Source organism: Nomascus leucogenys, unplaced genomic scaffold, assembly GCF_006542625.1.
Source record: "Nomascus leucogenys isolate Asia unplaced genomic scaffold, Asia_NLE_v1 Super-Scaffold_258, whole genome shotgun sequence".
Lineage (NCBI taxonomy): Eukaryota > Metazoa > Chordata > Mammalia > Primates > Hylobatidae > Nomascus > Nomascus leucogenys.
In genome coordinates this window covers 734,341-805,768 of record NW_022095769.1, presented here as the reverse complement: position 1 = coordinate 805,768, position 71,428 = coordinate 734,341, and the positions used below count along the sequence as shown (strand labels likewise).

The 71,428-nt window shown below is 44.9% G+C and overlaps 2 protein-coding genes and 1 pseudogene across 2 annotated transcripts; 2 read left to right on the top strand and 1 right to left on the bottom strand.

Moving 5' to 3' along the window:
• The first annotated feature begins 1,896 nt into the window (after window positions 1-1,896).
• RSAD1 (radical S-adenosyl methionine domain containing 1) lies at window positions 1,897-8,370 on the top strand. Its single transcript, XM_030808042.1, has 9 exons — window positions 1,897-2,110; window positions 2,719-2,852; window positions 2,970-3,174; window positions 5,188-5,553; window positions 5,739-5,802; window positions 6,424-6,571; window positions 6,790-6,844; window positions 7,524-7,627; window positions 7,825-8,370. Exons 1-9 carry the CDS (start codon window positions 1,976-1,978, stop codon window positions 7,940-7,942), a joined length of 1,329 nt encoding a protein of 442 aa, XP_030663902.1. The 5' UTR covers window positions 1,897-1,975; the 3' UTR covers window positions 7,943-8,370.
• A 17,029-nt stretch (window positions 8,371-25,399) lies between these two features.
• On the top strand, window positions 25,400-46,042 carry LOC100598807 (nuclear fragile X mental retardation-interacting protein 2-like). Its single transcript, XM_030807951.1, is given in 9 exon segments — window positions 25,400-25,818; window positions 32,160-32,339; window positions 32,342-32,550; window positions 32,552-33,212; window positions 33,215-33,295; window positions 33,298-33,882; window positions 41,225-41,244; window positions 43,376-43,405; window positions 46,028-46,042. Coding segments are annotated over 9 exon segments (2,052 nt in total). The 5' UTR covers window positions 25,400-25,547.
• A 176-nt stretch (window positions 46,043-46,218) lies between these two features.
• Window positions 46,219-57,728, bottom strand: LOC100599136 (annotated as a pseudogene).
• Window positions 57,729-71,428: the final 13,700 nt, after the last annotated feature.

Genomic DNA, 71,428 nt, shown 5'->3' with positions numbered 1-71,428 from the left:
GAGTCTCGCTCTTTCACCCAGGCTGGAGTGCAGTGGTGTGAACCCCGGGATTCAAGCAATTTTCCTGCCTCAGCCTCCCTGGTAGCTGGGATTACAGGTGTGCACTACCATGTCCAGCTATTTTTTTTTTTTTTTTTAGTAGAAACAGAGTTTCGCCATGTTGGCCAGGCTGGTCTTGAACTTCTGACCTCAGTTGATCCACCTGCCTCGGCCTCCCAGTGTTGTGATAACAGGCGTGAGCCACCACGCCCAGCCAGCTGGACTTGTACTGAAGCTGAGGGGCCCCAGAAACAAGCCCACCCTGTTTTTTGTTTGTTTGTTTGATACAGTCTCACTCTGTCTCCCAGGCTGGAGTGCAGTGGCGCCATCTGGGCTCACTGCAACTTCCGCCTCCCAGGTTCAAGCAATTCTCCTGCCTCAGCCTCCTGAGTAGCTGGGACTACAGGCACGCCCCACCACACCTGGCTAGTTTTTTGTATTTTTAGTAAAGATAGGGTTTCACCATGTTAGCCAGGATGGTCTCAATCTCCTGACCTTGTGATCCGCCCGCATCAGCCTCCCAAAGTGCTGGGATTACATGAGTGAGCCACTGCGCCCGGCTTCTGCCCTGGGTTTTATACCCTGGGGCCATGTGACATGTTGGGCTGAAGTGCTGAAGGACATCCTTTTTCTAGAGGTACTGGAACAGAGCATGGCTGTGCTGGCCAGTCCTTCCTTCCCTCAGGATGTTGCATTCTCTGCACCCTCTACAGTTTTATTTATTTATTTATTGAGACAGTCTTTCTCCATCACCCAGGCTGGAGTGCAGTGCACTGTCTCAGCTCACTGCAACCTCTGCCTCGCAGGTTCGAGGGATTCTCCCTGCTCAGCCTCCCATGTAGCTGGGATTACAGGTGCCCACCACCACGCCTGGATAATTTTTTTATTTTTGGTAGAGACGGGGTTTCAGCATGTTGGCTAGGCTGGTGTTGAACTTCTGATCTCAAGTGATCTGCCCGCCTCGGCCTCCCAAAGTGCTGGGATTACAGGCGTCTACAGTTATTCTTGAGAACTACAAGCAAGAAAGGAGGGGAGAACCAGGTCAGTTCAAGGCCACTGGGAGAACTGTCCTGCACCGCCTGCCTCTGAAGTCCCTGATGTTTCTGCTTTGTGGGACAGTTGTTCAGGTGCCTGCTTCCCCAGGCCTTCCCCTGCGCCTTCCCCATCTCTCCTGCACACACCATCTGACTGTCCTCCCAGCACGTACACCTCCAGATGCTTGGGTTGGCCTGACCCAAAACAGCCTACTCTCCCGGCCAAGCCAATTGCCCCTGGGATTTTCTGCTCCTCCAAGATCCCGTGCATAGCCCTGGTGGTGGCTCATGCCTGTAATCCTTAGTTATTCTGGATGCTGAGGCAGGAGGATCGCTTGAGGCCGAAGAGTTCAAGACCTCCCCTCTCCCAAATAGTTGTAAATGAAATTAAAAGAAAGATCCAGCCCAAGTGTCTCTTCTGCCCTACTGACTCCCATACTCTTACAACAGATGACCTCACAGCACTGAGGCACACGGCTCTGGTGTCCAGCAGGCACGGAATTAATATGTCTTGCCTGTCCTGGCTGGCTGGCTTGCCTCTCTCCTGTCAGAATGCAACCTGGCTTTATGCACCTAGATGTCCCCAGCGCCCAGTTCTGAGCCAGGCACATCAAATGTCAAGGAATTGACTGAACGATCTAAGAGCTCCTGGATGGGTCCGGGGACTCGCCCGGGCACAAGGTGCCAAAAGCTAGGCAGCCCGCCCCACGCGGCCTGGGGAAAGAACCGACAGGCGGCCGCGGTGAGCGCCCGGGCGCCCGGCAGGTGGCGCCGCAGCCCCGGGCCCGGGCCCTCTCGTCGCGCGGTAACGCAGCCCCTCTTCCTTCCGCCGGCTGCGCACTCACAGTGATCCCTGCGCGCGTCTCCTGTTGGGGTCCGTGCCCCGTGCTACGCCGGGCGCCATGGCGTTCCCCGGAGCCCGGGCCCGCGTCTGGGCGGCAGCAGCCAGAGCGGCCCAGAGGAGCCGCCGCGTGGAGAACGCAGGAGAGTCCCCGAGTCCTGAGCCTGCGAGCCGGCGCGCAGCGCTTTACGTACACGTGAGTAGGGGCGGGGGCGGAGCCCACGGTGTGTGGCCGCAGCCGTGGCTGTGACCGTGGCGGTCCAAAACCCAGGTGGCGGTTTGTCACTCTGTGAACCCGCCTGCCGTGTTTCCGTGCCCCCGTACGAGGTCTGGGATGGGACCTTGTGCCTTGGCAGGGAAATGACTTGGTCCAGAAACCTGAAGTCTCTCCTACTCACCGGCTCAGTGACTCTGACCAAATGGTTCAAATTTCATAACAATTTTCCTCTTAGCAAGAAAAAAATTTTTTAAGAGCAGTGTTCTGATTCGGTAGCTGGGAAAATGGCCCATAGGAAAATTGTATGAAACTTATATGATCCCAGAAAGAGCTTGGGTTGAGTTCCTTCCTGACGTCTGCTGGTTGGAAGAGGCAGCCTAACAAAGGAGTGAGCCTCAGTTTTCTCACATCGAAGTGGATGTAATCACCCCAGTGCGACCTGCCTTGGGGAGTTGTGTGGCTTAGATGTCCTAGCTACTGTGGAAGGACCTCGGGATAGGGTGGGGGTGGGGTTGGGGATATGTGCGCCTGAACCCTGGAAGTGGCCAGGGCAGCTCTCACCGCGCACGTGCACTCACTGCCCCCAGTGGCCTTACTGCGAGAAGCGCTGCAGTTACTGCAACTTCAACAAGTACATCCCTCGCCGCGTGGAGGAGGCTGCCATGCAGAAGTGTCTGGTGACCGAAGCGCAGACGCTGCTGCGGCTCAGTGGGGTGCAATGGTGGGTAGTGGGGGCTGTAGGCAGCGTTTTGGGAAATATTTGGAGGAGTGGTGGGGGATAGGTGCAGGCAACCCAGAGGGCTCCCCCAGGTCTCATTTCTCCATCCTTTTTCCCCAGGGTGGAGTCTGTGTTCTTTGGTGGGGGGACCCCCAGTCTAGCCAGTCCCCACACGGTGGCTGCTGTCCTGGAGGCTGTGGCACAGACAGCCCACCTGCCTGCAGACTCGGAAGTCACATTGGAGGTTAATCCTACTTCAGCTCCAGGCTCCAGACTGGCAGAGTTCGGGGCAGCAGGGGTCAACAGGTTGTCTATAGGCCTCCAGGTAACCCATGGCACCCACCCCATCCCAGTGCACCCCGCCCTTCAGTGCCATCTCCTCTTTGGTCACATTCATTCACTGGGCAAACATTGAGCACCTTCTGGGTGCCAGGGACACAGTAGGGCCTAGTGCGACACTTTTGTAACTCCTTAATTGTCTGCTGCTGTCATAGACCACAAACTTTATGAGAAAGGGATCAGGCGTGGCTTTTCTATTTCGAGCACTTACCATAGTGCCTGGCACATAGTAGGTGGTCAAAAAAGATTTGCTACATGACTGGAGACACGGGGGATGCAGACATGTAGCCAAATTATTGCAGCATGGTAAATGTCACCTGTAAAGGGGGTCTCTATAAAAGGCTTCTAGAGTACAGTCTGAAAGGAGGTCACTCTGATGAAATCACTGAAACTTCTCTGGAGGAGATGATGTTTGAACGAAGAGGAGGAGTTCACCAGGTGAGGGGGTGTGGAGGAAACGACACAGGACATGGAAGAGCCTGGCATGTTTTGGGGGAGCTGTGAGTCATTCCTTGTGACTGGAGAGGCTGGAGACAAGGCTGCAAGGTAGAGTCCAAAACCTTTGGTGCCTACCAAGGAGTGTGGGTTTTGTCCTAGTAATGATAGGGAGCCACTGAAGGTTTTTAAGTAGGGAGAAACCTAGTCCTCTCAGGTTGACCTCTGATATTTCCGTAGGACTTCCGGGTTGTGGGCTTTGTTCTGATGGAATAGGCTGACAGAAACACATCACTTCTAAGATATTCTTACCCCAAAGTGCATATCTTCAATCTGATTGTCAGGAAACCCTGAATTAAGAGACTTTTACAAAATTATTGTGGTAAGAACAGACAGCACGAGATCTACCCTCTTTCTTAACAAGTTTTTAAATGTACAGCACTGTTAACTATAAGCACAGTATTATACAACAAATCTCTAGAAATTATTCATTTTAAATAATTCATTTAAATAATTATTGTAATTTTTAAATAATCATAATTTATTTAAATTCATTAAATTCTTCATTTTAAACAACTGGCCTGTATTCTTCAAAAATGCCAATGTCATGAGAGACAAAGAAAGGCTGAGAATCTAAAGGAGACAAGAGAGAGCTGAATACAATGTGTGGCCCCTGACTGGGGAAGAAGGAGGAAATTACTACAGTAGATGTTATTGGGACCATTAGCCAAATTTGAATATGACAATGTATTATGTAATGGTGTTGTGTCAGTGTTGCATTTCCTGAACTCTAATTGGATTGCAGTTATGTGAGAGAATGTCCTTGTTCTTTAGGAAATATACACCTAAGTATTTAGAGGTTAGGGAGTATAATATCTATAACTGCTATTCAATATAGTGGCCACAAGCCACAGACTAGTGAGCATTTGAAATGTGGTAAGTTAAGTTTAATTCACTTAAATTTAAATAACCACATGTGGCTACTACCTATCATATTGGACAGTACAGATATGAACATTTCCACCATTGCAGAAAGTTCTTTTGGACAGTGCTGGTTTATAATTTACTGTTAAATGATTCAGCATAATAACAGGTATGTATGTTTAAAGAGAAACAAGTATGGACAAATGGTGAATCTAGATGAAGGGTTTTTTTGTGATTTTCTTTCAACTTTTCTATAGGTTAGAATTATTTAAAATTGAAAAGTAAAGTAAATAAAGACTGTTGATTTTGGAGTCAGACAGTCCTAAATTCCAGGTCGAACTTTGCAACTGTATGGCCTTGGGCAAGTTACTTAACACCTCTGAACCTCAGTTTTCTCATCTGTAAAATAGAACTAATATTGGAGGGTTACAAAGATTAAATTAGACACCACATAAAAGAGCTTGGCACATAGCGACCCTTCTGTGAACGGCAGCTGTTGGTGCCAGCTTGACCTTCCCCCTCCTGCCTTCCAGCTGCCTGCCACATGCTGCTTTCTCCCTGTATCAGTGTCTACAATGGGGTGAGCGTTCTTGTCTCTCTCTGAGCTGCTGGTATGCTTACACCCACCCTCTTTTCCCAGTCCCTAGATGACACTGAGCTCCGGCTGTTGGGACGGACGCACTCGGCCTGCGATGCTCTGCGGACGCTGGCAGAGGCCCGGCGCCTGTTTCCCGGGCGCGTGTCTGTGGACTTGATGCTGGGGCTGCCAGCACAGCAGGTGGAGCTGTGGCTTGGGCAGCTGCAGGAACTGCTGCACCACTGTGATGACCACCTCTCCCTCTACCAGCTGTCCCTGGAGCGGGGAACCGCACTCTTCGCCCAGGTGCAGCGGGGTGCCCTTCCAGCCCCTGACCCAGAGCTCGCAGCTGAGATGTACCAGAGGGGCCGGGTCATCCTTCGGGAGGCTGGCTTCCACCAGTATGAGGTCTCTAACTTTGCCCGGAATGTAAGTTCTGGGGCTGATGGCTGGAGGTGGAGGATGGGCAGACTGCAGTGTGAGCAGGGCATTGTGACCTTCTGAAGAGAAGGATCCTGGCTGAGATGGTGGGACATTCTAACCTGGGGCCCCTTACCTGAGTCAAAAACGAGGCCCGTCCTCTTCACTCTGCACTATTTCCTCCCTCCCCGCAGGGAGCGCTCAGTACCCACAATTGGACTTACTGGCAGTGTGGTCAGTACCTTGGCATTGGGCCTGGTGAGTCCCGTGAACTACAGAAAAGATGACTCAGGAGAGGAATGTCGTGGCTGTGTGAACTTGGGCCACATTAATCTCTCCAAGCCTCTATTTTCTCATATGTAAAATGTGGCAAAAAATAATACCTCCCTATAGAACCGTTGAGCATGAATTGTAAGGGGCTTAATGTCGCACCTTGCACTGCGGTTCTCAGCCTTTAGTGTGTATGAGAATCTCCTGGAGGGCTTGTTAAAAGCCAGGCTGCTGGGCCCCACCCTCAGAATTCCCAATTGGACAGGGCTAGAGGACAGCCCAAGAATTTATATGTCTTGGCATTTTGGGATAGATGATTTAAAAAAAAAAAAAAGAAAAAACAAAGAAGGGCCTGGTGTCGTGTGCCTCTAATCTGAGCTACTTGGGAAGCTGAGGTGGGAAGATCGTTTGACCCCAGGCGTCCAAGACCAGCCTGGGCAGCATAGTGAGACACCACCTCAAAAAAAAAAAAAAAAAAAGAAAGAAAAGAAAAAGAATTTACATTTCCAGTGTGTTAGAGGCAGTTGCTCCAGGAACTACATGATTTAAATCTGGTAAGCACATAGTATTAACACCCATTAATGTGGGGATGGTTGTTGATGTTGTCAGGGGCCCATGGGCGATTTATGCCCCAGGGGGCTGGAGGCCACACCCGGGAGGCTCGGATCCAGACCCTGGAGCCTGACAACTGGATGAAGGAGGTGATGCTGTTTGGCCATGGCACTCGGAAGCGTGTCCCCCTGGGCAGGCTGGAGCTGTGAGCATCCAAGGGCACAGGGCTCTCCCCCAGGGTCCCCATACCCCAAGACCACCTCTATTTGTACATCTTTTATTTCCTGTCTTGCCCTGGCCCCTGCCTTGCCACATACTGTATGGTCCCTGTTAGCCTCTTCTAAATGCATCCCAATGTAGAATTTGGAGAATGGGAGGAACACAGGCCTCCTGTCTAAGACTCCTTGATGATTTTTCTTTGAGGCTGGAGGAAGTTTTGGCCCTGGGGCTACGCACCAATGTGGGGATCACTCACCAGGTAAGGACTTGGGATTCTTGCACACCACTCCCTCCTAAGTCTTGCAGAATCAATGCCCCCTCCCTGCCACCCCCCCCCACACATATACTTCCAATTTCTGTGAGATTAGCAGCTAGAAGTGGGGCCTGGGTCCAGCTGAGGCCTGATGGGCAGAAGCAGTGAGCAGTGGTGCATAGCTAAGAACCCTAGACCAGGGCTTCGGAGACCCAAGTTCCAGCCCTCGTTTTACTGCAACCTTGGACACAAATCCTTTCACCTCTCTCAACCTCAATTTTCTGAGCTCTGTGAAGCAATAGATAGATAAAGGGTTTCCACTTGTTTTTAGGGAGCACTGAAACCTCTCATAGGAAGCACAGTAGATAACGATCAAGCAAACCCAGAGCTGCTCTGGATAAGGCAGAGCCATAAAGCCCTGGCTAGAGCTGGCTGAGAGGGGAGGGAAGAGAGGAGGCATAGAGGAAGGCCTGGCTTGGCTGGAAGCTGGGTTCCAGCCTCAGTGGAACAGGAGTGAAGGTGCCCTCCTCCCTGCTGGCCCATTGGCCTGGTTCTGGTTTCACGCATGTCAGCTGCTGAGATCTCCATGCTGGACTGGACCCTCCCCCACCTCTCACCACACCCCAACTTCATGGCCCAGAGTAGCCAGGCCAGCTCCCCACCTCTGACCCTCTGGCTTCCCCAGCACTGGCAGCAGTTTGAGCCCCAGCTGACCCTGTGGGACGTGTTTGGAGCGAACAAGGAGGTGCAGGAGCTGCTGGAGCGGGGCCTACTGCAGCTGGATCACAGGTGTGTTGGGGGTGCTGGGCAGAGGGGGCTGAGGCATCCCAGGGAGCCCTGACTACAGCTCTCCACAGACCCAGGAGAAGTGAGAAAGACTGACTGGTAAGGAGGGGCCTGCAGGTGCTGGGGGCTTGGCCCTGCTGGGGGATGGGCTTGAAATTGGTAAGATGAAGTAGTCACCTTCAGGCCTCTTGGTTTTCCAGGGGTCTTCGGTGTTCCTGGGAGGGTCTGGCTGTGCTAGACTCTCTCTTGCTGACCCTCCTGCCTCAGCTCCAAGAGGCCTGGCAGCAGAGAACTCCCTCCCCTGTGCCAGGAGGATGACAAAATGTTCCTGTGTTCCAGGGTAATGCCAGGTGGGTTTTGAGAGCTGGGTCGGTACTGCAGACATCTCTTCTGCATTGTCGGGTGCCGTCTCTGCTCCATGTGGTCATTGCCCAGCCCTGGCATCCCCAGGGGAATGGCAGCAGTGAGGTAGATGGGAGGACATTTCTGGTCAGGGAACTGGCATCCCATTCAGCTTCTCAGGACTCACAGGCCAGCATGTGTTCCATGGCTGGGAATTGCCTACCACCCACATCAGCTTCTGTTTACCTTTTTGGCATCAAATAATGAACAGTGTTTGGAAATCTTTCTACAGGCAATTACCTCCCCAAGAGAAGCCTTCCTTACTTTGGAGTAAGGTCCTAAGACAGCTGGATGAGTCAGGAAAACCATGTCCCCTTTAGGTATTATTAATATAAGCAGGAAGGGATCTAATAGGAATGAAGTATTTATAAAACCACTGAAAGGAACAGAGAAGTGAAAATTGGAGAAAGCCAGTAGCAACTGTCAGAGATCAGCAACGTGCAGGAGGCACAGAAAACTCCTGCTGATGGTCTCAGCTTCCAGCAGCACAAAAGCAGATGATGTACTGGAAAGTGCTCAGAAGATGCTACAAAACCTCATGCCTACTGTCTGCCACTGCTGGAAAAGGAATCATGGTTTCTAGACATGCCTCTCATTAGTGGACTTTAAAGCAAATCCTGGCTGGCAGGAAATTCTGAGGAATATAGTTCTTAGGCTTCCAGCCTCTACCATGCAGGAGAGAACACAGAAGGACTGATACATGTTGGTGGATCCATGTATGTGTCCAGCACAGCGGCCTGCTGGACTCTGAGAACTGGGAAAGATCAGAGCAAGCCTTGCCTCTTACTTCGGGAAACCAGAATATGTTTGGGGTGATAGGAGCCACGCAGACTCTCCTGAGTCCCCTCACTGACTTCCTTCCCCCTGTGCCTTTCCTTTGAGAGTGAAGGTGGGTGGAGTTGACCAGAGAAAGGGGAGAGAATTCAGGAAAGACCCAAAGTGTTTGTAATTCTTCTTTGTCATTTTACCTACAGAAATGGTCACATGGTTCTATTTAAATAGCCTAATAAACACATCTGGAGCCTGTCTTGACTGTTGTCCTCTCCTTTGAGCTCCTTCCTAGAGCATGGAATCCTGATTTCAGGACTAGAAGCTTAGCCTAGGGCTGAGATTCCTTCCCCCGCTCCCTACGTTTTATTTTGAAGGATTTCAGACCTACAGAAAAGATGAAAGAATAGTTCAATGGAGGCCCTATATCGTTTGTCTACTATGTAGCTGCAAAGTCTGGAAATAGGCAAATATTCATAATGCCATCAAGAACATCTTCAATCTATAGAAAAATATGATAGGCCAGACGGGGTGGCTCATGCCAGCACTAGGGGAGGCCAAGATGGGAGAATCACTTGAGCCCAAGAGTTTGAGACCAGCCTGGGCAACATAGCAAGACTCTGCTTCCAAAAAATAAAAAAAAAAAAAAGTTTCCATACTTTGTGGTTACCCTATAGATTCATCAATTGTTAATTTTTGGCCACATTTACTTCATCTTTAGATGTCTGTATAATTTTTTTCTGAATAATTTAAAAGTTGTAGACATCAGGCCGGGCGCAGTGACTCACACCTGTAATCCCAGCACTTTGGGAGGCTGAGGCAGGTGGATCACTTGAGGTCAAGAGTTCAAGACCTGCCTGGCCAACATGGCAACACACCTTCTCTACCAAAAAAAAAAAAAATACAAAAATTAGCTGGGCGTGGTGGCATGCGCCTGTAGTCCAGCTACTCGAGAGGCTGAGGCAGGAGAATCACTTGAACCCGGGAGGCGAAGGTTGCAGTGAGCTGAGATTGTGCCACCGCACTCCAGCCTGTGACAGCGAGATGCCGTCTCAAAATAAATAAATAAATTCATTAACTACATATAATCATTATAGATAATTTTAGCCTTTCTCCATTAAAAAAAGAGGTTTCCATTTTTTAAAGGGATGATACTTTTTTTTCTTTTTCTGAGACGGCTTCACTGTGTCGCCAAAGCTGGAATGCCATGGCATGACCACAGCTCACTGTAGTTGTGACCTTTCAGGTTCAAGCGATCCTCCCACCTCCCACCTCAGCCTCCCAAGTAGCTGAGACTACAGGTGTGTACCACCATGCCTGGCTAATTGTTTAAGTTTTTGTGGAGATACGGTCTCCCTATATTTCCCAGGCTGGTCTCAAACTCCTGGGCTCAAGTGATCCTCCCACCTCAGCCTCCCAAAGTGCTGGGATACAGATGTGAGCCATTGTGATACCCTTAACCTGGAAGTTGTATGTCATATGTGTGAGACAGAGGGAGTGGGGAGGGGCATTTTCCTGGGAAGAGGCTCCATAAGTTTCATACCTTATGTCATAGGGTACCATGATGCCAGAAGTAATCTAGTATCACTGTCAAATGAGGCATGCTAAGCTCAGCCTCTAGCTGAGTGACTAAGAATGGGACCTCCCCACCTCTGAGGTAAGCACGTGCATTTCCCTGTGCCCAGTGGGTGTGAATATCAGTCCTTCCTTGATCCTGTGGTAACATGGTAAGTGTTACCACCTCTCCTTTATTCATGAAATATTAAGCAAGCACAAATGGTGTGCCAGGGACTGCACTGGGCGGCAGGGAGGAACAAGACCTGTCCTGGCCCTCAAGGCACTCACTGCCATGTTGATAGATGTGTAAAGAGATTACTTCCAGGCTTCTCAGTCAAGGTGTGCAGGCAGGTCATGGGAGCTAGGGGCACGTTTGGTTTGGAGGGACTAGGAGCAGGACAGGAGATACCCTTTTCTTACCACCTCCATTGCCCCTGCTGCACTGGAAAGCCTGGCCCTGGCGCAGCCTGTGGGGTGACCCGTGCTGCTCGGGGAGCTGCTTCCTGAGACTTCCCCTGATCTTGACATTCAAGAAGCGAGCACGGGGCCGAGGCAGGTGCACCATCAGATAATCTGGGACCACTCAGGTTTCTCCCAGCTGCCAGGGCTTGTGCCACTTGAGACGTCCAGGCCCTCCCTGCCACGACACCTCATGAGGCCCATGCAGAGGAGCTTGGTAGGAGCCAGGGCCAAGTGGGGGTGGCACAGATCACCTTCTGTGACTCAGTCTGGTCTTTCCTTCACCAGATGAATCAGAAGCTCCTGGAGGTGGAGCCCGGGAATCTAGTTTTTCAATGCTCATAGATGGCCCTAATGATCATTCCCTTTTGGGAACCCCTGATTACAATCATTTCTTGCCTTCCATGCCAGGAGCTGGGGGCAGGAGGAAAGGGGGACATGGCTATTTCCAGTGTCCTGTGACAAAGTGGGAAGGGGAGCCTTCATTCCACATCCCAGCCCTTCCATGACTCATCAATCAGGGGGCTTTTCCTCCCCCGTAGTGGGACCTGGGTTGTCATCTTTTCACCTGCCCTAAATGGACGCAAGTAAAAGGGGTGAACAGCCCCCTTTGGTGATGAAGTTGGGGACTTACAGTACAAGTGGGTATGTGGTTACAGCTTGAAGCAACAAACCCTCTGCGTGCAGGCAGAGCACTGATCATTTGAATGCCCTCCAACTGAGCCACCCCTCCCCGCTGCTGAACTGTGTGAGGTCGACAGGACGGCTCTTTTCATTTCCATCTTATAGATAGGGACATTCATGGAGGCTCTGTAACTCGACTCAAGTCCTATAAGCGTAAGTAGAAGGCCTGGCATAACACTTCTGGGCATCCAGAACTTTCTGTCCCATCGTTGTTTTCTCCTTGCTGTAGGTCCAGGTCAAGTGGTCTGCCTCTTAAATTAGGCAAAATCCAGACCTCTCAAATTTAGGGACAGGGAGGGTGAGGGTCTTACTGTGTCCCCCAGGCTGGAGTACAATGTTATGATCACAACTCACTGCAGCCTCAAACTCCTAGGCTCAAGTGATCCTCCCACATCAGCTCGCCAGCCCCTTGTAGCTGGCATCATGCCCGTGAGATCGCTCACCTCTCCTCTCACACCCTTCTGCAAAGAAAATAACTTTAAATAATAGAATGAAATCACTTGTGTGGTAGACTGTATCATGTCCAAAATGTTTGCTACCCCTCCTTGGCATGAGCCTCACCTGAGGGCCTGGGGAGGATTATATACCCCTACCTTGTTGAACCTGGAAGGGCCACGAAACTTGCCTAGCACTGGTTGTAAGAGCCGGTGGGTGGTCATCAGCTGTCTGTTGCAGTGACCTGCAATGTTCACATGGAGGCTGGGTTGTCAGCCTAGGTCCCAGGGTGAAGAAGATGGTCAGAGCAGCCAGCCACAATAGACATGAACAGTAGAGAGAAATTAACCCCTGTCATTGTAGACCAGTAGACTTTCCAGTGGTTGCTGCACCATAATTGAGACTGAACTGTCTGATTCCGTTTGTAATCCCACCATTCAAAGATTAGCCATTGTTAAGATTCTGGTGTGTATCTTAGCAGAAATTCTGATATGCAAATTAATGTATTTAGATACACAATCTTACAAAAATGGGATAATACACATCTTGCTTTGAAGCTTTCTTGTCTTATCTAATATGTACTGAGTGTCTTTCCATGGTAAATTTATATCTAGATCCAATTTTTCAGTGTTGGGATCACAGTGTGGCTCCATGGTGTACTAATGCATGGTTATGGCAAAAAATGTTGTTTTCCCAGTTTCTTTTATTTTCTCTTTCTTTCCTTCTTTTTTTCTTTTTTCTTTTCTTTTTTTCATCTCTGTCACCCAGGTTAGAGTGGAGTGCAGTGGCACAGTCCTGGCTCACTGCAGCCTCAACCTCCTGGACTCAAGCAATGTTCCCACCTTAGCCTCCTGAGTAGCTGGAACCACCACACCTGGCTAATTTTTAAATTTTTTGTAGAGGCAGGGTTTTGCCATGTAACTCACATTGCTTTTGAACTCCTGAGCTCAAGCAATCCTCCCCCCTTGGCCTCCCAAAGTGCTGGGATTATGGGGGTTACAGGTGTGAGCCATCGCACTCAGCCTCCAGTTCCTTTTTTCTTTTTTTCTTTTTTTGAGACAGAGTCTTTCTCCCTTGCCCAGTCTGGAGTGCAGTGCTGCAATCTTGGCTCACTACAACCTCTGCCCCCCAGGTTGAAACAATTCAACATCAACCTCCCAGGCTCAAGTGATCCTCCTACCTCAGTTATCTACCCCTTTGTAGCTGATACTACAGATACACACCAGCGTGCCCAGCTAATTTTTAAATTTTTTACAGAGATGCAGTCTCACTATGTTGCCCAGGCTGGTCTTTTTTTTTTTTGAGATGGAATCTTACTCTATCACCCAGGCTGGAGTGCATTGGCGTGATCTAGCCTCACTGCAACCTCTGCTGCCCAGGTTCAACCGATTCTCCTGCCTCAGCCTCCTGGAGTAGCTGGGATTACAGGTGCCTGCCACTGTGCCCGGCTAATTTTTGTATTTTTAGTAGAGATGGGGTTTCACTATCTTGGCCAGGCTGGTCTTGAACTCCTGACCTCGTGATCCACCTGCATCAGCTTCCCAAAGTGCTGAGATTACAGGTGTGAGCCACTGCACCCAGCCACCCAGGCTGGTCTTGAACTCCTGGCTTCAAGTGATCCTCCCACCTCAGTCTCCCAGTGTTGGGATCACAGGCGTGAGCCACTGAACCCCGCTTAATTTTTGATAAATATAAACTCTGTGATGAACATGTTATGTAAATATTTTTATGCAATGGTTTGATCATTTTCGTAGGTTTAGGTTAAATCTCAAGAAGTGGAATTGCTGACTCTAAGGATTTGCACATCCTTTGTTTGGATACATAATGCCAGACTACCCGCCAGGAAGTCTGCCCAATTCACACCACTTTTGCCAGCCTGCTAGTGCTCTTTTCTCAACCTCATCAATAGCAAGCATGATCAATTTTTCCAGATGATTCCAACTTGAAGAGCATTCCTTTTTTTTTTTTTTTTTTTTGAGACAGAGTCTCGCTCTGTCCCCCAGGCTGGAATGCAGTGGCTTGATCTTGGCTCACTGCAACCTCCGTCTCCCAGGTTCAAGCGATTGTCTTGCCTCAGCCTCCCGAGTAGCTGGGACTACAATTGCACGCCCCCACACCTGGCTCATTTTTTTTTGTATTTTTAGTAGAGATGGGGTTTCGCCATGTTGGCCAGGCTGGTCTCAATCTGTTGACCTCGTGATCCGCCCACCTTGGTCTTCCAGAGTCCTGGGATTACAGGCGTGAGCCACCGCGCCCGGCCTAAAGAGCATTCTTGATCCTAGCTTTATCAACAGTACTGCCTTGGCAACTGTTTTGTCCATCTGATTGATCACTGCCAAGTCAGAAAGCAAAGGGGATACAACCTCTGGGACCACCTAGGTAGAAGACTGAGCTGGAACTCAGTCTAATTTCCATGTCTTGTACATTACGTCTGAGTTTCTCTTACTTAGCCGACCCCCTCCTGGGAGAATCCTAGGTCTCCCTTTTATCTTTCTCTCCCTGCTGCCCCTTCTCCCTGAGGGGATTTTTAAGGCCAATTTTAAAATTATTATTATGAAACAAATAACAAAATAGAAATATTGGACAGAATTCTAAATGAAAAAGAAAAAAGGATCACTCATAATCAGTGGTCCCAACAAATTACCTTGTTTTTATTTGCCTTATTTGCCTGTGTTCCCTTCCAGTCCTAGTCCAAATGCATGCCATATATTTACCCAGATGTGACCCTAGCCCAGATCTAATTTTGCATTCTGCCCCTTTCAATTCTCTTGTCATAAGCAGTTTTCCCCATTGCTACATGGTCATCATCTTATTCTAATTGTTGCACAATGTTCCAATGAGTGAATAATTTAATTATCATTACCCTAATGTAAGTCACTTACATGGTTGCTCAATTTTCCTATAATAAATATTGCTGTAGTGCATGCTTTTGTGTACATGGCTTCTTCCTTCATTTGAATTATTTCCTCAGGTCAATTCTCAAGAGTGAGATAGGTCAAAAGGTATGAAGGCTTTAATGATTCTTGGCATGAGAACTGGAACATTGTTTTCCAAAGGGTTTTTTTTTTTTTTTATTTTCCTGCTCAAAAGTTAATACATGCTATCTTTCAACCATTTAGAAGAAAGCAAAAATTCTACTAACCAGAAATTACCACTACTAACATTTGGCCAACCATTCCTCCAGGCATCTCTGGATATACACATCTATCTATATGTATAATCTGCATAGATATACATATAGATGTAGACATAAAAATAATTTTTCACAAAAGGGATCACACCCCCATGCCAGTTTTGCAACCTGCTTTTTTACTCACCAACATGTCCTGGGTTTTTCTAATTGGTTCTGCCACCACCAGTGCCTAGGTGGTAGCAAAATGTAGTACAGCAGTAGCTGTAAGCCACACACTGTACCAAGAATTTTATGTACATTAGCTAATTTAAGCTCTGCAATAACCAAATGAGATAAGTTCTATTATCATCATGCCCATTTTACAAATGAGGAAACAGGCTCAGAGAAATTGACTGCACAGGGTCACAGAGCTAGGGAGTGGTGGGGCTGGCACTCCAAAACAGATGTTTATACAAGTCCAGCCTGGGCGACAGAGCGAGACTCCGTCTCAAAAAAAAAAAAAAAAAAAGTAATACACAAACACATGTCTATTGTAAAAGATGAAAATAATAAATGCAAGCAAAAGCATAGCATAGAAACTAAAGTGTGGGCTGGGCGCAGTGGCTCATGCCTGTAATCCCAGCACTTTGGGAGGCCGAGGCGGGTGGATCACGAGGTCAGGAGATCGAGACCATCCTGGCTAACATGGTGAAACCCCGTCCCTGCTAAAAATACAAAAAATTAGCCGGGCGTGGTGGCGGGCATCTGTAGTCCCAGCTACTGGGTGGGGGTGCTGGTATTAACCCAGGAGGCAGAGCTTGTAGTGAGCTGAGATGGTGCCACTGCACTCCAGCCTAGGTGACAGATCAAGGCTCCATCTCAAAAAAAAAAAAAAAAAAAAGAAACTAAACTAAAGTGTGAAAGACTTCCACAGAGGTTTGGTGTGTGTATCAGTTAAGTTTAGGTTCAATTGCATATAACAGAAAACCAAAATAGCATAGGCTTAAACAAGATAGGATTTGTTTTCTTCACGTAAAAGAAGTCTGCACATAGCATTTCAGGGCTAGCATGGTGGGCCCATGCTCATTAGTCATGAAGAACCCATTTTCAGTTTATGGCTTCATCCCTAAGGTCTCCACGTAGACTAATGTTGTCTCTGGAGCTCCAGCCATCATGCCTGCATTCTAGGCAATAAGGAGAAGGCTGGAGGAGCAATGTCATGGTTTTTCCCAGATGAATCAGCCTCTCTCTAAAGAGCTTTCCCTAAAGTCCCCCTACCCTATGATATCGCTTTATTTCTTTTCTAAATTTTTTTTTTATTTTTTTGAGATGGAATCTCACTCTGTTGCCCAGGCTAGAGTGCAGTGGCACGATCTTGGTTCACTGCAGCCTCCACCTCCCGGTTCTAGTGATTCTCCTGCCTCAGTCTCCCAAGTAGCTGGGAATACAATTGTGCACCACCACGCCCAGCTAATTTCTGTATTTTTAGTAGAGACAGGGTTTCACCATGTTGGCCAGGCTGGTCTCGAACTCCTGACCTCAGGTGCTCCACCCACCTCGGCCTCCCAAAGTGCTGGGATTATAGGCATGAGCCACTTCACTAGGCGTGAGCCACTGCACCCGGCCTGATATCAGTTTATTTCTAATTGGCCACCCTTATCCACAGGGAGGCTGTGCAGTGTAGTTTTTTTTTTTTTTTTGAGACGGAGTCTCGCTCTGTCGCCCAGGCTGGAGTGCAGTGGCGCAATCTCGGCTCACTGCAAGCTCCGCCTCCCGGGTTCACGCCATTCTCCTGCCTCAGCCTCTCCGAGTAGCTGGGACTACAGGCGCCCGCCACCACGCCCGGCTAATTTTTTGTATTTTTAGTAGAGACGGGGTTTCACCGTGGTCTCGATCTCCTGACCTCGTGATCCGCCCTCCTCGGCCTCCCAAAGTGCTGGGATTACAAGCGTGAGCCACCGCGCCCGGCCTGCAGTGTAGTTTTTAAACTGAGCATTTTGCAGCTTCTCCAACCCCAGCTCCCCCCATAATACAAGTGCTTGGTTAATTTTTTTTAAGGGGGAAAGAATTGATATTAAAAGAAAATTAGACAATTCTGCCACCATGTATATCCTTCCCAATCCTTTCCTACAAATGTATATATGTATATATTGTGAAAGTTGATTGTACAAATTGGGTCATTCTTGCCATACTCAACTAAATCAGAGTCAATGGGTTGGGGTGAAAAGCACTTGGGACACATAACTTCGCTTCAATAAGTACATTTTCCACAAGCTTGGCTGCTGAAACTGCCTCTTGAAACCTGAAACTAGTTTTATCTGATGGTTACTGAAACAACCTGCTGCAACTCTAAAGCTAGCTTTACCCACCACCTTCACTCACCAGTCAGCACTTGCCATCCCCAAAACCCATTGAACTATCTTTCAAAACAATTCTCCTTTTCATAAAACCCCCAAACATCTCTTTGTTCTTTGGCTGTACTAAAGACCACCCAGTCTGTGTGTATGCCCCAAATTGCAATTGTTGCTTCTGAGATAAAATGTTAAATTTAGAGATTCATCTCTACATTTTTATTTTGACTTTGACAATATGTACATATATAATAATAATAGTTTTAAATGGTACATTGTTGTAATTTACATTTTAAAGCCTTACTGACCAGATTAAACATTCTCCATTAAATATTCGTTTACTAATTGTTGTGTGCACAGTTAAGCTCTTTGCTTATTTAGCCAATTAAAACCTGGAAGATATCTTGATCCAGTTGAATGGACTATCAAGGTAAAGAGATTACAGGCTCACACGTGTAATCACAGCACTTTGGGAGGCCGAGGCGAGTGGATCATGAGGTCAGGAGATCGAGACCATCCAGGCCAAAAAGGTGAAACTCTGTCTCTACTAAAATTACAAAAATTAGCTGGGTGTGGTGGTGTGTGCCTGTAATCCCAGCTACTCGGGAGGCTGAGGCAGGAGAATCACATGAACCAGGGAGTCGGAGGTTGCCGAGATCGCCCCACTGCACTCCAGCCTGGGCGACAGAGCGAGACTCCGTCTCACAACAACAACAAAAAAAGAGAGAACAAATAGATGGATACATGATAGGTATATTAACTCTCTGTATTATTTGCTGCAAATACTGCTTCTAATTTGCTATCCTTTTTATTTTTCATGGATTTTTATTTTTTTGGAAGTGAGTTTTCCAGAAATTTCAACTACATTTATATATTTAAGTCCATCTTTTGCCTTGAGGCTTTTTCTGTTAGTCCCAGGCTCAGACGTTAGTCCCACCTCCAGAGATATGGTTGGTGTTGAAGTTGGCCTTCTCCTCCCAAGAGGGGCAGTCTAATGTTGGTGGCTAGGCCCACCTGGGTTCAAATCTGAATCTTGACTGTCACTTCCTACTATACAACTAGGAAGAACACATCTGTCATCTAAGTTCTAGTTTTCTTGACTCTTGGTGAGGGGGTTGTATCAACCCCAGGTTCTTAAACTTGTCTATGCATCAGAACTGTCAGAGGCTCCAAACTGCACATTCCTGCCCCTCCACCTCCACACCTCAGCTCACATCTACAGAACCAAAATCGCTGTATCCAGGAGTCTGTATTTTTTAAAATGCTCCCCTGTGCCTGACATTCAGACATGTTCCAGAATCGCCGCACCAGCCAGTGTCTGAGAGTGCCTCCTACACCAGGCTCTCTGTGCAGTGGGTGAGTGAGAGGAGGGTGGTGGCCCTTGGCCAGCCTGAGCCGCAGCCCATTCTCCCTGCTTTCTCAGGACTGGGGCTGGGGCTGGGGGTGAAAGGGTCATCAGGATCCTGCAGTGTGAGTGGGGTTGGGGGGCTGCCACGGCAATGCCCCTAGGAGGGGGCCAGTGTTCCCTACTGGCTGGCTTCCCTTAGTGAAGTCTCTCTCCCTATGAATCTCCACCTCTGCAGCTCTGACAGCAGGACTGAGACCATGCCTTCCTTGCAAGGCAGTCCTAAGGTCTGCGATGATGGGTGGATGGAAAAAGTCTCGAGCAGTTCCTGCCACAAAATGTGCATTTGACAAATGTGGTAGATGTTACTATTAGTGCTTTCTTTTTCTTTTTTTTTTTTGAGACAGAGTTGCTCTTTCACCGAAGCTAGAGTGCAGTGACATGATCTCAGCTCCACCTTCTGAGTTCAAGCGATTTTCCCACCTCAGTCTCCCAAGTAGCTGGGACTACAGGTGCTCACAAGCACGCCTGGCTAATTTTTGTATTTTTGGTAGATGTGGGGTTTCACCATGTTGGCCAGGCTGGTCTTGAACTCTTGACCTCAAGCGATCCACCCGTCTTGCCTGCCTTGGCCTCCTAAAGTGCAAGGATTGCCAAGTGTGAATCACCGCACCCAGCCACTATTAGTGTTTTCATTGGAATTTACAGTTGTAGGGGAGGTGAAATTTTATCCCTTACCATCTTGGGTTTTGGCTGGGACTCAGAATTAAACTGACATAAGACAGATTAACAGGAGAAAAACACCTAAATTTATTTAATACAGTATTCGTGTGGTACAGGAGGCTTCATAAGGAAATGAAGACCGAAAGATGCAGTTAGAATTGAATGCTCATCTAGGCGCCGTGGCTCACACCTGTAATCCCAGCACTTTGGGAGGCCAAGGCAGGCAGATCACTTGAGGTCAGGAGTTCAAGACCAGCCTGATCAAAATGGTGATGTGAAACCCCCGTCTCTACTAAAAAACAAAAAAAAAAACAAAAAAAACACAAAAATTAGCCAGACATTGTGGTGCACACCTGTGGTCCCAGCTACTCGGGAGGCTGAGACAGGAGAATCACTCGAGCCTGGGAGGCAGAGGTTGCAGTGAGCAGAGATTGCAACACTGAACTCCAGCCTGGGCAACACAGTGAGACTGTCTGAAAAAAAAAAAAAAAGTATAGAGTTGAACACTCAAAGACTGACTTGGACAAAGGGTAGTAAATTATGAAAATCTGAGCAGGCTGTTGTGCTTGGGGTAGGGTAGTTAATTGGGTAGAGAAGTGACTAGGAAGATAATGGTTAGTTTAAGGAGGTTGGTTTGTATAGATTTACCTCAGCCTCAAATTCCCATCCTTGATAATAAGAATGATGTTTTCCTCTAGTATAGAAGGGATGTCTTTTACATGGGAATTTCATCTACTGCTTTTTTTTTTTTTTTTTGAGACATAGTTTTGCTCTTGTCGCCCAGGCTGGAGTGCAGAGGCACGACCTCAGCTCACTGCAACCTTTGCTTCCTGGGTTCAAGCAATTCTCCTGCCTCAGCCTCCCAAGTAGCTGGGATTACAGGCATGCACCACCACACCGGGCTAATTTTTGTATTTTTAGTAGAGACAGAGTTTCACCATGTTAGTCAGGCTGGTCTCGAACTCCTGATCTCAGGTAATCCACCCACCTTGGCCTCCCAAAGTGCTGGGATTACAGGCATGAGCCACCGCGCCTGGCCATCTACTGCTTTTAAGAAGCAGAAGGTTGGGAGGCCGAGGCAGGCGGATCACGAGGTCAGGAGTAAGTCCATCCTGACTAATACAGTGAAACCCTGTCTCTACTAAAAATACAAAAAATTAGTTGGGTGTGGTGTCATGTGCCTGTAGTCCAGCTACTCAGGAGGCTGAGGCAGGAAAATCACTTGAACCCGGGAGGCAGAGGTTGCAATGAGCCAAGATCGCGCCACTGCACTTCAGCCTGGACAACAGAGCAAGACTCTGCCTCAAAAAAAAAAAAAGAAGCAGAAGGGGCCAGGCATGGTGGCTTACACCTGTAATCCCAGCACTTTGGGAGGCTGAAGAAGGAGGATTGTTTGAGTCAGAGATTCGAGACCAGCCTGGGCAACATGGTGAGACATTCATCACTATAAAAAATGTTAAAAATAGCTGAGTGTGGTGGTGCAGCTGTGGTCCTAGCTACTCAGGAGGCTGAAGTGGGAGGATCAATTGAGCCTGGGAAGGTCAAGATTGCAGTGAGCTATGATCGTGCCACTGCACTCTAGCCCGGGTGACAGAGTGAGACCCTGTCTTAAGAAAAAAAAAAAAGCAGAAGGAAGGTTCACATGATCTTCTTGCACCTGCTATTTTTCAAATGCCTTTAACTCAAAATAGTCAATAAGCCAGAGGAGCAGATTTTGGGGTAGCATATTCTTAACTCCACAGTGCTCTGGGCATGCCAGATCTAGAGAACACAGGTCTTGAACAGGAATTCCTGGTGCCTGACAAGACAGAGAGAGACTCGTCATTTCCCTGTGCTGCTCAAACTTCAGTAGACAGCCCTGACTCCTGGAAAATTTTCCCTCTGGCTCAGCATAGAATTTGTCACCTCCTGGGTGGCTGGGAGGCTGTGCACCATGAGGCCCACTGGCAGCTTCCAGGCAGTGGGCACCCACACTATGTGACTCCTCCTACCAGTGCTCCCTGCCTTCTCTCAGCAGGTCAGGCAGGAGTGGACCCATTAATCGAGTAGCTGACTAATCTGGGCAGGGACTGCCCCACCTGCCTCCCAGATCCCTGACACCCAGGACACCCCAGAGATTGCCTTTCCTCCTGCCTCAGCCTCCCGAGTAGCTGGGATTACAGGCAAGTGCCACTGTGCCCAGCTAATTTTTGTATTTTTAGTAGAGACGGGGTTTCACCATGTTGGCCAGGATGGTCTCAATCTCCTGACCTCATGATCCGCCCTCCTTGGCCTCCCAAAGTGCTGGGATTACAGGAGTGTGCCACCACGCCCAGCCTAGGGCATTATTATAATGGAATATTTCACATTCATGGCAAATCCCAGTTATATTTTATATAAAACAACTTCAGAAAAATCAAGAAGAAAAAAGGTCTATGTTTTACTGTTGTATTTCCATTCTTATTTATTTTTATTTATTTATTTATTTATTTTTTGGAGACGGAGTTTTGCTCTTGTTGCCCAGGCTGGAGAGCAATGGCGCGATCTCGGCTCACCACAACCTCCGCCTCCCAGGTTCAAGCAATTCTCCTACCTCAGCCTCCCGAGTAGCTGGGATTACAGGCATGCACCACCACGCCCGGCTAATTTTGTATTTTTAGTAGAGATGGGGTTTCTCCATGTTGAGGCTGGTCTCAAACTCCTGACCTCAGGTGATCCACCCTCCTCGGCCTCCCAAAGTGCTGGGATTACAGGCGTGAGCCACCGCGCCCAGCCCTCCATTCTTATTTTTAAACTTCATGTTCTTCAAGATTATGATTCTAGTGTATACAAGAATGTAATATTCTGCATTTTTTCTTACATTATATCATAAGCCTTTCTCCATACTACTGCATACTACTAAGGCAACATTCATAGTAACTAGAGCATCTGAGAATAAGATTTGGTTGCTTAAACTCAGTCAGTACAACTGTAAGTGAAAAGCTAAGGCAGGCAAAAGTGTGATAAATCAGAAATACAGAATGAGTGCTTTTGGTTTGCCTGCACGTATAATGTAGAAAACCTAGACAGGGAAGTTGGAACTCAGAAATTCAAGCCTTCCAACTAAATGTCTAAGTCAACAAAAAATACCAACATAATCCTAAATTGTATATATACTTTTCTTTCTTTCTTCTTCCTTTTTTTTTGAGACAGGGTCTCACTCTGTTGCCCAGACTGGAGTACAGTGGCACAATCACAGCTCACTGCATCCTCCACCTTGAGGGCTCAAGTGATCCTCCCATCTCAGCCTCCCAACTACAGGCACACACCACCATGCCTGGCTAATTTTAAAAAAATTTTTGTAGAGAGAGAGTCTCTGTATGTTGCCCTGGCTGGTCTCTAACTGCTGAGTCAACTGATCTGCCTTGGTCTCCCAAAGCGTTGGGATTACAGGTGTGAGCCACCACACCTGACCTGTTTTTTTTTTAATAATTGGGAACGTGGCAGAATATTATCCAATAGTAAAGACTTATTGTGATATGATATTATTATTAGGGTTTTCGTTCTCAAAATTGGGTAAATGTACCCCCAAAGAGGATTTCTTTAAAATTTAGCAAGGCTGGCTGGGCCTGGTGGCTCATGAATCCCAGCAGTTTGGGAGGCTGAGATGGGCAGATCACCTGAGGTCAGGAGTTCAAGACCAGCCTGGCCAACATGGAGAAACCCCATCTCTACTAAAAATACAAAATTAGCCTGGCATGGTGGCGCATGCCTGTAATCCCAGCTACTCAGGAGGCTGAGGCAGGAGAATCGCTTGAACCCAGGAGGCGGAGGTTGCGGTGAGCTGAGATCATGCCATTGCACTCCAGCCTGGGCAACAAGGACAAAACTCCATCTCAAAATAAAATAAAATAAAATTTAGCAAGGCAACACAAATCCTCACTATACAGAACATGCCAAAATTTGGTCATGGTTTTCAGGATTCAATGACATTTTTTGTTGGAAACCAGCTTTTATGTTTTAAATAAGCTTTTGCATTGACATTCATTAATTTCATAGCATAAACTTTTTGCTTTTAAGCTTCTTGTCCCTTTAATGTTGTCCTGTTGTAGGAGTTCAAGCCACATTTTAAAAATTCAAAAACGTAACATACATTGAGGAAACAGTCCATGTGTCCGTTGCTGAGTGAATGAACAAAATGTGGTATATATGTATAATGGAATATTAGCCTTAAAAAAGAGGAAAATGCTGATGTATGCTACTCTGAAGGCATTATGCAAAAAAGCTAGTCACAAAAAGACAAATACAGTACAATCCCACTTATATGAGGTACCTAGAATAGTCAAGTTCGTAGAGACAGAAAACAGAACAGTGGTTATCAAGGGATGGAAGGAGGAGGGAAAGGACATTTATTTTTACTGGGTATGAAGTTTCAGTTTGGAATGATGAAAAGTTCTGGAGATAGATGATGGTCATGGTTCTACAACAATACGAATGTACCTAATGCACCTGAACCGTACACTTAATATTAAGATGGTAAATTTTATTTTATTTTATTTTTATTGTTTTTTTTGAGACGGAGTCTCACTCTGTTGCCCAGGCTGGAGTGCAGTGGTGCAGTCTCGGCTCACTGCAAACTCCTCCTCCCAGGTTCACGCCATTCTCCTGCCTCAGCCTCTCGGAGTAGCTGGGACTACAGGCACCCGCCACCATGCCCGGCTAATTTTTTTGTATTTTTAGTAGAGACGGGGTTCCACCATGGTCTCGATCTCCTGACCTCGTGATCCGCCCGCCTCAGCCTCCCAAAGTGCTGGGATTACAAGCGTGAGCCACCGTGCCTGGCCTAAGATGGTAAATTTTATATTATGAATATTTTACAATTAAAAAAATCCCCCAATCTATAACATACATCGGGAAAAGTGCATTTTACCTGTATATTCAGTTTAACAAATAATTACCAAGCAAATGTATGTATAATCACCACCTAGCCCCCAAAATGAAATATTATCAGAGTAACCTGTGTCCCTCCCCATCACAACCCTCTTCCTTCCTGAGTAACCACTATCATGGCTCTAACATTTGCTTTTGAAAATCATACTGTGATGCGGTAATGCAGGATAAGTTAAATCTACACTACAAAACGCTACAGAATATTTCTTTTAATTTCAATTTTTCCATAAGTGCCAAAAAAAAAACCCCACTTAATAACTTTTAAGTGCTCTTTCTCCCCTTCCTTTGCTCTTGAAACTTCTCATTCTAAAACCTATTTTGGTTCCACAGTTGACCTCACCTGCAGAGTTTAATTAAAAAAAAAACAAAAAACAAAAAAAACCCTTCAGTGTAAATTTTCATTCCTCCCGCTCTCCCTTGCCTCCAACTACAAAGAAACAATGATTTAAACCCTTTGTGCCCTTTTGGAAAATTACACAGATACCCCATTGTGGAACCCTATAATCCCTTTGTGGAAAGGAAGAGATTAGCATATGAATACAAAGCAAAATGAATCCAGAATACAAAATGATCTACTGGATTGTGAAGCTCTTGTATGCTTAAAAATGTATTTATTTCCTCTTTTTGTATTGCCCCTTTAGTGGTCTCGGGGTTAAGGGAATTGAGCTTCCCTTTCTGGTTACCTAGAAAAGGATAAAAACAAAACAAAACAAAAAACAAAAAAACACCAGATTCTAAGAGGTGCAAAGCCAGCAGATGGCTCACAGAGCCAGTGAAATCTCCAGTGGAATCTGCTACCCTCAACACAAGGTTGCTTGCCGGCGAGGAGTGTAGAAAGTGCTGTTCACAAACTGCGTGGCGAAGGAGAGAAAGCGACAGGAGAGAGAGCCATAGTGCTGACGTCGAAGGCCCGGCCCTGTGAGATTGCACAGGGTAAGTGGAGTTGGCTAGGCGGCAGCCGCGAAGGGGAAGGAAAGAGGGTTTGAGCTGGGGGCGGGGCTTGCGGCACAGCGTGGTTCCTGATTGTTGGATCGTGGCTGCCAATCTCGCAGAATCGCTCGATTAACCAGTGCGCTGGCGAGACGCGCTCAGATATACTGAGTGAGCCCTGAGAAGCGGTCTCAGATCGTGACCGTGCAGCAGCCCACAGCCTCAGCCAGGGAGTCCCAGCAGCTTTCAATGGAGGAGAAGCCCGGCCAGCCACAGCCTCAGCACCATCACAGCCACCACCATCTGCACCATCACCCTCAGCAGCAGCAGCAGCCGCACCACCACCACCATTATTATTTCTACAACCACAGCCACAACCACCACCACCATCATCACCAGCAGCCTCACCAATACCTGCAACAGGGAGCCAAGGGCAGCCCCAAGGCCCAGCCAAAGCCGCTGAAACATGAGCAGAAACACACCCTCCAGCAGCACCAGGAAACGCCGAAGAAGAAAACAGGTCTGGGAGGGAGGATGGGTGGGGGAAGGGGGTTGGGGGTGGAGGACGAGGGAGATGGGGGTGGGGCCGGATCGCAAAGCGCAGACGGGGTCGGGGTGTGTGTGTGTGTGTGTCCCCTCCAGCTCTGGGGATGCCCCTTTCATTCTAGAGCTAGGGCTGAACAATGGGGTTTGCAGCTCCCTCTCCTTCCCTCCAGCATGGGAGAGGCCCAGCCAGGCCAGCGTGACCTTCCTGGCCCCGGCTGAAGGGAGACCCGCGGGGTCAGCCTTGCAAGCCCAAACCTCATTATTCTTTTCCCATTCACCTCCCTGCATCCCTGGAGTTACCTCAATTTGGGGGCCCTGAGATGGGGTATACCTACCCCCAAAAAAATCCCTCGAGGTGTAACTAAGGAAGGCCTAGCGAATCCCGACTCGGATGGTGTCGCGAGACCCTTTTGCAGGCAGCGAGGAGTGGGTAGGTAGGCCAAGTTGAGGAAGTGCCCCTCACCTGCCACCTCAAGCCCACCTGTGGCCTTGGGGCTCCCCGTCTCGGGGTGGGGGCTGTTGGGACCCCTCATCTCACGGGTCATTTCCACCACTAAACGCCCTTTTTGGGCGCCGGACCCCGCAGTCTTGTCCCGCGGCTCCTCCCAAGGCCGACACCCCTTGCCCGCTCCCCCGAGAGCCGGCGGGGCTGGAATGTTCTCTCCTCGTGGGGCCGCTTCCTGTCCGCCATGTTGGAAGCCTATTCCTGTCACCGACTCCGGCCCACTGAGGAGCGGAGGGGGAAGGGTGTCGAGGGCCACACGGGGCGGCGGAGCCGGGTGACCCGGGATCACCACTGGCCGCAGCCTCGCCCTGTGCACTGCGGGGGCGCCGGCGCCCCCGGCTCCGCAGCCGCCCCTCTCCCCGTCGCCGGCCAGGGTTGTGTAACCCGGTGGCGGCGCGTGGCCTCGGGCGGGTCCCTGGGGTGAGCGGCGGGGGCCGTTGGGGTGGGGGAGGGAAGCGGCCATGAGGGGAGCGGCCTGCGCAGGGTCCCGCGCGCCAGCGGCTGCGTTTCCCGCTCCCGGGTGCGGCGGGAGGCGCGGGCAGTTGGGCCGGGGAGCCGGCCTCGAAGCGGAGCTGAGGGGGCTGGGGGGCGCGGCGGGGGGATTCATTTTGGGTAGAGGCGGTGCCTGAGGCCGGGTGGGGTACCCAGCGGGAACCCAGCTCCCCGGTCACGAGTTTCTCTGCCACAGGAACCTCTTCTCCTGCCAGGTTCGCTCACGACTCCGCCTCTGAGGCTTTCACTTGGGCCTTTTCTTTCTAGCAGCTCATTTTCAACAAAAAAAAAAAAAAATCCAAAAACCTTGTTCCATTTCCCTCCCCACCCAGCACTTACGTTCTGAGCTTGGGTAGTGTCTTTGAGATGAGGAATTTTAAAAAATGTTAGGATGGGGAAGAGTGCGAGCTTTTTGACCCCCTTTTCTTGTCCTTAAGGGTGAACCCAAGTGGCTCATCCACGAGGTTAGATTACCATCTTGCCTCAGATGGGGCTTCTCTCCATGTTAAAAAGAAAGGTGTTTTCCATATTTAAAAATCGATATTGATCCCCAAACTAATCTTAACAAACGAGAAATTGAGGGTAGAAGTCATGTAAGAAAGTATTTCACGAGAAGTGAGTTTAAAAGTTTATAATCCACGCAGATTTTAAAAAATAAGGGCTCTTTATAAATCGAAGAGAAATGAAGCGTAAGAAAGCGTATCTTTTTGTTGTTGTTGTTGTTGTTGTTGTTTTTTTGAGACAGAGTCTCGCTCTGTCGCCCAGGCTGGAGTGCAGTGGCGCAATCTCAGCTCACTGCAAGCTCTGCCTCCTGGGTTCACGCCATTCTCCTGCCTCAACCTCTCCAAGTAGCTGGGACTACAGGCGCCCGCCACCACGCCCAGCTAATTTTTTTTTTTTGTATTTTTAGTAGAGACGGGGTTTCACCGTGGTCTCGATCTCCTGACCTCGTGATCCGCCTGCCTCGGCCTCCCGAAGTGCTGGGATTACAAGCTTAAGCCACCGCGCCTGGCCTAAGAAAGCATATCTTAAACCCAGCATATCAGATTTGATAGAAGGAATTGTTGAGAGCTGGAGAAAAACTAAGTGCTTTTTTATTGCAGATTGTAACTTGAAGACTGAAATTAGAATGTTAGATTTTCCATTTTGGGACTTCGTAGGGACCCGATAGTATGCAATAGAAGTGAACACATACACACGAGTTAGGTATTTAATCCTAAAGATTTGGAACAGTTTAAAAACTGTTAGGGACTATATAACTAGATTTTTTAGCATTAGATCTTGTTCAAAAGATGAGAAAACACTACCATATTATGGCTGCATAAGGCAATATTCGTGTTGAGATTGAAAAATTGTATCTCATTGGTCAGGTTAATATACTCTTGCCGGACTTCTCTCTACATAAAGAAGCAACCCCTGAACCATTCAAGGTGGTATTCCTCCAAATATTTCTTATCTTGGAAGGGGTGGATAAAGAGGAGGAAACTGGAGTTAGCAGTTTTGACAGAATGTAAACAACTTGGGGCGAGTGTATGGTTTGGTCACAGTACTGTTGCTTTGACATGCATAATGGTAATAACCAAGAAAACATTACAATATTTTTGAAATTTGTCTGTAACATATTGAGGTAGGCTTTGGTAATACATTACTCACAAACCTAAAGAGGAACAGTTTTTATCCAGAAGAGGGCGCAAGAGAAGGCCAAATGTGTTGAGTAATTTGTTTGTCATTGAAAAGCTGGATTTATCAGGACTCAAGTTTTGCTGAGTCTTTTCGAAGTAGGGTTAGTATAAGCAGCCCTAAATAATAAAAGCGCTAGGAGTCCTTTAATAAATTTATTCTATAATGTTTACATTTTTCTTAAATATCTACTATTTAAAAAGAATTTCGTCCCGGCATACTTCATACATATCAACAAGGTTGTCATGAGAAAAACTTTATGTAATTAAACGAGATTTTCTTTTCTTTTTTTGTTATTAAAACTTGCGGGTGGGAGCACAGTGGCTTCTAAGCCGTTTTTTCATTGTTTGGTGATTTCCAATATCTGAGTCACTACATACTAGTAATCTTAGGAAGAATTATTCTAGTTAGCTTTGGTTCAGCCCAGTTTGCAGATTGGATTTTTTGCTATTTCAGATTGCTCATCTTTAACTGAAATCTGAAAAGTTGTGACTGATGGGCCCAAGGATATAAACCTTTGTTTAACCTGTTAGGATGTTAAATGATATAGGTAGGTCTTTGTATTCCCTCCAGAGTTAGGTAAGGAAATAAAGTTATATCTGTTAAAAATGATGAGAGCCTTTATTTAGGAACTTCATGCATTTTTTTTTTTTTTGAGACAGAGTCTCACTCTGTGGCCCAGGCTGGAGTGCAGTGGCATGATCTCGGCTCACTGCGACCTCTGCCTCCTGGGTTCAAGCGACTCTCCTGTCTCAGCCTCCCGAGTAGCTAGGATTACAGGCATACGCTACCACGCCCAGCTAATTTTTTTTTTTTTTTTTTAAGTAGAGAGAGGACTTCACCATGTTGGCCGGACTGGTCTCAGACTCCTGACCTCAAGTGATCCACCTGCCTGGGATCCTAAAGTGCTGGGATTACAGATGTGAGCCACTGCACCTGGCATTTTTCTGAGGAAAAAAGCTTTTAGAAAACATCCTAAGCAATAATCTCTTTCTTCCTGTTTCATAGTTAAAATTGTGCCACCAAAAATTTGATTTGATTGGCTGTCATAGGTTTTCTAGCAGCCAAAAAATTTTTAAAAATGTAACCCTGTGGAATCTAAGAACTCTTACGAGTTCTAAGAAATCTAAGAGGCCGCCGGTGTGGTGGGTCTCACCTGTAATCCCAGCACTTTGGGAGGCCCAGGCGGGCGGATCACTTGAGGTCAAGAGTTCGAAACCAGCCAGGCCAACATGGCGAAACTGGGCATCGTGGTGCATGCCTGTAATCCCAGCTACTCGGGAGGCTGAGTCAGGAGAATCTGGGAGATGGAGGTTGTGGTGAGCTGGGATCACATCGTTGCACTTCAGCCTGGGCCACAGAGTGGAGAGTCTGTCTCAAAAAAAAAAAAAAAAGAAATAAAAGAAAAAAATAACTCTTATAAGATGTATTCTCTCATGGTACAAGTTTTGTGCCAGTCTGTTTTAGGAATGATTATGCCTTGAGTATGTTTTCTTGGGTTACTTTAATACAGTAGAAGAAAATGCCTTTATTTGTTCAGTTTTAGTATTTGTACCTTTTTTTCTATGTGGAATGAATAAGTCCTGTTGTGAATCTAATAGACTTCTACATTAAGTTATTTTGGAACAGTGGTTCTCAGACTTATAAAAATAGCAGTATTCCTATTAGACTCCTCATTCCTGCTGCCTTAAATGTGTGTGGAGTGTCCTTCTATTGTGTATCTCTCTTTTTTCTTTTTCTTTCTTTCTTTTTTTTTTTGAAGCAGAATTTTGCTTTTGTTGCCCAGGCTGGGGTGCAATGGCCCAGTCTGGGCTCACTGCAACCTCCGCCTCCCAGATTCAAGCCATTCTCCTGCCTCCACCTCCCAAGTAGCTGGGATTACAGGCATGCACCACCATGCCTGGCCAGTTTTGTATTTTTAATAGAGACGGGGTTTCACCATGTTGGTCAGGCTGATCCCGAACTCCTGACCTCAAATGATCTACCCACCTTGGCCTCCCAAAGTGCTGGGATTATAGGCGTTAGCCACTGCACCCGGCCTGTATATCTGTTTCTAATGACTTGACCTCAAGATGCTTTTGTGAACATTTCATAAAAAGGTAGATAACTAATAGCACCATTTTGTTACAGTGGAAAACTATTTGAATCACTTATAATAGAATTGACTTTTTATGGTGGTTGAAGGTTTTATTTTCTTTTTTTCTTGAAAGAGGGTCTCACTTTATCACCCAGGCTAGAAGGCAGTTGTGCCATCTCAGTGCATGTTCACTGCAGCCTCAACCTCCTGGGTTCAAGCTGTCCTCCTCCCTCAGCCCCCCCACCTGGGAGTATAGGCACATGCCCCACAGCCAGCTAATTTTTGTATTTGTAGTAGAGACAGGGTTTCTCCATGTTGCCTAGGCTGGTCTTGAACTCTAGCAGTCCACCTGCCTTGGCCTCCCAAAGTGCTATGTTTACAGACATGATCCACTGGCAGTTGATGATTTTTAATTAAACCTGAATACCATAACACTAAAAAATTGGATGCTTTTTATTGTAGTTTTGTTAGTAAATATTTTCTCATCGCATCTTTTGAGTCAAGGTAGTATTGCATAGTGGTGGGAAACCATGGATCGCAGATAGACTGGAGGTCAGATTTCCAGTTCTGTCACTTTGACTTGGGCAATTTACTTCATCTCTCTTAAAGTCTGTTTATTTAAATGTAAAATGAAGAAAATATGTTTTATAAAGGTTGGAAACATTGGTACATAGATATTTTGGTTTCACGTATTAACAGTATGATCTAATATCTGGGAAATGTCAAAATGAAATTTAAGAATACTTTAGAAAAAGTTCACAAGTGTTAGATATTTGTCTGATAGATGCGTTGGAAACTGCTGATAGTGACTACCAGCTATTTATGGTTTTGTAGAAATGAAGTCTTTAATTTCCTTGTAATAATTACTGTTTCAATAAAACTTGATTTTTGCCCAGAGGGCATCTCTGCTCTGAATTGTAAAGAAAATTTTAGGCCGGGCGCATGGCTCACACCTGTAATCCCAGCACTTTGGGAGGCCGAGATGGGCGGATCACGAGGTCAGGAGATCGAGAACATCCTGGCTAACACGGTGAAATCCTGTCTCTACTAAAAATACAAAAAGAATTAGCCGAGCATGGTGGCGGGTGCCTGTAGTCCCAGCTACTCTGGAGGCTGAGGCAGGAGAATGGCGTGAACCCGGGAGGCAGAGCTTGCAGTGAGCGGAGATAACGCCACTGCCCTCTAGCCTGGGTGACAGAGCGAGACTCCGTCTCGAAAAAAGAAAATTTTATAACAGCCTTGTGAGAGTGATGGGTAGATTGATTCTGTTAGATGAGAGGTATTTCGCATACCGCTTAAGAGGTCTTGTTTTCTCTGGCTTCAGACTTTGGTTTGAATCTTGGCTGAGTTTTACCTCTTGCTTTGCTTAGCTGGAGATTGCATTTCCTAGTCTGTAAAATGGGACTTACAGGTTGCTTCTCATAGAGATGTGAAATAATATAAAGCTACAGCTCATAGCATAGTGTCCAGCATACAGTAAATAAACAGTTCTTAAATGTTAGGCATTAGTGTAATTTACATGTTGTGATTTTTTTTAATCCCTTTTTTTTCCCTCCCCTAGGCTATGGTGAACTAAACGGTAATGCTGGAGAAAGAGAAATATCTTTAAAGAACCTGAGTTCTGATGAAGCCACCAACCCTATTTCCAGGGTCCTCAGTGGCAACCAGCAAGTTGTAGACACTAGCCTGAAGCAGACTGTAAAGGCCAACACCTTTGGGAAAGCAGAAATTAAAACCAAGAATTTCAGAAAAACAGTATGGACAAAAAGAATGGGAAGTCTTATGAAAATAAATCTGGAGAGAATCAGTCTGTAGATAAGTCTGATATTATACCAATTCCAAATGGTGTGGTAACAAATAATTCTGGTTATATTACTGATGGTTATATGGGTAAAGGAGCAGATAATGATGATAATTATGGTAGTGGATCTGAGAGCGGATATACAACTCCTTAAAAAAAGGAAAGCTAGGTGCAGTAGTGCCAAGGGTTGTGAAAACCTTAATATAGTGCAGGAAAAAATAATGCAACAAGAGACCAGTGTCCCAACCTTAAAACAGGGACTTGAAACTTTCAAGCCTGACTATAGTGAACAAAAGGGAAATCGAGTAGATGGTTCGAAGCCCATTTGGAAGTATGAAACTGGGCCTGGAGGAACAAGTCGAGGAAAACCTGCTGTGGGTGATATGCTTGGGAAAAGCTCAGATAGTAAACCTGGTGTGAGCAGCAAAAAGTTTGATGATCGGCCCAAAGGAAAGCATGCTTCAGCTGTTGCCTCCAAAGAGGACTCGTGGACCCTATTTAAACCACCCCCAGTTTTTCCAGTGGACAATAGCAGTGCTAAAATATTTCCTAAAATAAGTTATGCAAGCAAAGTTAAGGAAAACCTCAACAAAACTATACAGAACTCTTCTGTGTCACCGACTTCATCTTCATCATCATCATCATCTACTGGGGAAACTCAGACCCAATCATCAAGTCGCTTATCCCAGGTCCCTATGTCAGTGCTGAAATCTGTTACTTCTGCCAACTTTTCTAATGGGCCTGTTTTAGCAGGGACTGATACAAATGTTTATCCTCCAGGGGGTCAGCCACTGCTAACTACTGCTGCTAATACTCACCCATCTCTTCTGGAACAGATTCAGTTCTCCAGGACATGAGTCTAACTTCAGCAGCTGTTGAGCAAATTAAGACTAGCCTTTTTATCCTTCAAATACGCAAACTATGCTGTTGAGCACAGCACAAGTGGATCTGCCCTCTCAGACAAATCAGCAAAACCTGGGAGATATCTTCCAGAAGCAGTGGGGTTTACCATTTATAAATGAGCCCAGTGCTGGCCCTGAGACTGTTATTGGGAAGTCATCAGAGCATAAAGTGATGGAGGTGACATTTCAAGGAGAATATCCTGCCACTTTGGTTTCACAGGGTGCTGAAATAATTCCCTCAGAAACTGAGCATCCTGTGTTTCCCAAGGCTTACGACCTGGAGAAACGGACTAGTCCTCAAGTTCTGGGTAGCATTCTAAAATCTGGGACTACTAGTGAGAGTGGAGCCTTATCCTTGGAACCAAGTCATATAGGTGACCTGCAGAAAGCAGACACCAGTAGTCAAGGTGCTTTAGTGTTTCTCTCAAAGGACTATGAGATAGAAAGTGAAAATCCTCTGGCCTCTCCTGCGAACACTTTGTTAGGCTCTACCAAAGAACAGAGATACCAGAGAGGCCTAGAAAGGAATGATAGCTGGGGTTCTTTTGACCTGAGGGCTGCTATTGTATGTCACACTAAAGGTAACTCATTTGTTTCCTATACAAAGATTTTTATTGGCCAATTTAGTATATTGTTTATATTAAGAGAATTTTAAGAGAATTAGTTGTTCATATTAAGAGTATTTTAAGAGAATGACAATGTGGATAAGCAGCTGGCGTCAAACTAATTCAGGGTCCTTGGAACTACTATGATTAAAATTTAGAAGAAATGTTCACTTTTCCAACTTAAAAGGTTTTTTAAAAATACAAACATAATTGACCTACCTGGTTCAAAGAACAGAAGTGAGGAGAACTTGCTTAAAGGTGTTGTTTTATTTTCTCTTGACCGAGTGCTTGAAAAAAAATTTTATTGAACATATGTTCTCCTTCCTTGGCTTTTTTGTCTTTGCCTTTTTGTTTTGTTTTGTGTTTTTTTTTCTTTGAAATGGAGTCTCACTCTCTTGCCAGGCTGGAGTGCAGTGGCGTAATCCCAGCTCACTGCAACCTCCGCCTCCCAGGTTCAAGTGATTCTCCTGCCTCAGCCTCCTGAGTAGCTGAGATTACAGGCACGCACCACCACGCCTGGCTAATTTTTGTATTTTTAGTAGAGACAGGGTTTCACCATGGCCAGGATGGTCTTGATCTCTTGACCTTGTGATCCACCCGCCTTGGCCTCCCAAAGTGCTGGGATTACAGGTGTGAGCCACCACACACAGTTTATTTGTTTTTGAGACAGAGTCTCACTCTCTCACCCAGGCTGGAGTGCAGTGTGCAATCTCGGCTCACTGCAACCTCCACCTCCTGGGTTCAAGTGATTCTCCTGCCTCAGCCTCCCGAATAGCTGGGATTACAGCCATACGCCACCACGCCCAGCTAATTTTTGTATTTTTAGTAGAGGCAGGTTTCACCGTGTTGGCCAGGCTGATCTCAAACTTCTGACCTCATGATCCGCCCGCCTCTGCTTCCCAAAGTGCTGTGATTACAAAGGTGTGAGCCACCGCGCCCAGCCTCTTCTTTGCTTTTTATATCATATGTGTCTTTATTAGTGAGCTCATTTAATAGTTCTGATTTGATTAAAATGAGTAGAAGCACTGTTTTTGAAGAGGAGTCTGATAAGTCTTAGAAGGAGTAATGGATGCCAGTTTTTAACTGGAAAATAAGTTAGACAAATTACAGTGTCAAGTATGATTAACATAGTTGAGACCAGGCTCTTGGGATTCTCCTTTTCATAGCCCTAAAGCCCAAGTTTAAAGGGAACCAGGTATCTTTCAAGTTTCACGCTAATAACTTTCTTTTTTTTTTTTGAGATGGAGTCTCACTCTTGTCGCCCAGTCTGGAGTGCAGTGGGCAATCTTGGCTCACTGCAACCTCCACCTCCCAGGTTCAAGCGATTCTCCTGCCTCAGCCTCCCACGTAGCTGGGATTACAGGTGCCTGCCACCACGCCTGGCTAATTTTTTTTTTTTTTTTTTTTTGAGACGGAGTCTTGCTCTGTCGCCCAGGCTGGAGTGCAGTGGCGCGATCTCGGCTCACTGCAAGCTCCGCCTCCCGGGTTCACGCCATTCTCCTGCCTCAGCCTCTCCAAGTAGCTGGGACTAGAGGCGCCCACCACCACACCCGGCTAATTTTTTGTATTTTTAGTAGAGACGGGGTTTCACCGTGGTCTCGATCTCCTGACCTCGTGATCCGCCCTCCTCGGCCTCCCAAAGTGCTGGGATTACAAGCGTGAGCCACTGCGCCCGGCCTAATTTTTGTATTTTTAGTAGAGATGAGGTTTCACCGTGTTGGCCAGGCTGGTCTCAAACTCCTGACCTCAGGTGATCCACCCGCCTGGGTCTCCCAAAGTGCTGGGATTACAGGTGTGAGCCACCATGCCAGGCCTCATGTTAATCACTTTCTTAGAATGTGGTTTGTTTGTGTCTTAAAGAAAAATTCGCTGTATGGCATAACTGTAATCTAAATCCTTAGAGCAAATAATGAGGTTTAACGATGATGTTTATGTCCTTTTGCTTTTGAGAACAGTGGGTTTCAGTCTTCCCGTACTTTCCTACCTCTTCCTCCTTTCTCTAACAGAAATGCATACTTCATGCATGCATGTACACACTTAATACATAGTGCACATTCCCATTTTAACAATGGCTCCTTTAGGCAGTGACTTGCAATTGCAGGGAAAGGGGACCATACCAGATTGTGGGAATTGGGTAATTACCATATTCTCTCTGGAAGAAATACTGCCTCAGAGATGAATAACAAAGCGATTTATGTGACTTTTAAGCAAATTTCCTAGTCTGCATACCTTTCCTTATTTGCAAGCTGGAAGACATTGAGTATAATAAATAGATGTCCTTTTAATATAATTTTACTTCCTTAAAAATGGAAGTAGTAGAATTGCTTAATGGAAGTTTAAGAATAGGAATCTTCACAGATAACATTTACCTGATTTCACTTATTCTCCAGCTCTGCTCTTTGGAGGTAAATACAGGAGTTGTTTGTTTTTAGGAATGTTAGGGCAAAAAGATAAATGCTTCGTTTTCTAAGACATGTATTATACATTAGTTAACCTCTGCCAGGAGAGTTGGGTTTTTTGGTATTGTTTTCTGTGCCGTCTGCCCTCTAGAGATTATTACTAGAAAATGTTCACTGAAGTATTTTGCACTGGTGATCACTGTGTGAGCCTGAGAGGATATCTGGTTGTGTTATGTTCTCTTACCACCTGCAAAATACTGTGGGAGGCCCAGTGTGGTGGGTCATGCCTGTAATCCCAGCACTTTGGGAGGCCGAAGTGGGAGGATCACTTGAGCTCAGGAGTTTGAGACCAGCCTGGGCAACAATGTGTAGTCCCAGCTACTTGGGAGACTTAGGAGGGAGGATCACTTGTCCTTGGGAGATCCAGGTCTGCAGTGAGCTATGTTTGCACCACGGCACTCAAGCCTGGGCAACAGAGTGAGACTGTCTCAAAACAAAACAACAAAGTGTGTGGGATATGTTCCATTAGGTAACTGGTTAATAGTTTTTATGTACAATTTCTATTTTGTGGAATTGCAGGCCATTTTTAAATGGGAATGTTAACTTGAATTTACTCTTTATGCATTTTCCCTATCCATAGGCTAACTGAATATGAAATCAGTGGTATTTAGATAAGCTGAATACCCCTATATGGGTGTAGTTATATTTAGTTTTGCTGGTATTAATGAAAAAATTTGCTTTAGGTAAAGTGTCATCTTGAGTTTTGTATTTGGACATGATTGGAAATTAATCAGATTGGCATTAAAATTTTTACCCCTCTAGAACAATAAATAATACTCAGTTTAATTAGGTTCCAGAGTAGCAAGTTCTTTGAATTCCTGCCAAATGTTGATTGGTCCATTAGTGGTCCATTGGCCACTCATTTTTCTTTACTTGAATTAGATTTGAAGATCTTTTATAAGTGAAGGGTTTTTTTTTTTTTAAAGTTAATTCTAAAAGAAGTAATAATCAGTTGGGCTACTGGAATATCCTCTAAGAACATCTGTATTATTTTCTTTGTGCTTTAGTGTAGTTTTCAAATGTTCAGTAGTACTCTCTGAGTAGTTGATGTTGGGCTTAGAATTGGAAGTTCTCTGCATTTCTCCTGACTTCAAAAATAAGCCCTTCAGCAACTTAATTTGGAAATAGTGGATAAGAGAGTGTGTTATGTCACTTCTTTAAGAATGGTGTGATATTTATTTAATTTATATAAACAAAGGTGTTTTTATTTTGTTTTTTGTTTTTTTTTTTTTTTTTTTTTTTTGAGATGGGGTCTTGCTCTGTCACCCAGGCTGGAGTGCAGTGTCACAATCTTGGCTCACCGCAACATCCACCCCTTGGGTTAAAGTGATTCTCCTGCCTCAGCCTCCTGAGTAGCTGGGATTATGGGTGCACGCCACCATGCCTGGCTAATTTTGTATTTTTAGTAGAGACAGGGTTTCACCATGTTGGTCAAGCTGGTCTCCTGACCTTGTGGGCCACCTGCCTTGGCCTCCCAAAGTGCTGGGATTACAGGTGTAAGCCACTGCACCCAGCAAAGAAAGGTGTTTGACTCAAGGTTTTGGTGGCTGGGAAGTCCAAGTGCATGGCGGCAGCTTCTGTCAAGGGCTTTTTTTACACAGGAAGTTTTTAGATTAAGCAATTACTTGGAACCTTAAGCGTACTATGGATTTTTAAAAATTTGAGTGTTAAGTACAATTGAGGGTATGAAGTAAAGATACAATAGAGCATAAAAAGGGGATTTGTGCCAGGTGCAGTGGCTCATGCCTGTAATCCCAGCACTTCGGGAGGCTGAGGCAGGTGGATCATGAGGTCAGGAGATCGAGGTCATCCTGGCTAACATGGTGAAACCCCGTCTCTACTAAAAATACAAAAAATTAGCCAGGGTGGTAGCGGGCACCTGTAGTCCCAGCTACTCAGGAGGCTGAGGCAGGAGAATGGAGTGAACCCGGGAGGCAGAGGTTGCATTGAGCTGAGATCGTGCCATTGCACTCCAGCCTGGGCAACAAGGATGAAACTCCATTTCAAAAAAATAGATAGATAGATAGATAGACAGACAGACAGACAGACAGATAAATTGATTGATTCTAGAGTCAGAATGCCTGGGTTTGAGTCCTGGTTCCAACAGTCATCAGCCAGGTAATCAGGATCAGGTTATTTAGCCATTTTTAATCTTTTTTTCTTTTCGTGCCTCATTTTCCTCAGCTATAAAATGGGTGTGTTAAAAATAGCACCTACTGGCTGGGCGCAGTGGCTCATGCCTATAATCCCAGCACTTTGGGAGGCCAAGGCGGGTGGATCACAAGGTCAGGAGTTCAAGACCAGCTTGGCCAAGATGGTGAAACCCCATCTGTATTAAAAATACAAAACGTAACCAGGTGTGGTGGCGGGTGCCTGTAATCCTAGCTACTTGGGAGGCTGAAGCAGAGAACTGCTTGAACCCGGGAGGCGGAGGTTGCAGTGAGCCAAGATCACGCCACTGCACTTCAGCCTGGGTGACAGAGCGAGACTCTGTCTCAAAAAAAAGAAAAAGCACCTGCCTCATAGATTGCTGTAAGAAAGATAGATATAAAATAATTAGAACAGTGCCTGGAGTATAGCAAGGACTTAATTATGGTTGCTCTTACTATTTAGAAAAAAACAATTGTGGTGAGATTGCTATTTTTTAAGCTAGAGGCTGTTAGGTATCATTCATGTTATATTTTTACTTTATTTTATTTATTTATTTATTTATTTTTTTGAGACAGAGTCTCGCTCTGTCGCCCAGGCTGGAGTGCAGTGGCACGATCTTGGCTCACTGCAAGCTCTGCCTCCCGGGTTCACGCCATTCTCCTGCCTCAGCCTCCGGAGTAGCTGGGACTACAGGCGCCCGCCACCGCGCCCGGCTACTTTTTTGTATTTTTAGTAGAGACGGGGTTTCACCGTGGTTTCGATCTCCTGACCTCATGATCCACCGCCTTGGCCTCCCAAAGTGCTGGGATTACAGGCATAAGCCACCGTGGCTGGCTGAAAGTTTTGGTCTTAATGACATAATTTATGTGACTACCATGTACCAGGCATTGTTCTAAACTCTTTACAAATAATAAATCGTTCAGTCTACATCCCTAGTGCTCTTTAAAAATCACTAGCCAGAGGCCAGGTGCAGTGGATCACACCTCTAATCCCAGCACTTTGGGAGGCTGAGGCAGGCAAATCACGAGGTCAGGAGTTCAAGACCAGCCTGGCCAACATAGTGAAACCCCGTCTCTACTAAAAACACAAAAAATAGCTGGGTGTGGTGGCGGGCGCCTGTAATCCTAGCTACTTGGGAGGCTGAGGTAGGAAAATCGCTTGAACCCGGGAGGCGGAGGTTGCAGTGAGCCTAGCTCATGCCACTGCACACCAGCCCAGGCGACAGTGTGAGACTCCGTCTCAATAAAAAAAAAAAAAATTCACTAGCAAGACATGTTAATATTTCGTGGTGTTGGCTGGGCACGGTGGCTCATGCCTATAATCCTAGAACTTTGGGAGACCAAGGTGGGTGGATCACTTAAGGTCAGGAATTCAAGACCAGACTGACCAACATGGTGAAACAGTCTCTACCAAAAACAAAAACAAAAAAACGCCAACATAGAATTAGCCCGGCGTGGTGGTGGGTGTCTGTAGTCCCAGCTACTTGGGAGGCTGAGGCAGGATAATCGCTTGAACCGGGGAGGTGGAGGTTGCCATGAGCGGAGATCCTTCCAGCCTGGGGGACAGAGCAAGACTCTGTCTCAAAATAAATAAAATTAAATTTTAAAATTGACCTTTCTGTGCCACTTTTATGCATTAATCTTAATATAAGGCAATATTAGGAAAGGTGTGTTTTTGTAGAATTAGACTGTGTTTATATAATTTTAACAGATGTCCTTATTCTTAAAAGTATCTTGAGGAAGAAAGGGCGAGCTTATACTATTTAGCATTTGAGTTCTCTTCCGAGGTGGGAGTGGAGGGTTGAGGTAGACCAAGTAGTTTGGTTATAGGACAGGAATGGTGATGCTAAACCAAGAGCCAGTTATTGTTCTAAGCACCTTGCTGAGGAAGGTACTTGTAATACCATTTTACAGTTGAAGAAACAAATTTGGCTTGGTTAAGTAACTTTCTGAGTTATGAAGTGGCAAGCACAACCAAAGCTGGGATTCAAATCCATGCCTAATTCCAAAGCCCGTAATTTTTCCCCATACTGCACTATGTCCAGGACGCGAGTCTGATATTAGACATTATGGAACATAATTTACTAAAACATGAATGAAAATCTCCCTCACTAGAATTTAAGATTCATGACGATGACAACGGTATCTGGCTTATTTATCTTTGTATCCCCATGCCTAATGTATGAGCCATATTAGATGCTAAGTAAGTCTTTAAAGAATAAATAAGGCTCTGTAATCTTAACTACCCATATAACAACTATGATCCTTCCCCTACAAGGCCTGACAGAAGAATCTACTCCCCAAATAAGAAGAGAAATAGGTATAATTTAGACAACCCACTCGGTAGAAAATCTTAGTTGGATTAGTAAAGAAAGGAGCTAAGATTTATTAGTCCCATTACATTCTAGGTACTTCAGGCAATTCATAAGTTTATGTGTCAAAATATAAAAAACTTCTATTCCGATACCTGTATAACTTCACTTTTGAAGTGGAGTAGCAAGTAGTAAGTCTACCAAAGGGATATATGCTTATTTAGGGAGAGAAGGAAGATGTAAGTGACTGCAGTTTTGACCTATAAGCACTGGGAGAATCCTTGAAGCAGGATCTTAGTCTTACACAACTTCCCATTCCTAGTGCATGGGAAAAGTGCTAGCACAGATATTCAATAGATGAACAGAAGAATGGCCACTAGTGATAGCACACTAGAAGAGCAGGTAGAAGCTATTTGGGTTATGAAAAAGGATGGCAGGCCAGGCGCAGTGGCTCATGCCTGTAATCCCAGCACTTTGGGAGGTCGAGGCAGGCAGATGACGAGGTCAGGGGATCGAGACCATCCTGGCCAACATGGTGAAACCATGTCTCTACTAAAAATACAAAAATTACCTTGGCGTGGGGCCAAGCTCACACCTGTAATCCCAGCACTTTGGGAGGCAGAGGCGGGCGGATCACTTGAGGTCGGGAGTTTGAGAACAGCCTGACCAACACGGAGAAACCTTGTCTTAACTAAAAATACAAAATTGGCCGGGCATTGTGGTGGGCACCTGTAATCCCAGCTACTTGGGAGGCTGAGGCAGGAGAATCGCTTGAACCCAGGAGGCGGAAGTTGCAGTGAGCTGAGATCATGCCATTGCACACCAGCCTGGGCAACAAAAGCAAAACTCCCAACTCTTAAAAAAAAAAAAAAATTACCTGGGCATGGTGGTGCATGCCTGTAATCCCAGCTACTCGGAAAGCTGAGGCAGGAGAATCACTTGAACCAGGGAGTTGGAGGTTGCACTGAACCGAAATCGCACCACTGCACTCCACTCTAGCCTGGCGACAGAGAGAGACCCTGTCTCAAAAAAAAAAAAAAAAAAACAAAACCAGGCTCGGTGGCTCACACTTGTAATCCCAGCACTTTGGGAGGCCAAGGCGGGCAGATCACATCAGGAGATTGAGACCATCCTGGCTAACACGGTGAAGCCCCGTCTCTACTAAAAATACAAAAAAAAAATTAGCTGGGCGTGGTGGCGGTTGCCTGTAGTCCCAGCTACTCAGGAGGCTGAGGCAGGAGAACGGCGTGAACCGGGGAAGTGGAGCTTGCAGTGAGCCGACATCCTGCCACTGCAGTCCAACCTGGGCAACAGAACGAGACTCCGTCTCAAAAAAAAAGGAAAAGAAAAAAAAGGAGAAGGATGTAAGGCATGTCATGTGTTTCTCAGAGAGACTAGAGTAGTAAAAGTGGTTGAATCGAAAAGTTTCCATTTTTTAAATAAATGCTTAAATACTTATTTGAGAAGTAGGGTAGTATTATATATTAAGCCAAATGTAAACCCATGTAGGTTGTCCTAACATAAACTGAAAAGTAATTTCTAGTGCCCGATGGTCAGAATCGTTGCCAGACTTGTCCGGGGGAGGCCGGCTGGAGAATGAAGGGAATGAATGAAGTGTCAGGCATTTATGTCGTATACGTAGAAAGGACTACATGTAAATTCTTGGCAACTTGATTTTAGTACTTTCCTTTTTTTTTTTTTTTTTTTTTTTGAGACAGAGTCTTGCTGTCACCTAGGTTGGAGTGCAATGGTGGGATCTTGGCTCATTGCAACCTCCATCTCCCGGGCTCAAGAGATTCTCCTGCCTCAGCCTCCTGAGCAGCTGGGATTACAGGTGCCTACCAGCATGCCTGGCTAATTTTTGTATTTTTAGTAGAGATGGGGTTTCACTGTGTTGGCCAGGCTGGTCTTGAACTCCTGACCTCAAGTGGTCTGCCCGCCTTGGCCTCCCAAAGTGCTGGGATTACAGGCATGGGCCACTACGCCCGGACCTTAGATGTGTCTTGTGCTTTGCATGCAAGTGTGTGTTAGTAATGGACTTCTTTTGTAAAATAATTTTATTATACTAGAAAAGTGTATATATATATATATATATATGTATATATAGTGTGTGTGTGTATACATATATATATATATATTTTTTTTTTCTGGACAGCGTCTGTTCTCAGGCTGGAGTGCAGTGGTGCGATTCCAACTCATGGCAACCTCCACCTCCTGGGTCAAGTGATTCTCCTTCTTCAGCCTCCTGAGTAGCTGGGATTACAGGCACCTGCCACCACGCCCAGCTAATTTTTGTATTTTTCGTAGAGAGGGGGTTTCACCATGTTGGCCGGCTGGTCTTGAACTCCTAAACTCAGGTGATCCACCCACCTTGGCTCCCCAAGATGCTGGGATTACAGGCGTGAGCCACCACCTCAGACCAAGTATATTCTTTTGATTTTAAAAATTAAAATCAAATTAAAACCCAAACCACAATGAGATGCCACTTCACATTCACTAGCATGGCTGTAATTGTTTAAAAAAAATAAAAATAAAAAATGTTGGGGAGGATTTGGAGAAATTGGAGCCATTATATATTGTTAGCGGAAAGTAAAACGGTATAACACTGTGGAAAATACTTTGGCAGTTACTCAAAAAGTTAAACTTAGAGCTACTATATGACCCAGTAATTCTATTCATACATACAGTCAAAAGAATTGCAAACAAATGGTCACGCAGAAACGCATACACGTATGTATACAGCAGCATTATTCTCAGTGACCAAAAGGTGGAAACAACCTACATGTGCATTAACTGATGAATGGATAACGCAAATGTGATTGATCTATATAACGGATATATTATTCAGCCTTGAAGGAAATTCTGACGCATGTTACAACATGGAGAACCCTTGAGGGCATTATGCTAAGTGAAATAAGCCAGTCACCAAAGGACAAATACTGTGTGATTCCACTCATAGGAGGTACTTAGTTAGAGTGGTCAGATTCATAAAGACAGAAAGTAGAAGGGTGGTTACCGTGGGCTGGGAGAAGGAGAGAATGGGGAGCTAGTGTTTAATAGGTACAGAGTTTCAATTTGGGAAGATGAAAAAGTTCTGGAGATTTGTTGTACGACAGTGTGAATATAGTTAACACTACTGAATTGTACACTTAAAAGTGGTTAGAGATAGTCAGGTGTGGTAGCTCATGCCGGTAACTCCAGCACTTTGGGAGGCTGAGGTGGGAGGATCACTTGAGTCCAGGAGTACGAGACCAGCCTGGGCAACCTAGCGAAATCCTGTCTCTACAAACAATGCAAAAATTAGCCAGATTTGGTGGTGTGTGCCTGTGGTCCCAGTTACTTGTGAAACTGAGGTGGGAGGATCACCTGAGCCCGGGGAGGTTGAGGTTGCAGTGAGTCATGATCACATCACTGCACTCCAGCCAGAAAGACAGAGTGAGACCCTGTCTCAAAAAAAAGGTGGGGGCTAACATGGTGAAACCCCGTCTCTACTAAAAATACAAAAAAAATTTAGCTGGGTGTGGTGGCGGGCACCTGTAGTCCCAGCTACTCGGGATACTGAGGCAGGAGAATGGAGTGAACCCAGGAGGTGGAGCTTACAGGGAGCCGAGATCATGCCACTGCACTCCAGCCTGGGCGACTGAGCAAGACTCCGTCTCAAAAAAAAAAAAGAAAAGAAGGTGGGGAGAGGGGGCAGTGGTTAGAGTGTAAATCTTATGTTATGCCTACTTTACCTCAATTTTTAAAAATTCTTTGAAGCCACACACAAAAGTCTTATTTAGTGAAATCATGTATTGTATGATTTCATTTATATGAAATGTCCCAAATGGGCAAATTCATAGGAAGTAAGTAAATACTTGCCAGGAAATAGGAGAGGAAATGGGGAGTAGGGCCAGTGATTCTGGGACTTCTTTCTGGGGTGATGAAAATGTTCTGGAATTAAATAGTGGTGATGGCTGTACAGCCTTGTGAATACTATACTAAAACCCACTAAATTCTGCACTTATTTTAAAGGGTGGATTTATGGTGTATAAATTATATCTCAACAAAAATTAATAAAAAGGAGTGGTATAAAGAATTGGGAAAATATATACACATATATACACACACACATATATATACACACATATATATGTGCCTTAACTCTAATCAGTTCTCTTTGTCCTTTCTGCAACAAAGTTATACCCAACTGATAGTATAAGGTGTCCAGTCCAGATCTCTCTCTCTCTCTCTCTGTCTCTCTCTCTCTATATATATATATGTATCTGTATCTTTCCAGAAAAGTATGCAAAATGGCTTGGTGAATTTTCTTTTTGATTTTAACACTTAACTTTTTTTGGCCAGTCGTGGTGACTCACACCTGTAATCCCAGCACTTTGGGAGGCCAAGGTGGGTGGATCACTGTAACCCAGGAATTCAAGACCAGCCTGGGTAGTGTATCAAGACCCCTTCTTTACAAAAAATACAAAAATTAGCCAGGCTTGGTGGCACATGCCTGTAGTTCCAACTACTTGAGACGCTGAGGCAGGAGGATCGCTTGAGCCTGGGAGGCAGAGGTCTCAGTGAGCCAAGATTGCCCCACTGCACCCTAGCCTGGGTGACAGAGCCAAACCTTGCTTCAAAAAAAAAAAAATCTAGCCTCACAGTGGCTTATGCCTGTAATCCCAACACTTTGGGAGGCCTTTATGGCAGGAGGATGCCTTGAGCCCAGGAGTTTGAGGCTGCAGTGGGCTATGATTATGCCATTACACTCCAGCTTCGGAGACAGAAAGAGTCCTTGTCACAAAAATAAATTTTTTTTTCTTTGCTGTCTTCCCTTTTTTTTTTTTTTTTTTTTTTTAAAGACAGGGCCTCATCTTTCAACCTGTCACCCAGGTTGGGGTATAACAGCTCAACCTCAGCTCACTGCAACCTCCACCTCCCAGGTTCAAGTGATGCTCCCGCCTCAGCCTACCAAGTAGCTAGGACTACAAGTGCACACCACCACGCCTGGCTCATGTTTTTTGTGTATTTTTTGTACACATTGGGGGTTTTGTCATGTTGCCCGAACTCCTGGGCTCAAGCGATCCACCCACCTCAGCCTCCCAAAGTGCTGGGATTACAGGTGTGAGCCATTGCGCCTGGCCAATTTTTTCCTTTTACTGTGTCTGTGATTCCACAACTTCCTTTTTGCCCATTCTCTATGGACTTTCTACTTCAGTTGGACTCTGCTTAGATTGGCCTAGTTTTCTCTTTAGTCAAATCTTCAGGAACCAATTAATTACCATTAAAAATGATTTAACAAGCTATTTTTATTGTTAAGAATCCTCATTTTGAGGAAGACAACCACAAAGTAATTACTGATTTAAGTAAAAAAAAAATAATAATAAAATTTTAAAAACGTGGCTCCAGGCCATCCAGATGCCTTAACTTGGGCTCAGGGGTCTCACACTGATGAGTCTTCTTCATGTTCCTTTGATGCCCTTTTGTGGGCAAGAATCTGTTTTGGAAGAAAACACAGTTAAGGTTATCTATCACAACAACCACTATCTCCAAATGCGTATTCATTCCTTTTATTCATTTTAAGTCTCATCTACCTGATAACTTTTTTGAAGACAGGAATTGTATGCTTTGATTCTTCCACAGTTCAGCCATCCTTGCTACCTTGTGGGTGACTGGTTCTAGGATATCGCCCCCGCACCATACCAGAATCTGTGGATGCTCAATCTCTTACATATAATGGTGCAGTATTTGCATATAACCAACACACCCCCCCCATATACTTTATTTATTTACTTACTTAGAGAGACAGGATCACCCGTTGTCGGCTGGAGTGCAGTGTCACAATCACAGCTCACTGCAGCCTCAACCTCTTGGGCTCCAGTGATCTGCCCACCTCAGCCTCTTGAGTAGCTGGGACTACAGGTGCATACCACTACACCTGGCTAATTTTTTTATTTTTATTTTTATTAAAGACAAGGTCTCACTATGCTGCTGAGGTTGTTCTCCCAAAGTGTTGGGATTACAAGTGTGAGTCACCGTGCCTGGTCCCATGTACTTTAGGACATCACTAATAAAATGTATAGATATTGTATAATGGCAACAGTTGTTATACTGAACTTTCTATTTGTATTTTTATTGTTTCTTTTTTCAAATATTCAGCCTCATCTAGTTGAATCTGAAGATGTGGACTTGCTGATGAAGAGGGCTGACTGTATCTAACTTAGGGTCTTGCATGCAGCTGGCACTTAATGCATTTTATTGACTGTTTTAGCTAACATTCAACGGAGAATTCCTACTAAAAAAAACACTTAAAAGTATGAAAAAAAGGAAACCTGCTCTAACGTGGCAGGAAAACCAGCCTGGGCAACATAGCGAGATCTTGTCTCTACAACAAAAGTTTTAAAATTCGCTGCCTGTCTGTAGTCCCAGCCACTCTGGAAGCTGAGGCAGGAGGATCCCTTAAGCCCAGGAGTTTGAGGTTACAGTGAGCCAGATCACACCATTGCTCTCCAGTCTGGGTGACAACAAGGCCCTGAGAAAGAAAAAAAAAAAAGAAAGGAAAGGAAGGAAAGAGTGTAAGTATTGAAAAGGAAGAGAAAAAACTATCATTATTTGCATATAAAATAATAAATGTTAGCCAAAGAAGCCTAAGAGAATCAACTAAGATTTTACTGGAAGTAATATGAGAATTCAGTATGGTGGCTAGATACAAAATCAAGAGAGCAGCACACAAACCTCAAATACTTTTCAGATATATACCATTCAGATAATATCAATTCAGATAATACCAATAACTAACTAGAAAATGGAAGAAAATCCCATTTACAATGGCAATACAAATGTCTGAAGTATTTAGGAACAAAAATACAAAGATCTGTTATCTAACAAAAGACGTGTAAGATCTATATGATGGAAACCCTAAAACTCTTCTGAAAGACATTAACAAGAAATGAATACATGACATGAAATACCATGTTCCTAGAATGTCGTACAGATGTCAATTCTCAAATTAATCTACAAATTTAAGGTAATCCTATTCAAATCCCAAGATAGTTTTCAGTGGTGGCTGTTTTTGAGACAGGGTCTCACTCTGTTGCCCAGGCTAGAGTGCAGTGGTATGAGCACACTCACTGTATCCTCGACCTCCCAGGCTCAAGCAATCCTCCCACTTCAGCCTCTGAAGTCTTTCATATGGTGTCTAAGAAATGGGGACAAATCTCACAAAGGGACTAGGCTCAGGAGGGCTGGAATATTCAGGGAAGTTTTTCCTTTCTTTCTTTCTTTCTTTCTTTCTTTTTTTTTTTTTTTGAGGCAGAGTCTCACTCTGTCCCCCAGGCTGGAGTGCAGCGGCCTGATCTTGGATCACTGCATGCCCCACCTCCCAGGTTCACGCCATTCCTTTGCCTCAGCCTCACAAGTAGCTGGGACTACATGCACCTGCCGCCACACCCAGCTAATTTTTTTGTATTTTTAGTACAGACGGGGTTTCACTGTGTTAGCCAGGATGGTCTCGATCTCCTGACCTCGTGATCCACCCGCCTTGGCCTCTCAAAGTGCTGGGATTACAGGCGTCAGCCACTGCACCTGGTCTATTTAGGGAAGGTTTCAAGCAGAAAGACAAACTGAGTTGGCTTTGGAGAGATTCACAGGACTCCCACAGGCAGAGTGAAGTAAGGGAATTTTAGATGGACAAAGGCACAGACAAGAGCAGAATGGGGATGGTGTGACTGGGGTATGGTGAGGGACTGCTCTGGCTAGAATGGAGGGCTACCACAATAATGAAACGGTAAATGAGGCAAATAAGGTTGGATTAGGAGCATAGCGTCAAGGTTGCCACCTTATTAAATCACTCTTCCAATATGCTAGCACTGGCCTGTTGGGAAAAGTAATACCTCACGTAATCAAACAAAAGGCAAAAAGAGGCAAGCTCCAGGAATGGGCACTGTAAACAGGACTCGCCCCAGAGTAGCCAAATGCAGGCTTTAGATATGTTGATGCAGGTTGAGCATCTCTAATCTGAGGGGGAATGTCTCATATGGTGCCCAAGAAATGGTGACACGTCTCACAGAGGGACTAAGCTCAGGAGGGCTGGAGTATGAGACATTCCCCCTCCCCCATGAAATTTAAAATGTGGCCAAAAATTTTTTTTTAAAATGGCTACCATGTAGTGCTTTAACTGGACCTATTTAGACTACGCCTTACACACTGGAGAAGGACGATACTATGTGAATCTAATAAGCCCACAAGACAATACTTCTCTCTTTTGGCGTCTTCTTCCTCTCCAGGGTGATGACAACTCCGTGAGGGTGGAGATTATATGTCTCTCATCATTTAAGCAACAAGGAAATAAATTAGTGGCAGAGTGAGGGGTGACTCGGTGAGTATATCCAATTGTTGACATAGTTTTGGGTGGGAGAAAGTTTGCTATTATATCAACTTAACTTCTTAAAATAGTCTAGTGGGATTAACTTGGTTTCATTTCACAGAGATCTCCTGGAAGCGAGGATCCTTTAAAAATCCTCGAATATACATTGTAGTAAAAGAACAAAGCATACCTCAGCCTTAAACGACAGAAGAAGAATGTCAAGTGGGAAAGTGACATTGGTTTTCAGTTTGTGGGTTCTGAATCCACACAAAGACAGGATTGTATTCTGAAAACCTGAATTAATTATTGTCCTTACCTCAATCAGACAAAACATTATAATCCAAATTGTTAGTATTACAGTCACATATATTGCCAAGATGACTTTGTTGTTATAGCCATATCCTGGAACTTCTTTCATGAGCTAAAAAAAAAAAAAAAAAAGAAAAAAGAAAGAACAATTAAAAAAAGAAAAAGAACGGAAGCTAACCTTTCAAAACCCCAGTATTCCAGTTGAGTAGCTTACAGGTTCTTTTGTTCTTTTTTATTTTTTTTGAGACAGGATCTCACTCTGTCACCGAGGCGGGAGTATGGTGGTGTGATCACAGTTCACTACAGACTCGACCTCCCTGGGCTCAGGTGATCCTCCCACCTCAGCCTCCCAAGTAGCTGGGACTACAGGCATGTGTCACCACACCCAGCTAATTTTTGTATTTTTTGTGAAGACAGGCTTTCACTATGTTGGCCAAGCTGGCCTCAAACTCCTGACCTCAAGTGATCCACCCAACTCGGCCTCCCAAAGTGCTGGGATTACAGGCGTGAGCTACCACCCCCGATTCACTCATTAATATGGTTATCAGTTTTCCATTGGTCCGTATCCCATTCTGCCTTTGATGCCTTTGCTTCCTGCTGCTTGCTGAGAAGGTTCATCAGGAGGCTTGTTCGCGACATGAGCTTGGCACAGGTCATTTGCACATAGGTTTCTGAACATTCCATTTTCAGGATCCGGATAACACGAGACATGAACCTTCTCACATCCTCGTTGGGGATGAGGGACCGTAGCTGCTGGGTTAGCTGAATTTCAAACTGACCACCTGGGGAGGAGAGCAATGGGTCATTGAAGCTTTTGGGCTCGAGGAACAGGTCAGTGCCCACGTTGTTGTGTTCCCATTTTGTCTCAGTGTGTGTAACAGTTGGCTCTAAGTTGAATGCAGTCCCAGTGGAAGCTGCCGCAGGAGGATGATTGTAGTTTGTGTTTTCAGAGATGGTGCCTTCTGGCATAACAGTGTTTTCCATAAAAACGTTTTCTTCAAAGGCATCTCTTACAGCTGTGTCTTTTACGTTAGTGTTTTCTCTAAAACATTCTGAAGGAGCAAATACTTCCAGAAGAGGGTTTTCTTGAGGACTCAGGTCTCCTAAGGATGAAAAAACCCCTTGTGAATTTATGAGGCTCTTCTCTGCAGAGAACGGCGGCCTCTTTGTGAGCATCAGTCTATTGAGATAACTGCCCTTTCTAAACTTTCTAATCTTTTTGGCCTTGGGTGTTCTGTGGGCCACACGGGAGCGAGTTTTATAAAAGCGGTATTTTTTTCTGGAATGTGCGATTGGTTTAGCAGCCTCCATGTTTTTAACCCTAGCCATTGCCATTTCTAAAATTAAAATGGTGTAGGCTAAGTCTTTCGATCTGTCTCTGACCTGAGGTAGGGCTTTTGCAGGGCTAGAGGCAGAAGGCATGCCCATGGAGAAGGGTTTCAGCATAGGGGAGACTGCTGCCTTATGCTCCTGGGTGAACAAAGGCTTGGCGTAGATGGTGTTTCCTGCTACCTTCTCAGGCCCCTGCACTATGTGAGGCTGTTCCAGCTCCCTTGGGGCTGGACTCTCAAGCCTTTTTTCTTTGGCAGCATCGTCCACAAATGCCTGGGCATCCTGTTCTTTTCTAGTGCTGTGCTTTCCCACCTCTTTGAAGTGTCTTTTCTGGATGCTCCTTGGGCCTGTGAGGACTCTGTTCACTCTCTGCAGGTTTTTGCCTACACTTTGGATCTTTGCCAGGCTGTTTTCCTGTGGTTCAACAGTTTCTAGTTTATTTGCAAATATTTGGTGTTTAAATTTGTTACCTAGAAGGCTGGACTGTGAGCGGCTCTTTCTATTGTTTTTCAAAATACTCAGGAGCCTATCTCCATCTTGTACATTTGAAAAAAGCAGTTTAGCGAATGGTAACATTATCGATTCTTCATCTAGATTTCCCTCTGAGAAATAAGGCAAGATGTGACTTAGTGCATTGATAACATCACTCTCGTCATTGGTGTCTAGCTGCTCACTCCCAAAGCCTGACAACTTGATGCCACTGCTGTCTGAGGGCGCCTCCAACTCAATAGTCAGCTCAGTGCTTGTGTGCTGCTTCCGGGCTTGCAACGCCTTCACTAACGCTCCTTGTGGATTCCCTACAGATGCTTCTTCAACTGTCAGAAGAGACTGTTTTCATCATGAAAGATCCCTGATCATCTTTCATACTCAGTCCATAGCTGTACGCCCCAGTCACACAGAGTAAGAGTGCCATTCAGAGAGAGGAGAACCTACACCCAAACCTAAACCTACGAAATGGCAACAATGAAAGGAGGAAAAGACATCTTTTGAAAACATGGCCACCTACTTGGAACATTCCATAGTGTGACATAGAGTCACTCTGCTTAGGGTTATTCCGTTGATCCCCAGGGGCCAATTGCCCAGTGCTTGGTCAAAGCCCAAGGTGGAAGTGCTTCCCTGATGAGCTGATGAGCTGGCCTCTCTGCAGACTGCTCCGTACCCTGTGCTGTCCTGCCTCATATGCAGAGAGAGCACAAGGCTCCCGCTCTCCTCACCCTCAGTGTGCCCGTGTTCTTGCTACCATCACAGCTGAATGCAATGGAAGGCGGTCCTCTGAGAGGAGCAAGGTGGAGATGCTAAAGTGGATGCCCCCTCCCATTGCTGATAGATCCTCGTCTGGCATGTGCTCCACCCACCCACCCCATTCTCTGCTCCCACATATCATAGCCCCATCACAGAAGATGCGACATGGAAAAAAACACTGTGTCCACCTTAGTTCTTTTCTTAAATTTGGGCAGGGATCCAGGGTGTAGGTTAAGAGATTGTTAATTTGCCAGATTGTATGCCTATGTTGTTAAATATACAATGAATCTATGGTATGATAGCAGTTTCTGGATAAACATTACTTGAAGTCCTAAATGCAGAAGGGAAAAAGCAACTTTTGTCAGATGCCTCCTTTGCTTTCATTTCATCTCTAATATTTTGGATGGGGAATCATCCAAAGCTTCTGACTGCATGAAGGTCAAGTGTGCCAGTGTGCAGCTGGGCTTCTTTTCCAGAAGTAAAAGTATTTTGGGTGGTGCTGAAGGCCAGCGGAAGAAGTAAAGATTGCGAGAAAAGAGAAACATGGGCTTGGGGAGAACCCAGAATCAGGGACAGAAGACCTGGCACTAGGCTACAGCACTCAGCACCTCTGATCTTGTTTTTCCTCATCTGTAAAAGGAGATTAACAATGCTTTTCTGCCCACGTCTTGGGGAGAAGGGAAGAATATAATTGTTAAAAAAACAAAAAGACAAAAAAAAGAAAGTTTTGAAAAATAAGCAACACTGTCTTTATAGAAGTAGCCAAGCATTATTAATTATCCACCCCATATCACTGGAAGATACCTGTATTCAAGAAGTCACATTTTAGAAGTCATGAAGTTGGTGCTAATAAACCTAATCTACAGAAAAACTCTTGAAAGCACTTGGGCATTTGTTCTGTGACTAGAAAAGTTTGAGATTCAGAGCAAGTTCAGAGTTGGATGGACTAAGAATGGAAAAGCCCTCCATTCCATTAGAAGAGCCAGGTAGCAATTTCTGGTTATGGAACCAGAAGCTCTCAGCCTTCAAATAAAACAGCATCTCTTCTACTCTTATAAAATTGTAAAAACAAAAACAAAAACAAAACCAGATCTACATCTGTCCTAAAAGGCAGAGAGTACTTGAGACCTCATGGATATAAATCCAGCTTATAAACTACATTGCACTATATGAAGAAATTATCACTGGGGGCAAAGCACCAAGCAGAGAGCACAGTACACAGTGTGTGGATGTTCATGTTATTCCCTAGCCCTCCCATTCCTTTCTCTTGGTCCTTTATGCATATGGAACTGTTCCACTATTAAATTTTGTAATAATAACTGAGAACCTGACTCCCAGCAAGGGAGTAGTTCAGAAGTTGAAGGAGTTTAAATCTGACTGAGTAAATAAAACAATTATATCATTAGCTTAAAATTTCATCAATTAAAAATTTAAAAACAAATACTTAAAATAATGTAACAATTTATCACCAGGCAATTTGGACTCACGACAATGTACGGTGTTAGTCAGACATGCAGTGTTGCAATGCAGCTTGACTGTCTTGCAGACAGCCTCAATGCAGCTCAGGAGGCTGAGGCAGGAGAATCACTTGAACCCAGGAGATGGAGGTTGCGGTGAGCCAGGATCGTGCCATTGCACTCCAGCCTGTGCAACAAGAGTGAAACTCTGTCTCAAAAAAAAAAAAAAAAAAAAAAGGTGAAGCGAAAATAGGAGCAGAGCAGCAGTTAAGCAATAATGTGATGGGGCTAAATAAGAATGGATAAGAAAATGAGTAAAAGACTGGGGTAAAAGTAAAAGACTGAAGAATGGGTCTAACTAACATTAAAGGAGAAGGAGGAGAAGGGAGAGTTGACAAGCAAAGGTGAAAGCAGAAAGTCAGTTGTCAGTATGGCTTGGGGAGATAAAGAAGGCCCAGGAAGGCCTACAGGAAAAGGCTGCCATGTCAGGCAAGACACAGAGGATGATTGAGGAAAGGTGATTCTTACAAGGTGGTGAAGATGCCATTGTAGGTGTTGGGCTCTGGCACAGGCACTTGGTGGAGCCTCTGCTTTGGGCTGAGATCAACACATGACAGAGTGTCATCTCTGCAGGTAGAGAGCTCACATATGTTGGTGCTTGTGGAGGCCTTCTGTTCCTCTGGTGCAGTTTCAGACTGCACCAATGAATCCTGCGAAGATTCTAACTTTGTAGGTGGACCTGTGACCTCAGTCAGGCTTTGATACAGAGTCTGAACCTGGTCTGGACGAGGAGCTGTAGTCTTCTCCAGGACTGTGGAATGTCCAATCTCTGTAGTGGGTTCTGGAGTTATGGCAAGCCCCAGATCTGGAGGCTGAGCTGAGGTTTCCTCCGTGGTTGGAGACGGTTTAACCTCTGTAGTAGGCTCTGTAGTTATGCTAAGCTCCAGGTCCAGAGGTTGAACTGTGGCTTCAGTCAGGTGTGAATGCTGAGCCTCACCCTTGTCTGAAGGTGGAAGTGTCACCTCAGGGTGTTCTGGAGGAGGAGCTGTAGTCGTCAGGGCTGTAGAAGATTCAACCTCTGTTGTGGATTCTGGAGTGATGGTAAGCCCCAGATCCAAAGGTTGAACTGTGGCTTCAGTCAGATGTGAATGCTGAGTCTGAACCTGGTCTGGATGTAGAAGTATCACCTTAAGGTGCTTTGGAGGAACTATAGTCCTCTTCAGGGGTGTAGAATGTTCAACCTCCGTAGTGGGTTCTGGAGTGATGGTAAGTCCCACGTCCAAAGGTTGAACTGTAATTCTGGGTGACATTGGATGCTGAGCTTGATCCTGACCTGGTGTTGGAATTGTTACCACTCCACATACTACAAGTTGGGGTACAACTTTCTTAGGAGGCTGAGTTGGGGTCTCCTGCATGGTTGGAGAAAGTTCAACCTCTGTCATGGATTCTGGAATGATGGTAAGTCCCAGGTCCAAAGGTTGAACAGTGACACTGGGCAATGTTGAAGGCTGAGCTGGATCCTGGCCTGATGTTGGGACTGTCACCTCATAATGAGCTGGAGGTTGAGCAGCAAATTCCTTAGGTGGCTCTGGAAGCTGAACTGGGACCATTTGCTGCCTTGAAGATTCTACCTCCTTAGGGGACTCTGGAGCCTGGACTGTGGCCTCCTGCTTGGTCAGAGAAAGGTTCCGCCTCCATAGGGGACTCTGGAATCTGAGCTGGAACCTCCTGCTGAGTTACAGATGGTTCTACCTCCTGAGGGAACTCTGGAGGCAAAGATGGGGCCATCTGCTGTGTCAGAGAGGGTTCTATCACCATAGCGGGGTCTGAAGACTGAGCAGGGACTGCCTGCTGGACTGGAGAGGATTCTACCTCTTTAGGTGGTTTTAAAAGCCGAGTTGGGGCCTGCTGTAGGACTGGAGATGGTTCGACCTTCTCAGGTGGCTTTGATGGCTGAGCTGGTATCTCCCACTGTGGTGGAGGACTGACCTCTTCAGTGGACTTCCAAGGATGACCCGAGGCTTCCTGCTGGGTTGCAGATGGTTCAACCTCCTTAGGGGGCTCTGGTGGCTCAGCTGGGAACGCTTGCTGGACTGGAGAAGGTTCTGCCTCCTTAGGGGGATCTAGAGTCTGAGCTGTGGCCTCTTGGCAGACGGGAGATTCAATCTTTTCAGGAGAATGCAGAGGTGGGGAAGGGAGATCAGTCTGGGCTAGAGAAAAGTCAGCCTGTTCAGTGGGAATAGGAGGGTTGTCCTGCTGGACTGGAGAAGGTTCTTCCCCCATAGTGACAGCTGTAGGTTTGGTAAGCTCCCTATCTAGATCTAGATATGACACATCTAGAGGTGAACCTATTGCTTCATCATTCAGTGAACTTCCAAACTCTGAGGAGAGCTGAGTTGGAGGCTGAGTTGTGGTCTCTTTATGGACTGGAGGAAGTTCATACTTTTCAGGTCTACTTAGCTGCTGAATTATAATGTCTTGCTGGTCTTTCAAATGTCCAAACTGCTCAGGGGACATTAAGGGCTGAGCTGGGGCCTCCTGCTGGGTTAGAGAAGACTCACCCTCCTCAGCAGTCTGTGGATGCTCAGCTGCAGCCTCCTGCTGGGTTGGAGAGAGGTTCTCATTATTAATAGGTTCCAGAGATTGAACTGAAGTCTCCGATTGAATTGCTAAACGTCCAACTCTTCTGATGACTCTGGAGGCAGAGGTGGGCCCCCGTGCTGGATGGCGGGACGTTCTACATTACCTGGACCTGAGAGCTGAGCTGTAGCCTCCTGGTGGACTGGAGAAGTTTCCACCTTTGCACTAGGCTCTGTTGCTATGGTGAGTTGCATGTCTGGAGGCTTAACAGAGACATTGGGAAAATCTGAATGCTGAGTCTGACGGTGACCTGGAGGTGAAACTGGGACTTCATGATGTTCTGGAGGCTGAGCTGCGGCATCCTGCTGGGCTGGAGAAGATTCAACCTCCCCAGAAGACTCAGAAGGCTGAGCTGGCTGCTCCTGCTCACTGGGGGAAAGTTCAGGCTCCATGGGTGGACCTGGCAGCTCAGTTGGGGCCTCCTGTTGGGTTGCAGAAGGTTCCCCCTCCTCTGGAGGCTGAATTGGGGCCTCCTTCTGGGCTTGGGAAGATTCTATCTCATTTTTGGGCTCTGAAGTCACGGTAACCTCCACATCTGCAGGTTAAACTGTTATGTTGGGCAAGTTATAATGAGCTTGATCCTCACCTGGAGGTTGAACTGTCACTTCATGATTCAGTGGAGTTTGAGCTAGACTCTCCATAGAGGACTCTGGAGGCAGAGCTGGGGCCTCCTGCTGGGTTGAAGGTTCTACCTCCTGAGGGAGCTGTGGAAGCTGCGCTGGGGCTTCTTCCTGGAGTGAAGAGGACTGGATGTCTTCCAGGGTCTCTGGATTTTGAGTTTCGGGCTCTAGATGGAATTGAGAAAGTCCAACTTGCTCAGGTGGCCCTGGAGGCTCATCTGCATTCACCCGGAGTTCTGGAGGCAGGCTGCCGGGATACAGTGTGTCCATACTCGAATATTCATCCTGCAAAGTCTGTTTCTGATGCTGAGGTTTGGATAATTGGTGTAGAATCCCAACAATCTCAGCAAGGCTCCAACGCTCAGCTAGATCTTTCTTCAGGTTCTTGGGTGAAACAAATTTGGTTGGTTTTGAAACCTTACTCTCTAGTGGAACAAGTATTTCATCTGCCTGATGACCTGCAGCCCAATCTAGATCTGCAGTTTGAACCTTATTTTTGAGGCGAGGAAGCTGAACTGGGGTCTGGTTCTGATCCCCATCCCCATCCAACAGTGGAACCACCTCTGGTAGCCTTTCTTGCGGAGTCAGCTTGTCATTTAAATCCTGATGTGCAGCCAAGAACTGCTCTGGGCCCAGGGGCAGCTCTCCAGCTGAATCCGTGTCCAGGAATGGAGCCAAATTTTCAGTTGATTCCTGGGGCAGGGCTGACATCTGCGAAGCAGAGGGCCCCAGGTAATCAAAGTCCCCCGGGGCTGCTGGGGGAGCAGGTGCATGGGGAGATTCCCACGAGAGATGGGAGGAGCGGGAAGACCAGGGCTCAGGTGGCCCCATGGGGTTAGAGGTCAGCTGGAGCGGGTCCTTGACCCACACCAGAGGCTGAGCCTCCTTGACTAGTGGACACAACAGTTGCCACGTAAGGAGGGGCCATGGGCCCCAGAAACGCAGCCAAGACATGACACAGGCTGGTGCTGCGCACTCAATGGGAGCCATTCTGGCAGCCCGGAGATGCTCATGCCCCTTATGAGCGTGCGCCCCACCCTGTATTTATGACACCGTTATGCCACCTTTATTAGGCTCGGGTCCAGATCTGCTCCATGTTACCAGGGCAATCTTATGTCACAATCCCACCCAAGCACCCCTCTCCTCCCCTTAGTGAGGAAGGATTTGGGCCTCAGGCCGGGGTGGTCCCAGGACTCCAGTGGCCTGCTGTGGTGTGGTGTGGTGGGGTCGGGTGGGGGCGTGGCAGAGCTTCCCAAGGAAGTCATGGGACCTCGCCTTGGGATCTGCAGAAGTGCTAGTTCACAGGCCGGGCGCAGTGGCTCACGCCTGTAATCCCAGCACTTTGGGAGGCCAAGGTGGGCGGATCATGAGGTCAGGAGATTGAGACCACGGTGAAACCCCATCTCTACTAAAAATAAAAAAAATTAGCCGGGCCTGGTGGCAGGCGCCTGTAGTCCCAGCTACTCGGAGAGGCTGAGGCAGTAGAATGGCATGAACCTGGGAGGCGGAGCTTGCAGTAAGCAGAGATGGCACCACTGCACTCCAGCCTGGGCGACAGAGCCATACTCCGTCTTAAAAAAAAAAAAAAAAAAAAAAAGAAGTGCTAGTTCACTTCTGGCAGCCTGACTTCTTCCTCCTCCAAGGTGAAATCCAAGAATACTCTTCCTTCCAGCGAGAGAAACTGACCTTCAAAATGGGCACCTGTTAGGGTGGCAGGCAGGACGCACGTTACAGTCATTTATTCCAAAATATTGCCATTTTCGCTAAACTGTTGCATGTTTGATAATTAATTCACCACCCTGTTAGGTAGGGGCTACCAGGGAATAAACCAGGACTTCAAATTTTCTGTAGGAGGGGTGTTGGGGGTGGGCGATTCAGTCTCGGAGAGAAGGTTTTAATCCGAGTGAAGAGCCCTTTGCACTAGCATGGGAGGAGGCTGAACTGTCATCCTGCCTTAACTCAACACAGCCATTACCCTAGAAGTTACAGCGCCACCCTTCAGAGATCTACCCTGTGTGCACACATGGAGAAGAAGCTTAGGTTGTTAAAGTCAGCATGTTAAATAATTTCCTGAAATGTGACTATAACTAGAACCCAGCTGACTTCCCCCACAGCCATTCTTACCTATTTTATTACTGTCTGGCACAATTATCAGCAGGTAAACTCCAAGAAGGTGCTTCATCTTATTCAAGTGCCTAGCACAGGCATAGGGTGCATAGTGATGGTTTTAAAATTGAAGGGGGGCTGTGCACAGTGGCTCACACCCACAATCCCAGAACTCTGGGAGGCCGAGGTGGGCGGATCACTAAGTTCAGAAATTCCAGACCAGCCTGATCAACATGCTGAAACTCCGTCTCTACTAAAAATACAAAATTAGCTGGGCGTGGTGGTGCATGCCTGTAATCCCAGGTACACCGGAGGCTCAAGCAGGAGAATTGCTTCAACCTGGGAGGCAAAGGTTGCAGTGAGCCGAGATCGCAACAATGCACTCCAGCCTGGGCAACAAGAGAGAAACTCACTTAAAAAAAAAAAAAAATGAAGGATTCAAGATCGCCTCATTAGGGATAGATAATTAGATTCTGAAATAGTGCTAACTCCTCTCACATTTCACAGGAAGCTAGACTTCTTAAAGCTGGAAGTTTCCTTGGTGGGTTTTATTTAAATTGAATTAAAATAATTATTTTACAGGGAAAAACTTCAAAACACTTTGCAACTTTGGGGTAAAAGTTAAATGAAACACTCTAACCCCAAATTAAGTTCCCACTGAAATGAAACTTTTTTTTTGCTTTTTTAAAAAAAATCCATAAATAGTAAATAATGACTGTTTTGAGATTAATTTAGAAATGTAATCCCTATTTTAGAGCTTTCATATGCAGTCATGCGTTGCTTGCCATGTAAGGAGCTTGAGAAATGTGTCAGGTGATTTCACCATTGTGCTAACATCATAGTGTATACTTACACAAACCTAGGTGCTGTACCCTACAGCACACCTAGGCTATACGGCATGGCCTAGGACTCGTAGGCTACAAACCTGTACTGTATGTTACTGTACTGAATATTAAAGGCAACTGTAACACAATGGCAGGTATTTGTGTATGTAAACATGGAAAAGGTACAGTTAAAATACTCTATAAAAGATAAAAATGGCACCCAGGCACAGCGGCTCACACCTGTAATCCCAGCACTTTGAGATGCAGAGGTGGGTGGATCACCTGAGGTCAGGAGTTCGAGACCAGCCTGGCCAACATAGCGAAAAACAGTCTCTACTGAAAATACAAAAATTAGCTGAGTATGGTGGCGCGTGCCTATAATCCCAGCTACTCAGGAGGCTGAGGTAGGAGAATCACTTGAACCCAGGAGGTAGAGGTTGCAGTGAGCTGAGATGGTGCCATCGCACTCCAGCCTGGGCAACAGAGTGAGACTCCATAACAACAACAACAACAAAAAGATAAAAATGGTATGCCTGTACAGGGATAGCTCCTTTATACTCTTATGGAACCACCATCACACATGTGGTCTATTGTTGACCGAAACCTCATTTTGCAGCACGATTGTAAATGATTGACAGAAAGATCTTCAGCAAAATAGTCCACCCAAGGTATATGGGAGATAATGAGATCCAAGCAATAAGCCATATTTGAAAGGCATTATAGTTTTTGAAAGCCGAAGCACAATCAGTCTTAAGGTCAGTTACATTCTTCCCACTTCTCTGGTATCCTGTTTGAAAGGAGTTCTAAAAAGGCCTGTGTTGAAGCAGCCCGGCATCCCTTACTCCTGGGGCCGGGGGAGACTAACCCTTCTCCTGTGTCCACAACTGTAGTAATACAGTCCTCAGTTCTGCTCTCCAAACTTCAAATAAGCGGTCAGAGCCAAGGGTCAAGATTTTAGGAAAAGCCCCAGAAATACCCTGCACTCAAAAAGCAGTTTCAGAGTTTCACATTTTCCTGAGAATGAAACAAATTATCCTCCAAATTCTGCTGCTTCTTTTGAATTATGGTTACACTGGCTATGTTATCCGACACTTGAGTTTTGTTTGTTTGTTTTTTGAGATGGAGTTTCGCTCTTGTCGCCCAGGCTGGAGTGCAATGGCATGATCTTGGCTCACCACAACCTCCACCTCCTTGGTTCAAGCGATTCTCCTGCCTCAGCCTCCAGAGTAGCTGGGATGCATGCGCCACCGTTTCCCCATGTTGGTCAGGCTGGTCTTGAACTCCCAACCTTAGGTGATCCACCCGCCTTGGCCTCCCAAAGCACTGGCATTACAGGTGTGAGCCACTGCGCCCAGCCCTGTTACCTTTGAGTTTTTATCTCCACATACTTGAATTAAACTGTGTACTTCTTCCCATCTGACATCTACCATCTCTTCACTGGGTCTGCACTCTACAGCTATTTTACCACTTTCTGAAATAAAATTAGCAAGTATCAATTCAGAATCTTTTTCATTTCCCCGGTATGAAATTCCTGTTAATGAAGCAATACAAAACTCCTCTGCTTTCTTCTTGAACTGATCTCTAAACTCGATTTGAGGACAATCAACAGGGTGTTAGTCTCTAGAGTGTTAGTGAGACTACAGGTAAACTGTGGTATTTGGACTGGCCTTGAATTAGGGTATTTTTGCTGGTGGTAATCTAGGCAAGGTAAAGCATATATATGTGAGGAAACTATAAAGAAAAGCAATTAGATGCAGAGGTCTAGAGTCCAGGGAAGGGATATGCGTTGTAGATTCAAATTTGTGAGCACTGATGCATAGATGGCATTTACAGACATGGAATTTGATCTACCCAGATTAAGTAAAAAGAAGGGGCGACGAGTACCCTAACATTTAGAGGCCCAAAAGCAGAAGAGAAACCAGCAATGGAGAAGGAATTGTGAAGAAAATCAGTGTGTGTTTGCCACGGGGAATCATGGAAGCAAACTGAAGGAAGTATTTCAAGAAGCTGAATATATTCAAATATATAAATGCTACTAAAAGGTAAGATGAGGACTGAGAATTTTCCATTATATTTGGAACGATGGATTCTTTTGGCACCCTTGACAGAAGGCATGTTGGTGCAGTAGGTAGGACTGAAAGTCTGAGTGTGATGAAGAGAAAACCACCACTTAAACATGCTGAAGTGCTTCCCCACGTCAGGGCCTTCACAATTGCCATCTCATCTTCCTCAACACATACTCCTCCAGACCTTTCCATGCACCTGCACATCCCCATGTCAGGATGCAAGTCATCTTCCAGAGGCTTTCTCTCATACCCTAAAATGAGCACCCATCCTTACTAATTACTCTTTACTTACCTTTCTTTAACAATACTTGAGGTCATATTATTTCATTTATATGTTTGTCGATCTCCATGACTTGTTTGTCGATCTCCATGAGATTGTGATGAATCAAGAATATGTACAAATATTTCTTTTTAAGAACTTGTACATTTTTCTAGGTGCATCATTCTTAGAAAATCTATTAGATTATTTACAACCTCACTCACCACAGGTCTCTCACAGTGAGAAATTTGTAATACACCAACAAAGAAGGGCCATAACTTTACAATCACTGGCAAATCCCCTTATCTGCTGCTCTTCTGCCACAAAGTTTTCTGTCGTTCTCTCACAGGACATTTTCACCTTAACCTTATTCACAGAAAAATTGTGGTAGTAACACTAATGTTAATTATAAATTTACACCTTCTATTTTTTCATAATGAAGTCAAAACATGCCCTAAGATGGCTAGGTGATCCCCAATCTCAGGAGAAATGATATTTTAAATTAAAGTCTAGTCCAATTCCTCTTATACAGAGAAACCAAAATGACAGGGCATGTGACATACCTGTGGCATAGCCCACAAGTGAATCCTAAACCCCTGACTTCCAGCCCTGGTAAAGTAGAAAGTTATCTAGTGAATGACAAGGGCTTAGGTGAAAAATAAAATACTGTACATCCCAACTAGTAGTATGATGTACAAACTAGACTTTTGCAATTTTGTAAGCACCACCCCATTCCTGGAAATCCTTATTCATTGAGTCTTTATCTGGTGAGTACCTGCCTTATACTAAGGCAAGTCCTCCTCTAGGGAGGACACGAGAAACTCCTCTGCTTAAGTCTATACTAATAATTTGTTAATCGGTTTATAACTTGTCAGTAAAGTTCTGGCATAACCTATCAGTGGATTAAAAAATAAAGAGAATTATAATAATCTCTTAAGATGCACTTTTGGGTAGTATTAAAATATAGTTACCATATGGGATACTTTTTTTTGTACAAAAGTATCCCGCCTACTTAATTTTGTTTTGGGAAAGCAGACATAGCAAGTAGGCGATTGAGAGATGAGTGTTTTGGAAAATCTATTAAACCTACAGGAAGGCTAAAAGACCCACTGTCGTACAGGAGTAAAGAAAGAGTTGCAGCCAGGCGCAGTGGCTCACGCTTGTAATTCTAGCACTTTGGGAGGCTGAGGCGGGTGGATCACCTGAGGTCAGGAGTTCGAGGTCAGCCTGACCAACATGGTGAAACTCCGTCTCTATTAAAAATACAAAAATTAGCCAGGTGTGGTGGTGGGTGCTGTAATCCCAGCTACTTGGGAGGTTGAGAGAGGAGAATTGCTTGAACCCAGGAGGAGGTTGCAGTGAGCCGAGGTTGCAGTAAGCCGAGATCTCGCCACTGCACTCCAGCCTGAGTGACACAGCAAGACTCTGCCTCAAAAAAAAAAAAAAAAGAGAGAGTTGCCCAGTAACATCCCTGTGGGCTAATACTGAGCACTATTAGCCTTGAACAAATTGAGCAAGAAGGGAGAAAAGGTAAGATAACCCCTGTTGTTAAAAATGCTTTTCAGGGCCGGGCGTGGTGGCTCACGCTTGTAATCCCAGCACTTTGGGAGGCCGAGGCGGGCGGATCACGAGGTCAGGAGATCGAGACCACGGTGAAACCCTGTCTCTACTAAAACTACAAAAAAAATTAGCCGGGCGTGGTGGCGGGCGCCTGTAGTCCCAGCTACTCTACTCGGAGAGGCTGAGGCAGGAGAATGGCGTGAACCCGGGAGGCGGAGCTTGCTGTGAGCCGAGACTGCGCCACTGCACTCCAGCCTGGGCGACAGTGAGACTCCGTCTCAAAAAAAAAAAAAAAAAAAAAAAAAAAAAAAAAAAAAAAAAAATGCTTTTCAGTGGGAGAAAACCTATCAAATATTTATCAACTGCTTACTGTTTTGAGCACATTTCAAAGGTCAATAGAATGATTCTGAATGCCTCTACATTCTAGAGTTGAGAGAAGGCCACTTATATTGACCCCAAAGATTCTTTCTAACATCTAAAACAAATCATTCACTCAACAAACATGTTCTGAGTACCTATAATGTGCTAGGCACTTTTCCAAGTGCTAGGCGGATACAGCAGTAAATAAACCTCATAGAATTTATGTTCTTAGGGAAGAGTCTAGAGGCAACTAAATACAGTAAATGACAGTATTTTAGAAGCATTGTTAAGAGCTATCTTTACATGCTTAGACCATGATAAGTATTATGGAGGAAAATAAAGCAGGAAAAGGAAATAAGATACATGTAACTCATTTCTATTCATTGCAGGTGGCCTGTTTCGTGATGAGTAGATTTCATAAGGTAACAAAAGATCTTTTATCATTAATATTATGAATATTTCATTTTAAAATATACAGAACATAACTTCAAATATTCTTAAAAGTTAATTATTAGCTCATATCCACTCAGCACATATTATTGTTTATATTTATCACTTATTCGATGACAAGTTCTTGGTCAAGAACATATATATAATTAATTTACACCAGGCCTTTGTAGCTAAACATAATGCATTTTTGTAGACTACGCTATAAAGTGATTTTAAAGAAGGAACAGTGTGTTTGTTTTGTTTTGTTTTTCTATAAGTGAAACCCTACTAAATTGGAAAGCCTCTAACATGAACCAAGACTTTCTGGTAATAGTGATTTTCAATTCTAATATGATTGGGTTCACTAGTCACGCTACTCTAAACTCACATAGCCTAAATCAAATAGAAATTAATTTTTGTCATTACTATACTAATCAAGATGACACAATGCTTCACTTTTTTCCCTATATAATTTGAAATAAAATAGTAAAAAACACACCCTTTGGGAAGAGCTCATTTCCAATTTAAAAAACCAATTTTATAAACCTAAATGTATACAAATGATTACATTTTACTATACTGTGGTCGTCTAGCACTTCAATTAGGATAAGAAAGTTTATGAAATATAAACTGACATAATTTCAGCAGCATAAAGCTTACCTTCAGACTGGTATGAGAACGTGGTTGACTTAATTCCTGAAATTTTCACTGCTCAGATCCAGGGGTCTCTCCTCCTTTCTGAGTATCAGGTGTAAGCAATCCATCTCTAGCAGGTAATGGGAAAATTCCTAATGATATAGGACGTTCTTTTCTATTTGAAGAGGCGAGAAAAAATTCGGCATTTGTTTATTTTGACTTTTTATTTGCCATGACTATAAGTAATAAGCCTGGACTGTCACTGTTTTACAACCATCACTCAAAAATGACACTGTCTGCCCATCTGAATAAAACAGACTTACCAAAGAGGAAGGACAGTCTCAGTTTAGTTAGCCTCAGGAAATTAGCCTCAAGAAATCAACTAAGAAAAGTGGTAAGGTGGGGTGGAGCCAAGATGGCCGAATAGGAACAGCTCCGGTCTACAGCTCCCAGCCTGAGCAACACAGAAGACGGGTGATTTCTGCATCTCCGTTTAAGGAATGCAGTTCCTCACCAGCAACGGAACAAAGCTGGATGGAGAATGACTTTGACGAGTTGAGAGAAGAAGGCTTCAGACAATCAAACTACTACGAGCTATGGGAGGAAATTCAAAACAATAGCAAAGAAGTTAAAAACTTTGAAAAAAAATTAGATGAATGGATAGCTAGAATAACCAATGGAGAGAAGGGCTTAAAGGTGCTGACGGAGCTGAAAGCCAAGTATCGAGAACTACGCGAAGATTGCAGAAGCCTCGGTAGCAGATGCGATCAACTGGAAGAAAGGGTATCAGCGATGGAAGATGAAATGAATGAAATGAAGCGAGAAGGGAAGTTTAGAGAAAAAAGAATAAAAAAGAATGAACAAAGCCTCCAAGAAATTTGGGACTATGTGAAAAGACCAAACCTACGTCTGATTGGTGTACCTGAAAATGACGGGGAGAATGGAACCAAGTTGGAAAACACTCTGCAAGATATTATCCAGGAGAACTTCCCCAATCTAGCAAGACAGGACAACATTCAGATTCAGGAAATACAGAGAACGCCACAAAGATACTCCTCAAGAAGAGCAACTCTAAGACACATAATTGTCAGATTCACCAAAGTTGAAATGAAGGAAAAAATGTTAAGGGCAGCCAGAGAGAAAGGTTGGGTTACCCACAAAGGGAAGCCCATTAGACTAACAGCTGATCTCTCAGCAGAAACTCTACAAGCCAGAAGAGAGTGGGGGCCGATATTCAACATTCTTAAAGAAAAGAATTTTCAACCCAGAATTTCCAATCCAGCCAAACTAAGCTTCATAAGTGAAGGAGAAATAAAATACTTTACAGACAAGCAAATGCTGAGTGATTTTGTCACCACCAGGCCTGCCCTAAAAGAGCTCCTGAAGGAAGCACTAAACATGGAAAGGAACAACCGGTACCAGTCCCTGCAAAAACATGCCAAATTGTAAAGACCATCGAGGCTAGGAAGAAACTGCATCAACTAATGAGCAAAATAACCAACTAACATCATAATGACAGGATCAAATTCAGACATAACAATATTAACTTTAAATGTAAGTGGGCTAAATGCTCCAATTAAAAGACACAGACTGGCAAACTGGATAAGGAGTCAAGACCCATCAGTGTGCTGTATTCAGGAAACCCATCTCATGTGCAGAGATACACATAGACTCAAAATAAAGGGATGGAGGAAGATCTATCAAGCAAATGGAAAACAAAAAAAGGCAGGGATTGCAATCCTAGTCTCTGATAAAATAGACTTTAAACCAACAAAGATCAAAAGAGACAAAGAAGGCCATTACAAAATGGTAAAGGGATCAATTCAACAAGAAGAGCTAACTATCCTAAATATATATGCACCCAATACAGGAGCACCCAGATTCATAAAGCAAGTCCTGAGTGACCTACAAAGGGACTCAAACTCCCACACAATAATAATGGGAGATTTTAACATGCCACTGTCAACATTAGACAGATCGATGAGACAGAAAGTTAACAAGGCTATCCAGGAATTGAACTCAGCTCTGCACAAAGTGGACCTAATACACATCTACAGAACTCTCCACCCCAAATCAACAGAATATACATTTTTTTCACCACCACACCACACCTATTCCAAAATTGACCACATAGTTGGAAGTAAAGCTCTCCTCAGCAAATGTAAAAGAACAGAAATTATAACAAACTCTCTCTCAGACCACAGTGCTATCAAACTAGAACTCAGGATTAAGAAACTCACTCAAAACTGCTCAACTACATGGAAACTGAACAACCTGCTCCTGAATGACTATTGGGTACATAATGAAATGAGGGCAGAAATAAAGATGTTCTTTGAAACCAACGAGAACAAAGACACAACATACCAGAATCTCTGGGACACATTCAAAGCAGTGTGTAGAGGGAAATTTATAACACTAAATGCCCACAAGAGAAAGCAGGAAAGATCCAAAATTGACACCCTAACATCACAATTAAAAGAACTAGAAAAGCAAGAGCAAACACATTCAAAAGCTAGCAGAAGGCTAGAAATAACTAAAATCAGAGCAGAACTGAAGGAAATAGAGACACAAAAAACCCTTCAAAAAATTAATGAATCCAGGAGCTGGTTTTTTGAAAAGATCAACAAAATTGATAGACTGCTAGCAAGACTAATAAAGAGGAAAAGAGAGAAGAATGAAATAGATGCAATAAAAAATGAAAAAGGGGATATCACTACCGATCCCACAGAAATACAATCTACCTTCAGAGAATACTACAAACACCTCTATGCAAATAAACTAGAAAATCTAGAAGAAATGGATAAATTCCTTGACAAATACACCCTCCCAAGACTAAACCAGGAAGAAGTTGAATCTCTGAATAGACCAATAACAGGCTCTGAAATTGTGGCAATAATCAATAGCTTACCAACCAAAAAGAGTCCAGGACCTGATGGATTCACAGCCGAATTCTACCAGAGGTAGAAGGAGGAACTGGTACCATTCCTTCTGAAACTATTCCAATCAATAGAAAAAGAGGGAATCCTCCCTAATACATTTTATGAGGCCAGCATCGTCCTGATTCCAAAGCCTGGCAGAGACATAACCAAAAAAGATAATTTCAGACCAATATCCTTGATGAACATTGATACAAAAATCCTCAATAAAATACTGGCAAATCGAATCCAGCAGCACATCAAAAAGCTTATACACCATGATCAAGTGGGCTTCATCCCTGGGATACAAGGCTGGTTCAACATACGCAAATCAATAAATGTAATCCAGCATATAAACAGAACCAAAGACAAAAACCCCATGATTATCTCAATAGATGCAGAAAAGGCCTTTGACAAAATTCAACCATGCTTCATGCTAAAAACTCTCAGTAAATTAGGTATTGATGGGACGTATCTCAAAATAATAAGAGCTATCTATGACAAACCCACAGCCAATATCATACTGAATGGGCAAATACTTTAAGCATTCCCTCTGAAAACTGGCACAACACAGGGATGTCCTCTCTCACCACTCCTATTCAACATAGTGCTGGAAGTTCTGGCTAGGGCAATCAGGCAGGAGAAGGAAGTAAAGGGTATTCAATTAGGAAAAGAGGAAGTCAAATTGTCCCTGTTTGCAGAGGACATGATTGTATATCTAGAAAACCCCATCGTCTCAGCCCAAAATCTCCTTAAGCTGATTAGCAACTTCAGCGAAGTCTCAGGATACAAAATCAATGTACAAAAATCACAAGCATTCTTGTACACAAATTACAGACAAACAGAGAGCCAAATCATGAGTGAACTCCCATTCACAATTGCTTCAAAGAGAATAAAATACCTAGGAATCCAACTTACAAGGGATGTGAAGGACCTCTTCAAGGAGAACTACAAACCACTGCTCAATGAAATAAAAGAGGATACAAACAAATGGAATAACATTCCATGCTCGTGGGTTGGAAGAATCAATATCGTGAAATTGGCCATACTGCCCAAGGTAATTTATAGATTCAATGCCATCCCCATCAAGCTACCAATGACTTTCTTCACAGAATTGGAAAAAATTACTTTAAAGTTCATATGGAACCAAAAAAGAGCCCGCATCACCAAGTCAATCCTAAGCCAAAAGAACAAAGCTGGACGCATCACACTACCTGACTTCAAACTATACTACAAGGCTACAGTAACCAAAATGCATGGTACTGGTACCACAACAGAGACATAGATCAATGGAACAGAACAGAGCCCTCAGAAATGATGCCACATATCTACAACTATCTGATCTTTGACAAACCTGACAAAAACAAGAAATGGGGAAAGGATTCCATATTTAATAAATGGTGCTGGGAAAACTGGCTAGCCATATGTAGAAAGCTGAAACTGGATCCCTTCCTTACACCTTATATAAAAATTAATTCAAGATGGATTAAAGACTTAAATGTTAGACCTAAAACCGTTAAAATCCTACAAGAAAACCTAGGCAATACCATTCAGGACATAGGCGTGGGCAAGGACTTCATGTCTAAAACACCAAAAGCAATGGCAACAAAAGCCAAAATTGACAAATGGGATCTAATTAAACTAAAGAGCTCCTGCACAGCAAAAGAAACTATCATCAGAGTGAACAGACAACCTACAGAATGGGAGAAAATTTTTGCAACCTACTCATCTGACAAAGGGCTAATATCCAGAATCTACAATGAACTCAAACAAATTTACAAGAAAAAATCAAACAACCCCATCAAAAAGTGGGCGAAGGACATGAACAGACACTTCTCAAAAGAAGACATTTATGCAGCCAAAAAACACATGCAAAAATGCTCATCATCACTGGCCATAAGAGAAATGCAAATCAAAACCACAGTGAGATACCATCTCACACCAGTTAGAATGGCCATCATTAAAAAGTCAGGAAACAACAGGTGCTGGAGAGGATGTGGAGAAATAGGAACACTTTTACACTGTTGGTGGGACTGTAAACTGGTTCAACTATTGTGGAAGTCAGTGTGGCAATTCCTCAGGGATCTAGAACTAGAAATACCATTTGACCCAGCCATCCCATTACTGGGTATATACCCAAAGGACTATAAATCAAATAACAAAGGGTTCTTCTCACATAATTATTTAGATTTAAACTATAAGTTGATTGTTAATTTAAGATTATTTCCCTGAATACTCACCAAGATAGAATAAAATAATCACTAGAAATCAAGAAAAGAGGAAAATTTATAGCACTAATGTCCACATCAAAAAGCTAGAAAGGGCCAGGCATGGTGGCTCATGCCTGTAATTTCAGCACTTTGGGAGGCTGGGGCAGGCAGATCACTTGAGGCCCGGTGTTCAAGACCCGCCTGGCCAACAAAGCAAAACCCTATCTCTACAAAAAAATACAAAAATTAGCTGGGTGTGGTGATGCACATCTGTAATCCCAGCTACTAAGGAGGCTGAGACAGCAGAAATGACTTAAAACCGAGAAGTGGAGGTTGCAGTGAGCCGAGATCATGCCACTGTACTCCAGGTGCGCAACAGAGTGAGACTCTGCCACAAGGAAAAAAAAAGAAAAACTAGAAAAATCTAAAGTTAACAAACTAACATCTTGATTAAAAGAACAGGAAAACCAAGTGAAAATGAACCTGAAAGCTAGCAGAAAACAAGAAATAACCAAGATCAGAGTAGAGCTGAAGGAGATAGAGACACTGAAAACTCTTCCAAAAAAAAAAATAATAAATAAAAATAAAAAACAACAAACAAAAAACTCAACCAATCCAGGAGCTGTTTTTATGAAAAAAAAAAAAAATAAATAAACAAGATGGAACACTAGCTAGGGAAATACATAAGAAAAGAAAGAAGAACCAAACACAATTAGAAATAATAAGTGAGATATCATCACTGATCCCATGGAAATACGAAAAACCGTCAGAGAATACTATAAACACCTCTATGCACATAAACCAGAAAATCTAGAAGAAATAGACAATTTCTTTGCAAAATAAACCCTCACAAGACTGAACCCTGAATAGATAAATAATGTGTTCTGAAATTGAGGCTGTAATAACTAGCCTATCAAGCAAGCTGAATTTGACCAGAGGTACAAAGTGGAGATGGTACCTTTTCTCCTAAAACTATGCAAAAAAAATTGAAGACAAAGAAGTTCTCTCTAACTCATTCTATCAGGCCAGCATCATCCTCATACCAAAACCTAACATAGATACAACAACAACAACAACAACAAAACATCATGCCAATATCTTTGATGAACACCGTGCAAAAATCTTCAATAAAATACTGGCAAACCAAATCCAGCAGCACATTAAAAAGTGCATCCACCACTATGGAATTGGCTTTGTCCCGAGGATGCAAGGTTTGTTCAACACATGCAAATCAATAAATGTGACTCATCACATAAAGAGAACTAAATTAAAAAACCACATGATTATCT

Bases quoted from the DNA above. Each gene is read 5' to 3' on its own strand.
- RSAD1 (XM_030808042.1), top strand. From the start codon at position 1,976: ATGGCGTTCCCCGGAGCCCGGGCCCGCGTCTGGGCGGCAGCAGCCAGA. The intron at 3,175-5,187 runs GTAACCCATGGC...CTCTTTTCCCAG, and splicing joins GGTTGTCTATAGGCCTCCAG to TCCCTAGATGACACTGAGCT. The intron at 6,845-7,523 runs GTAAGGACTTGG...TGGCTTCCCCAG, and splicing joins ATGTGGGGATCACTCACCAG to CACTGGCAGCAGTTTGAGCC.